Source organism: Arachis hypogaea, chromosome 1 (genome assembly GCF_003086295.3).
Source record: "Arachis hypogaea cultivar Tifrunner chromosome 1, arahy.Tifrunner.gnm2.J5K5, whole genome shotgun sequence".
Classification (NCBI taxonomy): Eukaryota; Viridiplantae; Streptophyta; class Magnoliopsida; order Fabales; family Fabaceae; genus Arachis; species Arachis hypogaea.
In genome coordinates, this window is record NC_092036.1 from 28,549,625 (window position 1) to 28,621,713 (window position 72,089).

Consider the following 72,089-nt stretch of genomic DNA (forward strand, 5'->3'; position numbering starts at 1 on the left):
AGTAAAGATACCTTTCTAGTCGTTAAACGCCAAAATGGTACCATTCTGGGTGTTTAAACGCTAGAATTGAAGCATCCCGGGCGTTTAGAAAAAACGCCTAGTGATAAAGGCTTTCTGGCGTTAAACGCCCAAAACAAGCAACAATTGGGCGTTAAACGCCAGAATGGATGCCATTCTGGGCGTTTAACGCCAAGAATGTGGAGGGGAGGAAGTTTTGTTTCCAACTCAATTTTTTTTCAAATTTTCATGTTTTCATCCATCCTTTCTTGCATGAACATGTTACAAATTTTCATTTTTCAATTTCAATTTCAAAAAAATCCTAATCCTAAAAAAATCTTTCTTCACCTTCTTTTCAAATCTTTTTCAAAATTCATATATCTTTTTAATTTCTTTTCAAATCTTTTCAAAACTCATCTATCTCTCTAATATCTTTTCAAATCTTTTTCCAACTCATCATACTATCTTTTCAAATTTAGATTTCTCTTTTCAAAACTCTCTCATATCTTTTTAATTTTAAAATTATATCTTTTGTATATCATACTTATCTTTTCTAAATCATATCTTCTATCATTTCTTTTTTCAAAATTTTTGCCCACCCCTCCCTTTTAAATTCACATTGGGCCTCCCCCTCTCCTCCACCACTCAAATTTGACTCTCCTCATATTCCTCTCCTTTCCTTTCTTTGGCTTGAGGACAAGCAAACCTCTAAGTTTGGTGTGTTTTTCGTGATCACTGGGCTAAGATTCACCAAGATCATGGCTCCTAAGGGAAAGCAAACCACTCCAAGAGGCAAGAAAGAGAACACTCCAAAACCACTTTGGAATCAAGAGAGGTTCTTAACCAAAGAACATGCAGACCATTACCACAAAATAATGGGTCTAAGGTCAGTGATTCCGGAAGTTAAATTCGATCTGAAAGAAGATGAATATCTGGAGATCTAGAGCAGATTCGAAATAGGGGCTGGGAAATCCTAGCCAATCCTGAGACAAAGGTGGGTAGAAACATGATTCAGGAATTCTACTCAAATCTGTGGCAAACAGATAAGCAGAGAATGACTGGAACCGCCTTCTATACCTTTCGAACTATGGTCAGAGGGAAGATCATCTACTTCGACCTGGACAGAATAAGAGAGGTCTTCAAGCTACCTCAACTACAAGATGATCCAGAATCCTTTAATAGGAGAATAGTGAGATTAGATAAGCGCTTGGACCAAGTTCTAGAGGACATATGCCTCCCTAGAACCAAGTGGATAACCAACACAAAGGGTGTCCCAAATCAACTCAAGAGAGGGGATCTCAAACCAGTCGCTAGAGGCTGGCTGGACTTCATTGGACGTTCTATACTGCCCACCAGCAACCGCTCTGAAGTCACTGTCAAAAGAGCAGTGATGATCCATTGCATTATGCTGGGAAATGAAGTGGAGATTCATCATCTGATTTCTTGTGAGCTTTACACAATTGCAAACAAGAACTCCACTGATGTCAAATTGGCTTACCCAAGCTTAATCTCTCGGCTATGTAAAGATGCTGGGGTAAAGATGGGAGTAGATGAGTATATCTCAGTCGAGCACCCAATCACCAAAAAGTCAATGGAAGGACAACAAGTACAAGACAACTCCATGAAAAGGAGGGCGCAGGAGTTCCTCCTAGAAATCTCTCAGATTGACTACTAGACCTGCCTAGAAGTATCTGTCACCAAGCTGCAAGAAGCTATGGACCAACTTAAGGAAGAACAACAAAATCAAAATAGCAAGCTTTGCAAACTGCTTAAGGAGCAAGAAAAATAAGGGCGTGAGCTACAGGAGCTGAAGCGCCAGAAGCTCTCCCTTGAGGGACCAGACACCCCACAGATTGAAGGAGCATCCATCTCCCAAAAAAAAAGGTTGTTGAGTCCTAATCTTAAATCTGTGATAACTTTTATTATTAGAAACCTATCTTAAGAATTATATGAGTATTAGTAATTAGGGTCCTTATTTTTATTTTTATTTTAGTTATTATCTCCAAGTAAGATATAATTTGTTCCTTTCAACATCACTAAACATGAATAAAATAGTAGATTCTCTTTAGAGTAAAGAGGCAATTATTTCAAGTTTTCAATAAGGAAAATTCTAATTATTTTTATGTGGTGGCAACACTTTTTGTTTTCTAAATGAATGCTTGAACAGTGCATATTTTTTATAGTGAAGTTTATGAATGTTAAAATTGTTGGCTCTTGAAAGAATGATGAACAAAGAGAAATGTTATTGATAATCTAAAAAATCATGAAATTGATTCTTGAAGCAAGAAAAAGCAGTGAAAAAAATGGCAAAAAAAGAGAAAAAGAAAGAAAAAGAAAAAGCAAGCAGAAAAAGCCAATAGCCCTTTAAATCGAAAGGCAAGGGTAAAATGGATCCAAGGCTTTGAGCATTAATGGATAGGAGGGCCCAAGAAAATAAAATCCAGGCCTAAGCAGCTAAATCAAGCTGTCCATAACCATGTGCTTGTGTCATGAATGTCCAAGTGAAAAGCTTGAGACTGAGTGGTTAAAGTCGTGATCCAAAGCAAAAAGAGTGTGCTTAAGAACTCTGGACACCTCTAATTGGGGACTTTAGCAAAGTTAAGTCACAATCTGAAAAGGTTCAACCACTTATGTGTCTGTGGCATTTATGTATCCGGTGGTAATACTGGAAGACAAAGTGCTTAGGGTCACGGCCAAGACTCATAAAGTAGCTATGTTCAAGAATCAACATACTGAACTAGGAGAATCAATGACACTATCTAAAATTCTGAGTTCCTATAGATGCCAATCATTCTGAGCTTCAAAGGATGAATTGAGATGCCAAAACTGTTCAGGAGCAAAAAGCTACTAGCCCCGCTCATCTAATTAGAATTTGAGCTTCACCTAAAACTCTGAGATGTATTACCTCTTGATCTCCTATTTATCCTATTTTATTTATCTAGTTGCTTGAGGACAAGCAACAGTTTAAGTTTGGTGTTGTGATGAGCGGATGTTTTATACGCTTTTTGGGGTATTTTCATATAGTTTTTAGTAGGATCTAGCTACTTTTTAGTATATTTTTATTAGTTTTATGCAAAAATCACATTTTTGGACTTTACTATGAGTTTGTGTGTTTTTCTGTGATTTTAGGTATTTTCTGGCTGAAGTTGAGGGACCTGAGCAAAAATCTGATTCAGATGTTGAAAAAGGACTGCATATGCTGTTGGATTCTGACCTTCCTGCACTCGAAATGGATTTTCTGGAGCTATAGAAGCCCAATTGGCGTGCTCTCAATTGACTTGGAAAGTAGACATGGGCTTTCCAGCAATATATAATATTCCATACTTTGCTCAAGTTGTGATGACGCAAACTGGTGTTTAACGCTAACTTTCCACCCTATTCTGGCGTTAAACGCCAAAAACAGGTTACAAGCTGGAGTTAAACGCCCAAACTGGCACAAAAGCTAGACAGAAATAGCCTCTACACGTGAAAGCTTCATTGCTCAATCCAAACACACACCAAGTGGGCCCTGGAAGTGGATTTCTGCACTATCTATCTTAGCTTACTCATTTTTTGTAAACCTAGGTTACTAGTTTAGTATAAAAACTACTTTTAGAGATTCATTTTATCATCTCATGACATTTTACATCTGAATTTGTATCTTTGACGACATGAGTCTCTAAACCCCATGGTTGGGGGTGAGGAGCTCTGCTGTGTCTCGATGAATTAATGCAATTAGTTCTGTTTTCTATTCAATCACACTTGTTTCTATTCTAAGATATTCATTCGCATTTCAACTTGATGAATTTGATGATCCCTGACACTCATCACCATTCTCAACCTATGAACGCGTGCCTGACAACCACTTCCGTTCTATCTTAGATTGAATGTATATCTCTTGGGTTCCTGGTTCACGAGTTTGACTACCTCTCCTGACAACAGAGCATTTAAGTCCGTGAGATCAGAGTCTTCGTGGTATAAGCTAGAATTAATTGGTAGCATTCCTGAGATCCGGAAAGTCTAAACCTTGTCTGTGGTATTCCGAGTAGGATCCGGGAAGGGATGACTGTGACGAGCTTCAAACTCATGAATGCTGGGCGCAGTGATAGTGTGCAAAAGGATCAATGGATCCTATTCCAGCATTAGTGAGAACCAACAGATGATTAGCCATGTACATGGACCCTTTTCACTGAGAGGACGGCTGGTAGCCATTGACAACGGTGATCCACCAACATACATCTTGCCATGGAAGGAGACCTGCGTGCGTGAAGAAGAGGATAGTAGGAAAGCAGAAATTCAGAAGACAGAGCATCTCCAAAACCTCAACCTATTCTCCATTACTGCATAACAGTATCATTTAATTCATGCTCTTTTACTTTTTGCAATTAAAACTAAAAACCACTATTGATATCCTGACTAAGAATAATAAGATAACAATAGCTTGCTTCAAGCCGGCAATCTCCGTGGGATCGACCCTTACTCACGTAAGGTATTACTTGGATGACCTAGTGCACTTGCTGGTTAGTTGTGCGGAATTGCAAAATTGTGATTGTAATTTTCGTGCACCAATTTGCATCGCCAACCACAAAACTTCTTTCTTTTACGCTTCATCCCACAAAATGCTCTAAGTTGACCATCCATTTCAAGCAAGCCATATTCGAGTGGGATAATATAGCTAATAGAAATGAATTTTACCCACTCAAATGTAGGAGTAGATGGCAACCTAGGTAAAGAAGCTTCCAAGGATCTTGACAAAGCGTAACCAAACCCCGTCCTTCTATTTCTAGAGACTTCTACCCCTTCCCAAGATCTCTTAATTTCAATCCTTTGTTCATCAATTCTATCTAAGCCTTTTCCCTTAATTATACTATAGTTGGGAGGGTGAAAGAAGGTTACCTCCACAACATTTTCAGATGCACCGGGAGAAGGTTCTTCAAGTTCAAATGATTCTCCACCACTAAGACTTGATGCTTGATCTTCAATTCCAAGGGAACTCAATTCTTGCTCTATCCCATCCAATTCTTCATAAGGGATATGCCTTGGAGGTTGTGCACATTCCTCCTTGACATCAATTACAATTGTCTTGGAGGGGTTTTCTTCAATTCTATGTTCCTATGGAGATTCTGCATCTCCTAAGTCTTCAACCACTTCTTCCTGTTCTTCAACAATAGTAGCTTCCTCCAATTGTTCGAACACAAAGCAATTTCTCTCTTTTCCACCAAAGTTTTTAATCTCTCCTTCATGCTATGCTCTTCCTTGGATTCTTCACACGTATCCATGGGAGTTCCTTGAGTGTTCAAGCATTGGGATTGCTGCACGAAATTGTGATCATCAATGGCGCCATCAACATGGTACACTCAATTGCAATCTCAACTCTTTATCACAACTTCGCACAACTAACCAGCAAGTGCACTGGGTCGTCCAAGTAATAAACCTTACGCGAGTAAGGGTCGATCCCACGGAGATTGTTGGTATGAAGTAAGCTATGGTCATCTTGTAAATCTCAGTCAGGCAGATTCAAATGGTTATGGAGGATTAATGATTAAAAGATGAATAAAACATAAAATAAAGATAGAGATACTTATGCAATTCATTGGTGAGAATTTCAGATAAGCGTATGGAGATGCTTTGTCCCTTCCGTCTCTCTGCTTTCCTACTGTCTTCATCCAATCCTTCTTACTCCTTTTCATGGCAAGCTGTATGTTGGGCATCACTGTTGTCAATGGCTACAATCCCGGTCCTCTCAGTGAAAATGTTCAACGCGCTCTGTCACAGTACGGCTATTCATCTGTCGGTTCTCGATCATGTCGGAATAGAATCCAATGATTCTTTTGCGTCTGTCACTAACGCCCCACAATCATGAGTTTGAAGCTCGTCACAGTCATTCAATCCTTGAATCCTACTCAGAATACCACAGACAAGGTTTAGACCTTCCGGATTCTCAAGAACGCCGCCATCAATTCTAGCTTATACCACGAAGATTCTGATTAAGGAATCTAAGAGATATCCACTCAATCTAAGGTAGAACGGAGGTGGTTGTCAGGCACACGTTCATAGGTGAGAATGATGATGAGTGTCACGGATCATCACATTCATCAAGTTGAGGAACAAGTGATATCTTAGAACAAGAATAAGCTGAATTAAATAGAAGAACAATAGTAATTGCATTAATACTCGAGGTACAGCAGAGCTCCACCCCTTAATCTATGGTGTGTAGAAACTCCACCGTTGAAAATACATAAGAACAAGGTCTAGGCATGGCCGTGAGGCCAGCCCCATGATCTAGGAACTAGACGTCCCAAGATGATCCTAAGATCTAAATTGATCAAAAAGATTTCCAATACAATAGCAAAAAGGTCCTATTTATAAAGAACTAGTAGCTTAGGGTTTACAAAAATGAGTAAATGACATAAAAATCCACTTCTGGGCCCACTTGGTGTGTGTTTGGGCTGAGCATTGAAGCTTCTATGTGTAGAGACTTTTCTTGGAGTTAAACGCCAGCTTTTGTGCCAGTTTGGGCGTTTAACTCCCACTTTTGTGCCAGTTCCAGTGTTTAACGACGAACAGTCTTGAGCTGATTTGGAATGCCGGTTTGGGCCATCAAATCTCGAACAAAGTATAGACTATTATATATTGCTGGAAAGCCCAGGATGTCTACTTTCCAATGCAATTCAGAGCACGCCAATTGGGCTTCTGTAGCTCCAGAAAATCCACTTTGAGCGCAGGGAGGTCAGAATCCAACAGCATCTGCAGTCCTTTTCAGCCTCTGAATCAGATTTTTGCTTAGGTCCCTCAATTTCAGCCAGAAAATACCTGAAATCATAGAAAAATACACAAACTCATAGTAAAGTCCAGAAAAGTGAATTTTAAATAAAAACTAATAAAAATATAATAAAAACTAACTAAAACATACTAAAAACATACTAAAAACAAAGCCAAAAAGCGTATAAATTATCCGCTCAACAGGGATGCTAACCGGTTTACCACCTCATCCAAGGCAGGCGTGAAGCTTTGTACATCCCTTTTCATCTCTTCTTGCCTTTGAAGAAGAGCACCAAGGATGTCATCCATTGGAGGTTGGGGTGGATGGGAGGGTTCATCATTTTGGAGGGAAGGTTAATAATAGGAAGGTGGTTCATAATAGTAAGGAAGTGGTGGTTCTATGTTCTCCATTTCGTCTACTTGTTGCACAACACACTCCAATATATTGTTCACAAGTTGAGATTCTACAATGCCCTTAATTTTTTATTCGGTTGCTCCTCCACAATCATCCTTGGACATATGGTATGAGTCCTATGCATCTAACTTTTCACGGACGGTTGCTTGAAGCCGATCCATTGCTTCCTTGAAAGATGGACATGGATATTCTTCCATGGAGGGTTGTGGTGGAAGGTAGAATTCATCTTGTGGTTGAAAGTTCTCATACATTGGAGGTGGTTTATCTTGGTCATGGTATGGAGGAGCTGGTTCTTGGAAGGGTTGATATTGTGGTTGTTCCATATATGGTTCATATGGCTCAAAAGGTGGTTGGTATGGTGGATATGGATTAGGGTCATATGGAGGTGGTTGGTGAAAAGGGGCTTGTGAGTATGGTTGAGGGTTATGTTGAGGATATTGCTCATAGGCATATGGTGGTGGTTCTTGATAGTCACAAGGAGATTCACCATAGCTGTTTGCTTGGTATGCATCATAGAAGGGCTCTTGTTCATAATGCATTGGCAGAGGTTGTTTCCATAAGGATTGATCATATGCATATGGCTCCTCCCACCTTTGGTTGTCCCATCCTTGATACACATCCTCATTGAAGCTTCCATTTCCTACAATATAGTTGTAATCACACTCATAGCCAAAGTGAGAATTCATGGTAGCAAGAGAAAATAAAACTAATAACAAATAAAGGAAACAAACTCCTACAACTACCAAAAACTAATAAAGAAGCAAAAGACAAACATATTCACAATATTTACATATATACAATAACCAATAACATAACACCATTGCAATTCCCCAGCAACAGCGCCATTTTGATGATTGGATTTTTGACGGTATGAAATTTCACAAATGAAGTCTCGTTGTAAATTATAGTTTCCAAACCAACAATAATCCTTTCATACAAAAATTTGTTTGTCACAAGTATAAACCCCTAAAATTAATAACCGAAGTATTCAAACCTCGGGTCGTTCTCCATAGGAATTGCAATAAAGTGTCTTGTTATTGGTTATGGAGTATGTTTTGGGGTTTTGAGATGAGAGACAAGAAATGTAAATGACAAGGAAATAAACTAACAACTAACAAAGGTCTTGGCAAGGTTTGGTGGTCAAGGATCTCTATCCTTATCACTAACCACAACATGAGAATTGGCAAGGATCAATCCCATTAAATCATCCTCTAACTAGTAGTAAAGGAAAGTGAAATGAGCTATATCAATCCTAGTCCATAAGTCCTAACTCTCCACTAATTCAATTAGTGAGAACTAGAGTTAATGGCTTCCAATCATCAATCACTTGGACATTGGCAACTCAAGAATTTCTAAATTACAATCCCAAGCCAAAAACATAAAATTCTACTCTAACATCTTCTCAAGCATTTTGACAAACACTTGGAAGGTATAAAAGGAAAGCATAGTAAATTGACAACAAGAATAGAATCTAACAACAATATTGTAAAGAATTAAAAACAACAATCAAAAGGAACACAATTATTATGAATTACCTCAAATTGAATTGAAAGAAAAGAGAAGGAACAAGAGTAGATCTACAACAAATTATAGGAACAACATAAAGGAAATTACAACAAAAGAATGGTAGAAGGATGAATGTAACAACAAAGAATTGAAAGGTAGAAGTAGATGAAAACATGAACTAAAACCTAGATCTAAGATTATTGACCTAAATCTAATCCTAATTCTAGAGAGAAGCGAGAGCTTCTCTCTCTAAAACTAGCTAATCCTAATCCTAATGTGTGTAAAATGATGGAATCCCCCTTTGCTCTTCAATCCTTGGTCCTTTAAAGCATTTTGGTGCCAAAGTTGGTTGCAAACTGGGCCCCACAGCTTCTGAGAATTTGCTGGGCACGTTTTCACTTAAAAATAACGTGCCAGCATCGACGCGTACACGTACAGCACGCGTGCACGTCCCTTGAGTTTTTGCGATCCACGCGTGCACGTCCAGTGCGCGTGCGCGTGGATAGGTACATCCACATCTTTGGCTTTTTTTCCATGTGTTTTCCACTTTGCATGCTTTCCTCTTCACTCCTTTGGTCCATTCCTAGCCTTTTCTACATGAAATCACTTAACAAACAAATCAAGGCATCTAGTAGAATCAACAGTGAATAAAAATCATCAAATTAAAGGTCTAAAAGCATATTTCCACATTTAAGCACAAATTAGGAGATAATCATGAAACTATACTATTTCGTTGAATAAATGTGGGTAAAAGGTCATAAAATCCCCTAATATCAATACAAGATAAACCTTAAAAATGGGGTTTATCAACCCTCCTAACCATTGATGCTCAAAGCCTTGGACCTTTTTCTTTTGATTTTTCTTTTCTTTTCAATTCTTGTTGCTGTTTGTTTTACTTCAAGGATCAATCTTTTTCTTATTTCGGAGAATCAATAATACTTCTCTAGGTTCCTGTTCCTCAAGAACCAATAATATCAACTCCAATATCAAGTATGCACAGTTAATTCATACGTTCAGAAATAGAGATAGTGCCACCATGTCAAAGTAACTAGAATATTCATAATATATGACTCAAAACCTCATGCATTTTATTATTTCTTTTCTTTTAAACTTTTATTTAAGCTCAGTGAGCAATACATGAGACATCTTTCAAAAAGGTAAACATAAAGTACCAAAATAAACAACTTAACTCGAAAGCATGGAAATCCTACTAGTGATCATGTAACTCATAATAAAAAATACAAAATGGAATGAAATATCAAAAAACAGAAATAAGATAAAGGAGAGGAGAGTGAAACTCAACCACCTCAGTCATGGTGGCTGCTGTTCGCTTCAGAGAGTCCTCTCTTGCACTTCAACTCTTCCAATTCACGCCCCTACTTCTACTATTCCTCTATAATCTTGTGGAGGATGGTGGACTGGCTCTTGTGCTCTTGTTTCAGCTAATCCATAGAGGATATCAACTGTTCAATGGATATTGCCAGCTGAGTCCAATAATCGCACTGAGGGAGATATTTTCCTTGAGGTAGTTCAAGCTGCTTCTTCTGAGGAGGGGAAACCATCTTTTGAAGTTGTGCTTGCCCAAGTTCCCGAGTGTACTCCATACTCTTCTTAGTAATTGGGTTGTTCACTGCAATAAGCATATCTCTATCAATCTAGACATTGGCTGCCTCACATAAACGGGAGATGAGGTGAGGGAGGGTAAACTAGAGAGGGTTGATGTCTTTGCTGTGACGTTGTATATCTACAGAGGGATCACCTGATAAACTTCCATCTCATTTCCAAGCATAATGCAGTGAATCATCACAGCTCGCCTCACAATAACCTCAGACCAATTACTAGTGGGGAGGATGGAGCATTGGATAAACTCCTTCTATCCTCTAGCAATTGGCTTCAGATCATTCCTTCTCAACTAGTATGGCCGGCCCTTGGTATCCTTCCGCTACTATGCTCCGGGGAGGCATATATCCTGGAGGACATGATCTAACCTCGAATAAGCTCTGACTCTCCTATTGTAAGAGTGAGGGTCATCCTTAGATGGAGGTAGCTGAAGTATCTCCCTCACTCTTCCCATTCCAAATTGTAGGGTCTTCCCTCGGACCATGGCATGCCAAGTCTTGAACTCGGGATGCTCATTATTGTGCTTGTCCGTCATCTAAAAATTTGCATAGAACTCTCTGACCCTCAGAATTCCAACTTCAGTTACAAGGTTGGCCAGAATTTTTCAACCCCTACTTTGAATATATTCCTGAATTTCAGGATACTTATCAGCTTTCAAGTCGAACTTCACCTCTGGTATCATTTTCTTTTTGCTAACAATCTTATAATAGTGTTCCTCATGAATCCTAGTGTAAAATCGATGGAGCTCATTTAGGATTGTGGAGGGAGTTTTTTCCTTCCCCTTTCTTGAAGAGGATTCTCTAACTTTTGGTAACATAGGGTGTGTGAGAAAAGTGAAAAGTAGAGCGCTCCAACACCAAACTTAAAACTTTTGCTAGTCCCTCGAGCAAAGAGGAGAGAGAATATAAAGATGGAAGGATAGAGGGCAAGACAAAAGCGAGAATGAAGAGTAGAATGAAAGGGTGAGGAGAGGGGAGAATTAAATTGATATTTAGAGGGGAGGGGGTGTGATTTCAGTCATGGTGTGGGTGGGAAACTTTGGGGTGAATTTTGAATGTGGGAAATATGATATGAAAAAGATATGATTAAGATATGGTGAGATATGTTATGGAATTGGTTGGGACAAGGAGAATTTGACGGATGAGGTTGAGTAGTGAGAGGGAGGGGAAGAAGGGAAATAAAAAAGATGTGATATGAAAGGATATGAGTAGGATTTAGAAGATTTGGTAGGAAATTGACCACCTGGTGGCGCTAAATGCCCTCCCTGGCATTTAGTGCCCTAACGCGGATGGCTTTGCCCCCGTTTCGGCGTGAAACGCCACTGCTGGCGTTAAACGCCCGTAGTTCCCCCCTTTTTTTCTTAAAACTTGGTGGCAACACCCATTATGGATGTGAAAACGCCCCAGAGGGGTAAGTTTTGAGTTGGAACACCCATTTGGGGCGTCAAATGCCCCATCCAAAACTCATTTGTTGGCGCTAAACGCCCTCCCTGCGTTTAGCGCCCCAGTCATCTTCTCTTGGGTGTTCTGTTCTTTTCTTTGAGTTCTTCTGTCCCTATTCTATGCTCTGTACATAATCATAAACATTAGAAAACCTAGAAAAACTATGAAAATCAATGAAAAAATAAAATAAAGTGGAATCAAACTAAAGTAAAAATAAAATAAAACTTAAACAAACTAAAGGATACTTATGGTTGGGTTGCCTCCCAACAACCGCTTCTTTACTGTCATTAGCTTGACATTCACATCTGCTATGTCAGCAGATGAGTAGATTTCTGATGATCAATCTCATCTCCAAGATAATGTTTTACCCGCTGGCTATTGACTATAAATTTGCTGTCTAAATTTCTATCTTGAAGTTCCACATGGCCATAGGGTGACACTCTAATGACCACAAAGGGTCCTGACCATCTAGACTTAAGCTTTCCAAGAGAGTGCTTGAGCTGAGAATTGGATAGTAAAACCTTCTGGTCAGGCTCAAATACTCTTGAAGCTATCTTTCTATCATGCTATCTTTTTGCCCTTTTCTTGTAGAGCTTGGAATTCTCAAAGGCAGAGTGCCTGAACTCATCAAGCTCATTTAGCTGGAGTAGCCTCTTCTCTCCTGCTGCATTGGCATCAAAATTCAAGAACTTTGTTGCCCAATATTCTCTGTGTTCCAACTCCACTGGAAAATGACAAGCCTTACCATAGACTAACTGGTAGGAGAGATTCCAATAGGGGTCTTGAAGGCTGTCCTGTACACCCGGAGAGCATCATCAAGTCTCATTGTCCAGTCCTTCCTTGAGGTGCTCATTGTCTTCTCTAAGATTCTTTTGAGTTCCCTGGTTGAAACTTCAGCTTGTCTACTTGTTTGTGTGTGATAGGGGGTTGTCACTTTATGATGGACTACATATCTTTGCAGAAGTGAGTATAGCTATTTATTGCAAAAGTGGCTGCCCCTATCACTGATTAGTGTCCTTGGGACACCAAACCTACTGAAAATATATCTCTACAAGAATTTCAGCACAACTCTAGTGTCATTGATGGGTGATGCTATTGCTTCCACCCATTTGGACACATAATCCACTGCCACCAAGATATATGTATTTGAGTATGAGGGTGGAAAATGTCCCATGAAATCAATCCCCCATACATCAAACAACTCAATCTCCTTGTGGCATTTCATGATTGTGAGGAAGATTCCCAACTCTTTAACACTTGTCACAGTTTCTTACAATCTCCCTTGAGTCTCTGAAGAGGGTTGGCCATTAGAACCCACTTTGAAGGACCTTGGTGGCTTTCTATCACCCCCAAAGTGGCCTCCATACTCAGAACTGTGACAATGCCAAATGATCTATTGTGCTTCGTCATCTGAGACACAACGCCTGATAATCCCACAAGTAGTACTTAGCATCATATAAAAGCTTTCTCATTTGTGGTATAGTGTACTCTTTGGGGGTGAACCGCATGCCCTTATAGTTTGCAATGTCTGTAAACCATGGAGCCCTTTAAATCATAAAGAGTTACCTATCCGAAAAGGTCTCAGTCGTAGCAGTGGGGAGGGTAGTGTCCCTTCTTTTGGCTCAATCCTTGACAGATGGTCAGCTACTTGATTTTCCGATCCTTTTCTGTCTCTAATCTCAATATTAAATTCCTGAAGAAGTAGTACCCATATGATCAATCTTGGTTTAGAATCCTACTTGGTTAGAAGGTACTTAAGAGCAGCATGGTCAGTATAAACAATAACCTTGGAACCAATTAAGTAGGATCTAAACTTATCAATTGCATAGATAACAGCCAGTAATTCTTTCTCTGTAGTGGTGTAATTCTTTTGTGCGTCATTCAAAACATGACTGGCATAGTAAATGATGTGCAAAAGCTTATCTTGTCTTTGTCCCAAGACAGCCCCTATAGCATAATCAATGGCATCATACATTAGTTTGAATGACAATTCCCAGTTGGAAGGGGCAATAATGGGTGCAGAGATAAGCTTCAATTTTAAAGTTTCAAAGGCATGCAGGCATTCTTTGTCAAAAACAAAAGGAATGTTAGCAACCAAAAGGTTGCTCAGAGGTTTCGCAATCTTGGAAAAATCCTTTATAAACCTCTTGTAAAATCCTGCATGTCCTAAGAAACTTCTTATTGCCTTAACATTAGTGGGTGGTGGTAATTTTTTAATTACTTCCACCTTGGCTTTATCAACTTCTATTCCCTTATTTGAAATCTGGTGACCAAGAACAATTCCCTCAGTTACCATAAAATGACATTTTTCTGAGTTCAAAATGAGGTTTATTTCTTAGCACTGTTTCAAGACCAAGGCTAGATGCTTAAGGCAAGAATTAAAAGACTCACCAAAAATAGAAAAGTCATCCATAAATACCTCAATGAACTTTTCGACCATGTTTGAAAAAATAGAAAGCATACACCTCTGAAAAGTTGCTGGGCATTACAGAGTCCAAACGGCATCCTCCGGTAAGCAAATACTCCAAAGGGACAAGTGAACGTCCTCTTCTCCTGGTCTTGAGGGTCTACTGCACTCTGATTGTATCCAGAGTATCCATCTAAAAGGCAATAAAAGGCATGGCCAGCTAGTCTCTTAAACATCTGATCAATGAAAGGTGAGGGGAAGTGGTCTTTCCTTGTAGCATTATTGAGCCTCCTGTAGTCAATACACATGCGCCATCTTGTGACAATTCTTGTGGGGATAAGCTCATTCCTTTTATTTTGAATCACTGTCATGCCTCCCTTTTTGGGAACCACTTGTACTGGAGTAACCCATAGGCTACCAGAGATAGGGTAAATAATTTCGGCTTCCCAAAGCTTCACAACTTCCTTCTGAACCACCTTTTTCATGGTTGGATTCAGTCGCCTCTGTGGTTGTACAACTTGTTTAGCATCATCCTCAAGCAAGATCTTGTGCATACATTTGGTTGGACTGATCCCTTTTAAGTTATTAATGGTCCATCCAAGAGATGTTTTATGATTCTTGAGTACCTGAATCAGTGCCTCCTCTTCCTCTTACCCCGGGGAGGAACTTATGATCACTGGATAGGTGTCTTTGTCACCTAGGAATGCATACTTCAAGGATGGAGGCAATAACTTCAACTCGAGCTTAGGAGGTCCTTCCTCAATGCTAAGCATGCGAAGCTTCTCCCTCTGAGGTGCTGGCTCATCAATTCCAAGCAGAGTGTCTTCAGGGGAAGTGTCCAGATCATATTCAAGTATTCTAGCTTCAAACACTTCTTTAACCAGAGGTTATCAATCCTCATGCATCCTTTAGAATCATCCGGATGTTGCAAAACTTCTAAAATATTTAACACAATTTCCTCTTCATTGACCCTTAGGGTTACTTCACCCTTCTGAACATCTATAAGGGCTCTTGCTGTTGCTAAGAAGGGTCTTCCAAGAATGATGGATGCATTCTTTTCCTCTTCCATATCCAATATCACAAAATCAGTAGGGAAGATGAAAGACCCTACTTTCACAAGTAGATCCTCCACCACTCCAAAGGGAAAATTGATAGAGCGGTCTGCAAGTTGGAGACAAATACATGTAGGCTTTACTTCCTCAATTTAGAGCTTCCTCATTAATGATAGTGGCATGAGGTTGATGCTTGCTCCAAGATCACACAAGGCCTTCCGAATAAGGGTTTTTTCAATGGTACAAGGAATCACAAAGCTCCCAGGATCTTGCAGTTTCTCAGGGAGATTCCTCTAGATGATTGAACTACATTCCTTAGTAAATACCACTATCTCCACTTCTTTCCAATCACTCTTGTTGATCATATCCTTAATAAACTTGGCTTACAAAGGCATTTTTTCAAGGGATTTTGCAAAGGGGATGTTGATTTCAAGCTTCCGAAAGACTTCTAGAAACTTAGAGAATTGTTTGTTTTTTTCTGCTTTCTAAAGTTTCTAAAGGTATGGTAATTTGCCCTTGTACTCCAGGGCTTTGGGTAGTGAAGGATGCGTGTCAAGTGTGACCGAAAAAGGGTTGTCTGGATGTCTCGGGGGGATGTCCTTTGAGTTTTCCTTGGCGTTTAGTGCTCCCCCTTTTGGGCGTTCAGTGCCCTTGGTGGCCCCTTCTAAGTGTTCAGTGCCCTTGGTGGCACTCTCTGTCTTTGTAATTTTCTGCTCCGGTGTCTCTTTTTTACTTGGGTCTTCACTGTCCTTATGTTGAGTGACAATTGTCTTGCCATTCCTCAAATAAATTGCCTGGCATTCTTTTCTGCCATTGGGGATCATTTTAATTAGTGCAACTTTCTCAGATATCTGCTGGTCCGTTTGGTCCATTCGCATCTCCAGGTTCTTACAGGAGGTTTGGGTTTCTGTCATAAAGCTTTTCGAGAGCTCTGTAATAATGGATGCTAAGTTAGGGGTACTCTGAGATTGTGTAGGATGAGGAGGGAGGTTGTTGACCAGTGGTGCATGGAATTGTAATCACACCTTTGTAACTCTGCACAACTAACCAGCAAGTGCACTGGGTCGTCCAAGTAATAATTCCTTACGCGAGTAAGGGTCGATCCCATGGAGATTGCCGGCTTGAAGCAAGCTATGGTTATCCTGTAACTCTTAGTCAGGAGATTAGTGATAAAAATGATTTCATTTGTAAGAAGTAAAAGAGCATGAAATGAATGATACTTGTTATTCAGTAATGGAGAACAGGTTGAGGTTTTAGAGATGCTCTGTCTTCTAAATCTCTGCTTTCCTATTGTCTTCTTCTCCAAACACGCATGGCTTCCTTCCATGGCAAGCTGTATGTTGATGGATCACCATTGTCAATGGCTACCATTCGTCTTCTCAGTAAAAATGGTCCAGGTACGGTTTCTGTACGGCTAATCAATTGTTGGATCTCTCATCTCGGATAAAAAATACCAGGCACAGCTACCGCACGGCTAAACATCTGTCGGTTCTCACTTATGTTGGAATAGGATCTCTCTATCCTTTTGCACATTGTCACTGCGCCCAAAATTTGTGAGTTTGAAGCTCGTCCCAGTCATCCCGTCCCAGATCCTACTCGGAATACAACAAACAAGGTTTAGATTTTTCTCAAGAATGCTGCCAATTGGTTCTAGCCTCTACCACGAAGGTTTTGATCTCACAGGTTTGAATGATCTGTTGTCAGGAGATGCAAGTCAAACTCGTGGATGAGAAATCTAAGAGATACGCACTCAAGCTGTCGCCCAATGACTACGTTGGGCTCGGATAGAACGAAAGTGCTTGTCAAGCACGCGTTCATAAATTTGATAATGATGATGAGTGTCACAGATCATCACATTCTTCATATTGAAGTACGAGTGAGTATCTTAGAACAGAAGCAAGTGTGATTGAATAGAAAATAATAGTAATTGCATTAATCCATTGAAACACAGCAGAGCTCCTCACCCCAACTATGGGGTTTAGAGAGTCATGCCGTAGAAGATACAATATGAGATGTAAAATGTCATCAGCTCTAAAATGAATCTCTAAAAGTAGTTCTTATACTAGACTAGTAACTTAGGTTTACAGAAAATGAGTAACTAGGTGTAGATAGTGCAGAAATCCACTTCCGGAGACCACTTGGTGAGTGTTTGGGCTGAGCTTTCAAGCTTCCACGTGCATGTGCCTCAAATTGGAGTTAAACGCCACCCTGGGTGACAAAATGGGTGTTTAACGCCAAGAAGTGTGCCAGTTCTGGTGTTTTATGCCAGAAAAGTGTTTCTGGCTGGTGTTTAATGCTAGTTTGGGCCATCAAATCTTGAGCAAAGTATGAACTATTAACATTGTTGGAAAGCCCAAGATGTTAACTTTCCAGCCCAATTGAGAACACGCCAATTGGATTTTTGTAGCTCCAGAAAAACACGTTTGAGTGCATGGAGTTCAGAATCTAACAGCATCTGCAGTCCTTTCTCAACCTCTGAATAAGATCTTTGCTCAGGTCCCTCAATTTCAGCCAGAAAATACCTGAAATTATAGAAAAATATACAAACTCATAGTAAAGTCCTGAAATATGATTTTTGCATAAAATCTAATAAAATTATAATAAAAAGTAACTAAAACATACTAAATACTACCTAAAAACAATGCCAAAAAGCGTATTAATTATCCGATCATCACCTAGGTTCTGATTAAAGCCTTCCTGAGAGCTGCTAGCATAGATCGGTTGCTGATTCCTCCTTCTCTGCTTAAAGTTCTGAGAACAAGGAACACTATCGATTTGTCTGAAAGAACTTCCCATGTAATTGACCTCCTCATGGGTATAGTGGTCATAAGTGCAACTCTCACCTTGAGAGGAGCTGACACATATATCATACGGAATATCTTGAGAGGCATTCTGAATCTTTGAGACTAGGCTTTGCATGCCACCCAAGTGTTGAGTGAGAAGACTCATCTGTTGAACTAGAAGCTTGTTCTGAGCAAGAAGTGCATCTACAGTTTCCACTTCTGGAGTCCCTTTCCTTACTGGAGTCCTCTTAGATACGTATAAGTATTGGTTATTAGTAACCATCTCAATTATCTCATTGGCCACCTCAGGTGTCTTCTTCATGTGCAAAGAGCCACCTATAGAATTATCCAGAGACATTCTAGCCATGTCCTTCATAGAAAATATGTACTCTGATCCAATCTGAGAACATATTAGGAGGACACTTCTTGAGCATCATTTGTACCTGTCCCAAGCATCATATAGGGATTCACTCTCTCCTTGCCTAAAAATTTGAACATCTATCCTCAGCTTAGTCAATCTCTGTGGGAGAAAGAACTTGTTTAGGAACTTGTAGACTACTTTGTTCCAGGTGTTCAAGCTCTTCTTGGGTTGAACATAAAGCCATTCCCTTGTTTGATCCCTCATAGCGAATGGGAAGAACATCAGTTTATGCACACCAGGGTTCACTCCATTAGTCTTCACAGTGTCACAAACCCGCAAGATATTAGAGATGAACATATTTGCATCTTTCTTGGAAGTCCATGAAACTAGCCAGTTTGTTGTACTTGGATGATCAACTGCGGGTTGAGGTAGAAATCATCTGCTCCAATATGAGGCACATTAATACTCCTTCCGTAGAAATCAGGATTGGGAGTTGTGAAAGAGCCCAGAATTCTTCTAAGTTGTGCATTACCATTTGGATCCATGGTGAACTCTCCCTATTCCTAAACATACAAGCAGAAAACAAAAAGGAATGGAAATCTCTACGTCAGAGTGTAGAGGATTCTCCGTAAGGTATTCTGTATAACAGAATTAAAGTAAGGCAAAACTGGAAAAGAACTAAAATTTTTTAAAATAATTAAGAGAAATTGAGCTACGGAATTGTAGATTAAAAAAAAACTAATGCTAATGTTTTTGAAAATTCTACAAGAGAAATCACTACGGGGATACCAAACTTAATTTCTGAAATTACTACAAACGAAACAAGAATCAATTCAAAAATTAAAGGTTAAATAAATAAATGAAATTAGGAGACATATAAATGAACACCAAACTTAAAATGAGAAATGAAGGGAAAATAAACAAAATAAAAAATTAAAAATTAAAAGAAAAAGTAAATAAACAAAACTAAGAAAAATACCTAATCTAAGCAACTAGACAACTAGTTGTTGTCAATCATAAACAATCTCCGACAACGACGCCAAAAACTTGGTGCGCGAATTAGGATTTCACACTGCTTAATCGGCAAGTGCACCGGGTCATCCAAGTAATACCTCAGGTGAGTGAGGGTCGATCCCATGAGGATTGTTGGACTGAGCAACAATGGTTATCTAGTTGGACTTAGTTAGGCGAATCAAAATGAGGTTTTGATGGTTGAAAGCGCATAAAGCAGTAAACAAGAAAATCTTTTTGTAATTCTTATTTACAAATAATACCTTTTAGTTTTAGGATTTATTATTTTTACTTTATTTCCGAATAAAATTAGGTTAATATAAAAAGGGACAAGATCTCTTGTAATTCGGATCTTCTCTCTTCCGCACTATTTAGAACCCTAGTTTCTCTGTAATTCATGAGCAAATAAACTTCTTTGTTAAGGTTAGGAGCTCTATTTATTTCTATAGATTAAAATTATTATTCTTCTATTTAAATTAATTTATTGATTCAATTTTAAGGATTGTTTTCGTTCTTAATCTTATGAATCTGGGTGGAACGAGAATATGACCCTTATTCTACTTGAGTTCTTGAGAGAGTTATCTCGCTTGAACTATAGCTTGAAAATAACTTCCTCCAAAATTGCTAATTACATGAACTAATTGGGATAAGTGACATATAATCCCATTAGCTTTGGGTAATTAGGGTTTTTGTGGCCATAAACTAGTTTTTGAACTTAACCCTCTAATCAGAATTAAGTGACCATGAGAGTGGTAGTTGATGAAGGTTAGAGGAGGCTAAATCAGTAAGAGATTAGGGTTCAGAAATTTACAGTTTGCCATGGAATGAATCATACATTGTTAAAATAGTTGGTAATGGTAATAGGTTTGGTAAGTTCGAAACGGGACCACTTGATTCCTTCACTCTGCAGCCTCTAATCTGTACTTTCTGGGCTGAAAACTAGGTCAAAAGCAGCCATGGAAAGCTCCAAATCACGCACACGCGTCAGTCACGCGTACGTGTCGCTCATCGCTGCCATCTCTTTTGATTCTTGTGCTGCAGAAACTCCATCAAATCCAGCCGAATGCTACCTAAAATAAACAAAATTGCAAAAGACTCAAAGTAGCATCCATATTGGCTAAAAGATAATTAATTCTTTATTAAACTCAACAAATTAGATGCAAATTCACTAGGAAAAGATAGGAAAGATGCTCACGCATCACAACACCAAACTTGAATTGTTGCTTGTCCTCAAGCAACCAAAATTAATATAGGCTTAGGATGTGAAGTTACATGAGAGTGAGGGTTCGATTAAGCCCATGTCTCTTCTTATAGTGGGGTTTACAACTGCAATCCTGAATAGTTTTGGCATCTCACTCTCCTTTGAATCAGAAGAATGTTACTGTCATCTGGAATTAGAATCCGGATAATATTATGAATTCTCTGATCTTATTGTAGCTCAATTTAATTCTTGAACGCAGCAATTTTTCTTTGGTGCTTTGCACCTTGAGCCTAGCCGTGACTAAATGTTTTGTCTCAAGTTTTACTTGACACAGAAACACCACAAGCACTTAACTGGGGAACTCTCTTTAAGTTGTAAATATTTTTATTTTTTTTATTTTTTTTATTTTTTATTTTTTATTTTTTTATTTTTTTATTTTTTATTTTTTTCCCTAACAGTGGTGCTCAAAGCCTTTGGCGTACTCTACAATTGATCTCGACTCTAAATGTTTTGTCTCAAGGATTACTTGACACAAGAATACCACAAGCATGTGACTAGGGAAACAACTCTTTGAGCTTTTAATCATGTCTGACCTCCCTAGTCATTGATGCTCAGAGCCTTGGACATTGCTTTTATTTTTCTTTTGCTATTTCTTTTGCTTCAAGGATTAAACTTTCATTAATTTCAGAGAAATCATAATAATTCTCTAAATTCCTATTCCTTGTACATCAACATTCTTTGATTCAAATTTAAATATGCACTGTTCATGTCATGGATTCAGAATCCTAGAAAATATCACCACATTTAAGTAAATAAAACTACTCTTAAAATTAACTCAATTTCTCATGCAATACATCAATTCTGTATTTTTTTTGAATTCAAGCTTAGTGGGTAATACATGAGACATCTTTTCAGAATTAAAGCATTTAAGGAAAAATTAAACTAAACCTAGGATTCTGATGAGCGGATAATTTATACGCTTTTTGGCATTATTTTTAGTATGTTTTTAGTATGTTTTAGTTAGTTTTTATTATATTTTTATTAGTTTTTAGTTAAAATTCACTTTTCTGGACTTTACTATGAGTTTGTGTATTTTTCTATGATTTCAGGTATTTTCTGGCTGAAATTGAGGGACCTGAGCAAAAATCTGATTCAGAGGCTGAAAAGGACTGCAGATGTTGTTGGATTCTGACCTCCCTGCACTCGAAGTGGATTTTCTGGAGCTACAGAAACCCAATTGGCGCACTCTCAACGGTGTTGCAAAGTAGACATCCTGAGCTTTCCAGAAATGTATAATAGTCCATACTTTGCCCGAGATTTGATGGCCCAAACTGGCATTCCAAATCAGCTCAAAACTGCCCGGCGTTAAACGCCGGAACTGGCACAAGAATGGGAGTTAAACGCCCAAACTAGCACAAAAGCTGGCGTTTAACTCCAAGAAAAGTCTCTACACATGAAAGCTTCAATGCTCAGCCCCACCACACACCAAGTGGGCCTGAAAGTGGATTTTTATGTCATTTACTCATCTCTGTAAACCCTAGGCTACTAGTTCTCTACAAATAGGACCCTTTGCTATTGTATTTTCATCTTGAGATCTTTAGATCTTTAGATCTTTGAATCTTTTGATCACGTTTTGGGGGCTGGCCTCTCGGCCATGCCTAGACCTTGTTCTTATGTATTTTCAACGGTAGAGTTTCTACACACCATAGATTAAGGTGTAGAGCTCTGCTGTACCTCGAGTATTAATGCAATCACTATTGTTCTTCTATTCAATTCGGCTTATTCTTATTCTAAGATATCACTTGTTCCTCAACTTGATGAATGTGATGATCCGTGACACTCATCATCATTCTCACTTATGAACGTGTGCCTGACAACCACCTCTGTTCTACCTTAGATTGAGTGGATATCTCTTGGATTTCTTAACCGGAATCTTCGTGGTATAAGCTAGAATTGATGGCGGTATTCAAGAGAATCCGGAAGGTCTAAACCTTGTCTGTGGTATTCTGAGTAGGATTCAATGATTGAATGACTGTGACGAGCTTCAAACTCCTGAAGGCTGGGCGTTAGTGACAGACGCAAAAGAATCAATGGATTCTATTCCAACCTGATTGAGAACTGACAGATGATTAGCCGTGCCGTGACAGAGTGCATTGAACATTTTCACTAAGAGGACGGGATTGTAGCCACTAACAACGGTGATGTCCAACATACAGCTTGCCATGGAAAGGAGTAAGAAGGATTGGATGAAGACAGTAGGAAAGTAGAGAGACGGAAGGGACAAAGCATCTCCATTCGCTTATCTGAAGTTCTCACCAATGAATTACATAAGTATCTCTATCTTTACTTTATGCTTTATTCATATATCATCCATAACCGTTTGAATCTGCCTGACTGATATTTACAAGATGACCATAGCTTGCTTCATACCAACAATCTCCGTGGGATCGACCCTTACTCGCGTAAGGTTTATTACTTGGACGACCCAGTACACTTGCTGGTTAGTTGTGCGAAGTTGTGATAAATAGTTGAGATTGCAATTGAGCGTACCATGTTGACGGCGCCATTGATGATCACAATTTTGTGCACCAAGTTTTTGGCGCCGTTGCCGGGGAATTGTTCTAGTTTGGACAACTGACGGTTCATCTTGTTGCTTAGATTAGGTATTTTTCTTCAGAGTTCTTAAGAATGAATTCTAGTGTTTCAAGGTGACGTTCTTATCATCACCAAAGCTGATTGATTCTCATCAATTTAGCTCTTGAATGCAATGTCCTGCTGAAGCTTGGCTAGCCATGTCTAATTCCTTTAGACTGAAGCTTTAGACTAACATTGCATGATTCTTGGAATTCTCATTAAGAATTTTGATATCTTTATTTTCTTTTCCACTTAATTTTCGAAAAATCCAAAAAAATTACAAAATCATAAAAATAAAAAAAAATAAATATATTTTATGTTTCTTGTTGAGGCACTAGTCTCATTTTAAGTTTGGTGTCAATTGCATGTTTCTTTTCTTCCTGCATTTTTTCGAATTCATGCATGTGTCTTCATTAATCTTCAAGTTGTTCTTGATGATTTCCTTGTTCTGATCTTTAAATTCTCTTGTCTTGTGTGTTTTGTTGTTTCTCATATGCATTCTCAATTTGTTAGTGTCAGTAGTATACAAACTTCCAAGTTTGGTGTCTTGCATGCATTGTTTGTTTGATTTTAGTTGCATTTTGATTATTCCTCATTATTAAAGAGAATTGAAGATTCAGAATATACAGCAGAGGAATTACACAGAAAAAGCTGGGAGTTCAAAACGCCCAGTAAGGAAGGAAAAGTGGCGTTTAAACGCCAGCCAGGGTGCCTGGCTGGGCGTTTAACGCCCAAAAGGGTAGAGCTTTGGGCGTTAAACGCCAGAATATGCACCATTCTGGGCGTTTAACGCCAGGATGGCACAAGAGGGAAGATTTTGTTTTTAATTCAAATTTTTTTTAAGTTTTCAAAATTTTTTTCAAAATCAAATCTTTTTCAAATCAAATATTTTCAATCAAATCTTTTTCAAAATCAATTTCTTTCCATTTTCAAAAATACTTGCTATCAATTAATGATTTTATTCAACATTTCAAGTATGTTGCCTTTTCTGTTGAGAAAGGTTTAATGTTTGAATCATATCTTTTCTTGTTAGCCAAGTCATTAATTTTTAAAATCAAATCTTTTTAAATTATTTTTCAAATCATATCTTCTCAATCATATCTTTTTAAAACTATATCTTTTCAATCATATATTTTTCTCACATCTTTTTCAAAATAGTTTTCAATCATACCTTTTTGATTTCTAATTTCAAAATCTTTTTCAAAAATCACTTGATTTCTTTTCCACTCTTGGTTTTCGAAAATCAATTAGTGTTTTTCAAAATGTTTTTAAAATTTTTTTAATTTATTTTTGAAAATTTCTTCCCCTCTTCTCACATCCTTCTATTTATGGACTAACATGTACAATTCAAACTCCATCTTTCCTTGATAAGTTCGAATTTTCTACCTCTTCCTTCCATTTTTCTTTTCCTCTGACACCTCAAGGAATCTCTATACTGTGACATAGAGGATTCCATATTTTCTTATTTTCTTCTCTTTCATATGAGCAGGTGATGAGCGGATAATTTATACGCTTTTTGGCATTGTTTTTAAGTAGTTTTTAGTACGTTTAAGCTACTTTCAGGGATGTTTTCATTAGTTTTTATGTTAAATTCACATTTCTGGACTTTACTATGAGTTTGTGTGTTTTTCTGTAATTTCAGGTAATTTCTGGCTGAAATTGAGGGACTTGAGCAAAACTCTAAAAAAGGCTGACAAAAGGACTGCTGATGCTGTTGGAATCTGACCTCCCTGCAAGCAAAATTGATTTTCTGGAGCTACAGAACTCCAAATGGTGCGCTCTTAATAGCGTTGAAAAGTAGACATCCAGAGCTTTCCAGCAATATATAATAGTCCATACTTTATTTGGAAATTGACAACGTAACCTGGCGTTGAACGCGAAGTACATGCTGCTGTCTGGAGTTAAACGTCAGAAACACGTTATGATCCGGAGTTGAACGCCCAAAACACGTTATAACTTGGCGTTCAACTCCAAGAAAAGCCTCAGCTCGTGGATAGATCAAGCTCAGCCCAAACATACACCAAGTGGGCCCCAGAAGTGGATTTATGCATCAATTACTTACTCATGTAAACCCTAGTAGCTAGTTTAGTATAAATAAGACTTTTTACTAGTGTATTAGGAGTCTTTTGACCATCAAGTCTTTTGACCACGTTTCATCTTTGGTATCAGTTTTGTTTTATTCTTCATCTTAGGAGGCCATTGAGCACGTTTTAGGTGGCTGGCCATTCGGCCATGCCTGAACCTTTCACTTATGTATTTTCAATGGTGGAGTTTCTGCACACCATAGATTAAGGGTGTGGAGCTCTGCTGTACCTCAAGTTTCAATACAATTACTATTACTTTCTATTCAATTCTCTTTTATTCTTATTCCAAGATATACGTTGCACAACACTTTGATGAATGTGATGATCCGTGACACTCATCATCATTCTCACCTATGAACGCGCGTGATTGACAACCACTGCCGTTCTACCTTAGGCCGGGCGCATATCTCTTAGATTCCCCAACAGAATCTTCGTGGTATAAGCTAGATAGATGGCAGAATTCATGGGGATCCGGAAAGTCTAACCTTGTCTGTGGTATTCCGAGTAGGATCCCGGGAATCCGGAAAGCCTAACCTTGTCTGTGGTATTCCGAGTAGGATTCCGGTATTGAATGACTGTGACGAGCTTCAAACTCCTGAAGGCTAGGCGTGATGACAAACACAAAAGAATCAATGGATTCTACTCCAACCTGATTGAGAACCGACAGATGATTAGCCGTGCTGTGACAGAGCATTTGGACCATTTTCATTGAGAGGATGGGATGTATCTATCAACAAGGGTGATGCCTCCAGACGATTAGCCTTGCAGTGACAGCGCATAGGACCATTTTCCCGAGAGGATTAAAAGTAGCCATTGATGATGGTGATGCCCTACATACAGCTTGCCATGGAAAGGAGTAAGAAGGATTGGATGAGAGCAATAAGAAAGTAGAGATTCGAAAGGATTCTAGCATCTCCACACGCCTATCTGAAATTCCCACTATTGATTTACATAAGTATTTCTATCCCTTTTTATTTTCTATTTATTATTAATTTTCGAAACCCATAACCATTTAATCTGCCTAACTGAGATTTACAAGGTGACCATAGCTTGCTTCATACCAACAATCTCTGTGGGATCGACCCTTACTCACGTAAGGTATTACTTGGATGACCCAGTACACTTGCTGGTTAAAGTTGAACGGAGTTGTGAGCTTCTCTAACAGTGCCTGGAACTCTTTTATCACAATTTCGTCCACCAAGTTTTTGGCGCCGTTGCCGGGGATTGTTCGAGTATGGACAACTGACGGTTCATCTTGTTGCTCAGATTAGGTAATTTTCTTTTCAAAAAATCTTTTTCAAAATTTTTCTTTTCTTTTTCGTTTTTCTAAACTTTATTTTCGAAAAAAATTAATAAAAATCCAAAAAAATTAATAAAATCATAAAAATAAAAAAATATTTTGTGTTTCTTGTTTGAGTCTTGAGTCAACTTTTAAGTTTGGTGTCAATTGCATGCTTTTAAAATTTTTTTCTAGCATATTTTTCGAAAATCCCATGCATTCATAGTGTTCTTCATGATCTTCAAGTTGTTCTTGACAAGTCTTCTTGTTTGATCTTGATGATTTCTTGTTTTGTGTTGTTTGTTGTTTTTCTTGTGCATCTTTGCATTCATATTTTCCAAGCATTAAAAATTTCTAAGTTTGGTGTCTTGCATGTTTTCTTTGCATCAAAAATTTTTCAAAATTATGTTCTTGATGTTCATCATGATCTTCAATGTGTTCTTGATGTTGATCTTGACATTCATAGTGTTCTTGCATGCATCTTGTGTTTTGATCCAAAATTTTCATGTTTTGGGTCATGTTTGTGTTTCTCTCTCTCCTCATTAAAAATTCAAAAATAAAAAATATCTTTTCCTTATTTCCCTCAAATTTTCAAAATTTTGGGTTGACTTGGTCAAAATTTTTTAAAAATTAGTTGTTTCTTATAAGTCAAGTCAAAAATTTCAATTTTAAAAATCTTATCTTTTCAAAATCTTTTTTCAAAAATTATATCTTTTTCATTTTTTTCCATTTTTCGAAAATTTCAAAAATCTTTTTCAAAATCTTTTTCTTATCTTTATATCATATTTTCGAAAATTAGCTAACAATTAATGTGATTGATTCAAAAATTTGAAGTTTGTTACTTTCTTGTTAAGAAAGGTTCAATCTTTAAATTCTAGAATCTTATCTTGTAGTTTCTTGTTAGTGAAGTAAGTAATTTCAAATTTTTGTATTAAATCTTTTTATCTTTTATCTTATCTTTTTCAAAAATTTTATCTTTTTCAAAATTTGATTTCAAAATATCTTATCTAACTTCTTATCTTCTATTCTTTTTAAAATTTTGATTTTAATTTCTTTTTCAACTAACTCTTTGACTTTTTGTTTGTTTCTTATCTTTTTCAAAACCACCTAACTACTTTTCCCTCTCTAATTTTCGAAAATATCTCACCTCTCTTTCAAAAATTCTTTTTGTTCTAAATTTTAATTTTAATCTTATCTTATCTTTAATTTTCGAAAATTACTAATCCCTTTTTCAAAATTATTTTCGAAATTCCCCTCTCTTTTCTTATTCTATTTAATTATTTATTTACTAACACCTCTCTTCACCTCTCTTCATCTAAAAATCCGAACCCAATCTATCCCTTGTGTTTGGATTCTTCACTTTTCTATCTTCTACCCATTTCTTCTTCTACTAACATAAAGGAATCTCTATACTGTGACATAGAGGATTCCTCTTCTTTTCTTGTTTTCTTCTCTTTCATATGAGTAGGAACAAGGACAAAAGCACTCTTGTTGAAGTTGATCCAGAACCTGAAAGGACTCTGAAGAGAAAATTAAGAGAAGCTAAGTTACAACAATCTAAAGGTAACCTTTCAGAAACATTAGAACAAGAGAAGGAGATGGCAGCCAAAAATAATAATAATGCAAGGAGACTGCTTGATGACTTCACAAAGCCAACGTCCAAATTTGATGGAAGAATCATCTCCATTCCTGCCATTGGAGCCAATAACTTTGAGCTGAAACCTCAGCTAGTTGCCTTAATGCAACAAAACTGCAAGTTTTATGGACTTCCATCTGAAGATCCTTATCAGTTTTTAACTGAGTTCTTGTAGATCTGTGAGACTGTAAAGACGAATGGAGTTGATCCTGAAGTCTACAGACTCATGCTTTTCCCTTTTGCTGTAAGAGACAGAGCTAGAATATGGTTGGATTCACAACCCAAGGATAGCCTGGACTCCTGGGATAAGCTAGTCACTGCCTTCTTGGATAAATTCTTTCCTCCTCAAAAGCTGAGCAAGCTGAGAGTGGATGTTCAAACCTTCAAACAAAAAGATGGTGAATCCCTCTATGAAGCTTGGGAAAGATACAAGCAGCTGACCAAAAGATGTCCATCTGACATGTTTTCAGAATGGACCATATTAGATATATTCTATTATGGCCTGTCTGAATTTTCGAAAATGTCATTGGACCATTCTGCAGGCAGATCTATTCACCTAAAGAAAATGCCTGAAGAGGCTCAAGAACTCATTGACATGGTTGCAAACAACCAATTCATGTACACTTATGAGAGGAATTCCGTGAATAATGGGATACCTCAGAAGAAAGGAGTTCTTGAAATTGATGCTCTGAATGCCATATTAGCTCAGAACAAAGTGTTGACTCAACAGGTCAACATGATCTATCAAAATCTGGATGGATGGCAACATGCATCCAACAGTACTAAAGAGGCAACTTCTGAAGAAGCTTATGATCCTGAGAACCCTGCCATGGCAGAGGTTAATTACATGGGTGAACCTTATAGAAACACCTAACTCATCATGGAGAAATCATCCAAATTTCTCATGGAAGTATCAACAAAAGCCTCAACAAGGCTTTAACAATGGTGGACGCAATAGGCTGAGCAATAGCAAGCCTTTTCCATCATCTTCTCAGCAACAGATAGAGAATTCTGAACAAAACACTTCTAATTTGGCCAATCTAGTCTCTGATCTGTCAAAAGTCACTTTCAATTTCATGAGTGAAACAAGATCCTCCATCAGAAATCTGGAGGCACAAGTGGGCCAGCTGAGTAAGAAAGTCATTGAAACTCCTCCCAGTATTCTCCCAAGCAATACAGAAGAGAATCCAAAAGGAGAGTGCAAGGCCATTGATGTAATCAATATGGCCGAATGCACAAGGGAGGAGGAGGACGAAAATCCTTGTGAGGAAGACCTCCTGGGACGTCTCTCAAGCAAGAAGGAGTTTCCTATTAAGGATCCAAAGGAATCTGAGGTTCATATAGAAACCATAGAGATTCCATTGAATCTCCTTCTGCCATTCATGAGCTCTGAAGACTATTCTTCCTCTGAAGAGGATGAAGATGTGACTGGAGAGCAAGTTGCTCAATATTTAGGAGCTATCATGAAGCTGAATGCCAAGTTGTTTGGTAATGAGACTTGGGAAAGTGAACTTCCCTTGCTCATTAGTGAACTGGATACCTGGATTCAGCAAACTCTACCTCAAAAGAAACAAGATCCTGGCAAGTTTTTGATACCTTGCACCATAGGCACCATGACCTTTGCAAAAGCTCTGTGTGATCTGGGGTCAAGGATAAATCTTATGCCACTCTCTGTAATGGAGAAGCTGGGGATCATTGAGGTACAACCTGCCTTGTTCTCATTACAATTGGCAGACAAGTCATTGAGACAAGCTTATGGAATAGTGGAGGATGTGTTAGTAAAGGTTGACGGCCTTTACATCCCTACTGATTTCATAATCTTACACACTAGGAAGGAAGAGGATGAATGCATCATCCTTGGAAGACCTTTCCTAGCCACAGTAGGAGCTGTGATAGATGTCAACAGAGGTGAAATAGTCCTTCAATTGAATGGGGACTACCTTGTGTTTAAGGCACATGGCCATCCCTCTGTGACAAAAGAGAGTAAGCATGAAGAGCTTCTCTCAGTTCAGAGTCAAGAAGAGCCCCCACAGTCAAACTCTAAGTTTGGTGTTGGGAGGCCACAACCAAACTTAGAGTTTGGTGTTAAGATCCCATATCCAAACTCTAAGTTTGGTGTTGGGACTATACAACATTGACCTGATCACCTTTGTGGCTCCATGAGAGCCACTGTCAAGCTATTGACATTAAAGAAGCGCTTGTTGGGAGGCAACCCAATTTTATTTATCTAATCTTTATTTTATTTTATTTTATTGTTATTTTGTGTTTTATTAGGTACATGATCATGTGGAGTCACGAAAAAAATAGAAAAATTAACAACATAATCAAAAACAGTAGAAGAAAAATCACACCCTGGAGGAAGCACAGACTGGCGTTCAACGTCAGTAAGAAGCATCTGGCTGGCGTTCAACGCCAGAACAGAGCATGAATCTGGCGTTGAACGCTAGAAACAAGCAACATTCTGGCGTTTGAACGCCAGAAATGTGCCTAGAGGAAAAGCTGGCGCTGAACGCCAGTAACAAGCATGAAACTGGCGTTCAACGCCAGAAACATGTTACATGTGGGCGTTGAACGCCCAGAATGTGCACCACTCGGTGTTTAAATGCCAGAATGGTGTGCAAAGGCATTTTACATGCCTATTTGGTGCAGGGATGGAATTCCTTGACACCTCAGGATCTGTGGACCCCACAGGATCACCTCAGGATCTGTGGACCCCACAGGATCCCCACCTACTATATTCCTACCTTACCTCCTAATCCTATTTTACTCTTCCCCATGTCACATTTCCCAAAAACCCTTCACCAATCACCTCAATCTCTTTTCCCAATCACCTATTCACCACTCCCATCCACCCACTCTTCCCCATAAACCCCACCTACCTTCAAAATTCAAAAACATTTTTCCACCCAATCCCACCCTAAATGGCCGAACCTACCCTCTCTCCTCTCCCTATATATACCCTTCCATTCTACTTCATTTTCATACAATACAACACCCTCTTCTATACCTTGGCTGAAGCACATTCACCCTTCTCCTCCATATTTTCTTCTTCTTCTTCTTCTCTTCTTTCTTCTCTTGCTCGAGGGCGAGCAATATTTTAAGTTTGGTGTGGTCAAAGCACAATCTTTTTTGTTTTCCACTACCATCAATGGCACCTAAGACTGGAGAATCCTCTAGAAAAGGAAAAGGAAAGACAAAAGCTTCCACCTCCGAGTCATGGGAGATGGAAAGATTCATCTCCAAGAGCCATCAAGACCACTTCTATGATGTTGTGGCAAAGAAGAAGGTGATCCCTGAGGTCCCTTTCAAGCTCAAGAAAAATGAGTATCCGGAGATCCGACATGAGATCCGAAAAAGAGGTTGGGAAGTCCTAACCAACCCCATGCAACAAGTCGGAATCTTAATAGTTCAAGAGTTCTATGCCAATGCATGGATCACTAGGAACCATGATCAAAGTATGAACCCGAGTCCAAAGAATTATCTCACAATGGTTCGGGGGAAATACTTAGATTTTAGTCCGGAAAATGTGAGGTTGGCATTCCACTTGCCCATGATGCAAGGAGATGAACGCCCCTACACTAGAAGGGTCAACTTTAATCAAAGGTTGGACCAAGTCCTAATGGACATATGTGTGGAAGGAGCTCAATAGAAAAGAGACTCCAAAGGCAAGCCAGTTCAACTAAGAAGACTGGACCTCAAGCCTGTGGCTAGAGGATGGTTGGAGTTCATTCAACGCTCCATCATTCCCACTAGCAACCGATCTGAAGTTACTGTGGATCGGGCCATCATGATTCATAGCATCATGATTGGAGAGGAAGTAGAAGTTCATGAGGTCATCTCCAATGAAATCTACAAAATAGCCGACAAGCCCTCCACCATGGCAAGGCTAGCTTTTCCTCACCTTATTTGTCATCTATGTTACTCAGTTGGAGTTATCATAGAAGGAGACATCTCCATTGAAGAGGATAAGCCCATCACCAAGAAGAGAATGGAGCAAGCAAGAGAGACCCTTCACGATTCTCAAGAGATGCATGAGGAAGCTCATCATCAAGAAATCTGTGAGATGCCTCAAGGGATGCACTTTCCTCCCAACAACTATTGGGAACAACTCAACACTTCCTTAGAAGATTTGAGATACAATGTGGAACAATTAAGGGTGGAACATCATGAGCACTCCATCATTCTCCATGAAATAAGAGAAGATCAAAGAGCAATGAGGGAGGAGCAACAAAGGCAAGCAAGGGACATAGAAGAGCTTAAGGACATTGTTGGTCCTTCAAGAAGAAGACGCCACTAAGGTGGATTCATTCCTTGTTCTTATTTCTTTCTGCTTTTCGGTTTTTATGTTATGTTCATTTATGTTTTATGTCTCTACTTCATGATCATTAGTAGTTAGTAACTATGTCTTAAAGTTATGAAAAATTCCATTAGTCCTTCACCTCTCTTAAATGAAAAATGTTTTAAGTCAAAAGAACAAGAAGTACATGAATTTCGAATTTATCCTTGAATTTAGTTTAATTATATTGATGTGGTGACAATACTTTTTGTTTTCTGAATGAATGCTTGAACAGTGCATATTTTTGATCTTGTTGTTTATGAATGTTAAAATTGTTGGCTCTTGAAAGAATGATGAACAAAGAGAAATGTTATTGATAATCTGAAAAATCATAAAATTGATTCTTGAAGCAAGAAAAAGCAGAAAAAAAAAAGAAAAGCTTGCAAAAAAAATGGTGAAAAAATAGAAAGAAAAAGAAAAAGCAAGCAGAAAAAGCCAATAGCCCTTAAAACCAAAAGGCAAGGGTAAAAAGGATCCAAGGCTTTGAGCATCAATGGATAGGAGGGCCCAAGGAAATCAAATCCAGGCCTAAGCGGCTAAATTAAGCTGTCCCTAACCATGTGCTTGTGTCATGAAGGCCCAAGTGAAAAGCTTGAGACTGAGTGGTTAAAGTCGTGATCCAAAGCAAAAAGAGTGTGCTTAAGAGCTCTGGACACCTCTAACTGGGGACTCTAGCAAAGCTGAGTCACAATCTGAAAAGGTTCACCCAGTCATGTGTCTGTGGCATTTATGTATCCGGTGGTAATACTGGAAAACAAAATGCTTAGGGCCACGGCCAAGACTCATAAGTAGCTGTGTTCAAGAATCAACATACTTAACTAGGAAAGTCAATAACACTATCCGAAATTCTAAGTTCCTAGAGAAGCCAATCATTATGAACTTCAAAGGAAAAAGTGAGATGCCAAAACTGTTCAGAAGCAACAATTTAAGTTTGGTGTTGTGATGAGCGGATAATTTATACGCTTTTTGGCATTGTTTTTAAGTAGTTTTTAGTAAGTTTAAGCTACTTTCAAGGATGTTTTCATTAGTTTTTATGTTAAATTCACATTTCTGGACTTCACTATGAGTTTGTGTATTTTTCTGTAATTTCAGGTAATTTCTGGCTGAAATTGAGGGACTTGAGCAAAACTTTGAAAAAGGCTGACAAAAGGACTGCTGATGCTGTTGGAATCTGACCTCCCTGCACTCGAAATGGATTTTCTGGAGCTACAGAACTCCAAATGGCGCGCTCTCATCGGCGTGGGAAAGTAGACATCCAGAGCTTTCCAGCAATGTATAATAGTCCATACTTTATTCGGAAATTGATGATGTAACTTGGCGTTGAATGCGAAGTACATGCTGCTGTCTGGAGTTAAACGCCAGAAACACGTCATGATCCGGAGTTGAACGCCCAAAACACGTTATAACTTGGCGTTCAACTCCAAGAAAAGCCTCAGCTCGTGGATAGATCAAGCTCATCCCAAACATACACCAAGTGGGCCCCGGAAGTGGATTTATGCATCAATTACTTACTCATGTAAACCCTAGTAGCTAGTTTAGTATAAATAATACTTTTTACTAGTGTATTAGGAGTCTTTTGACCATCAAGTCTTTTGACCACGTTTCATCTTTGGTCTCAGTTTTGTTTTATTCTTCATCTTAGGAGGCCATTGAGCACGTTTTAGGGGGCTGGCCATTCGGCCATGCCTGAACCTTTCACTTATGTATTTTCAACGGTGGAGTTTCTGCACACCATAGATTAAGGGTGTGGAGCTCTGCTGTACCTCAAGTTTCAATACAATTACTATTACTTTCTATTCAATTCTCTTTTATTCTTATTCCAAGATATACGTTGCACAACACTTTGATGAATGTGATGATCCGTGACACTCATCATCATTCTCACCTATGAACGCGCGTGATTGACAACCACTGTCATTCTACCTTAGGCCGGGCGCATATCTCTTAGATTCCCCAACAGAATCTTCGTGGTATAAGCTAGATAGATGGCGGCATTCATGGGGATCCGGAAAGTCTAACCTTGTCTGTGGTATTCCGAGTAGGATCCCGGGAATCTGGAAAGTCTAACCTTGTCTGTGGTATTCCGAGTAGGATTCCGGTATTGAATGACTGTGACGAGCTTCAAACTCCTGAAGGCTGGGCGTGATGACAAACGCAAAAGAATCAATGGATTCTACTCCAACCTGATTGAGAACCGACAGATGATTAGCCGTGCTGTGACAGAGCATTTGGACCATTTTCACTGAGAGGATGGGATGTAGCTATCAACAAGGGTGATGCCTCCAGACGATTAGCCTTGCAGTGACAGCGCATAGGACCATTTTCCCGAGAGGATTAAAAGTAGCCGTTGATGATGGTGATGCCCTACATACAGCTTGCCATGGAAAGGAGTAAGAAGGATTGGATGAGAGCAATAAGAAAGTAGAGATTCAAAAGGATTCTAACATCTCCACACACCTATCTGAAATTCCCACTATTGATTTACATAAGTATTTCTATCCCTTTTTATTTTCTATTTATTATTAATTTTTGAAACCCATAACCATTTAATCTGCCAAACTGAGATTTACAAGGTGACCATAGCTTGCTTCATACTAACAATCTCTGTGGGATCGACCCTTACTCACGTAAGGTATTACTTGGATGACCCAGTACACTTGCTGGTTAAAGTTGAACGGAGTTGTGAGCTTCTCTAACAGTGCCTGGAACTCTTTTATCACAATTTCATCCACCAGCAGGAGCAAAGACAAAAGCATTCTTGTTGAGGCTGATCCTGAACCTGAAAGGACCTTGAAGCGAAATCTAAGAGAAGCTAAAGCACAATTCTCTGTAGAGGACCTAACAAAAATCTTCAAAGAAGAAGACATGGCAGCCGAAAACAACAACAATGCAAACAATGCAAGGAAGGTGCTAGGTGACTTTACTGCACCTACTCCCAACTTCTATGGGAGAAGCATATCTGTCCCTGCCATTGGAGCAAACAACTTTGAGCTTAAGCCTCAATTAGTTTCTCTAATGCAACAGAATTGCAAGTTCCATGGACTTCTACTGGAAGATCCTCATCAGTTTTTAGCTGAAGTCTTGCAAATCTGTGACACTGTCAAGACCAATGGGGTTAACTCTGAGGTCTACAGACTTATGCTATTCCCTTTTGCTGTAAGAGACAGAGCTAGGATATGGTTGGACTCACAACCTAAAGAAAGCCTGAACTCTTGGAAAAAGCTAGTCAATGCCTTCTTGGAAAAGTTCTTTCCACCTCAAAAATTGAGTAAGCTTAGAGTGGAAGTCCAAACCTTCTGACAAAAGGAAGGTGAATCCCTCTATGAAGCTTGGGAAAGATACAAACAATTGATCAGAAAGTGCCCTTCTGACATGCTTTCTGAATGGAGCATCATAGGTATCTTCTATGATGGTCTGTCTGAACTGTCCAAGATGTCTTTGGATAGCTCTGCTGAAGGATCTCTTCATGTGAAGAAGACGCCTGTAGAAGCTCAAGAACTAATTGAAATGGTTGCAAATAACCAATTCATGTACACTTCTGAAAGGAATCCTGTGAACAATGGGACAAATCAGAAGAAAGGAGTTCTTGAGATTGATACTCTGAATGCCATATTGGCTCAGAACAAAATATTGACTCAACAAGTCAATATGATTTCTCAAAGTCTGTCTGGAATGCAAGCTGCACCAGGCAGTACTAAGGACGCTTCATCTGAAGAAGAAGCTTATGATCCTGAGAATCCTTCAATAGAAGAGGTGAATTACATGGGAGAATCCTATGGAAACACCTATAATCCTTCATGGAGGAATCATCCAAATCTCTCATGGAAGGATCAACAGAGACCTCAACAAGGTTTCAACAACAATAATGGTGGAAGAAATAGGTTTAGCAATGGCAAGCCTTTTCCATCATCTTCTTAGCAACAGACAGAGAATTCTAAGCAGAGCCACTCTGACTTAGCAACCATGGTCTCTGATCTAATCAAAACCACTCAAAGTTTCATGACTGAAACAAGGTCCTCCATTAGAAACTTGGAGGCACAAGTGGGACAGCTGAGCAAGAAAATTACTGAACTCCCTCCTAGTACTCTTCCAAGCAATACAGAAGAGAATCCAAAAGGAGGATGAAAGGCCATTAACATGACCCACATGGCCGAACTTGGAGAGGAGGAAGAGGCAGTGATCGCCACTGAGAAAGACCTCAATGGACGTCCACTGGCCTCCAATGAGTTCCCTAATGAGGAGCAATGGGAATCTGAGGCTCACACAGAGACCATAGAGATTCCATTGGATTTACTTCTGCCATTCATGAGCTCTGATGAGTATTCTTCCTCTGAAGAGAATGAGTATGTCACTGAAGAGCAAGTTGCTAAATACCTTGGAGCAATCATGAAGCTAAATGACAAGTTATTTGGTAATGAGACTTGGGAGGATGAACCCCCTTTGCTCACCAAAGAACTGGATGACTTGACTAGGCAGAGATTACCTCAAAAGAGACAAGATCCTGGGAAGTTCTCAATACCTTGTGCCATAGGCACCATGACCTTTAAGAAGGCCTTGTGTGACCTAGGGTCAAGTGTAAACCTCATGCCTCTCTCTGTAACGGAGAAGCTAGGGATCTTTGAGGTACAAGCTGCAAGAATCTCACTAGAGATGGCAGACAATTCAAGAAAACAAGCTTATGGGCTTGTAGAGGATGTTTTGGTAAAGATTGAAGACCATTACATCCCTGCTGATTTCATAGTCCTATAAACTGGAAAGTGCATGGATGAATTCATCATCCTTGGCAGACCCTTCCTAGCCACAGCAAAGGCTGTGATTGATGTGGACAGAGGAGAATTGATCATTCAAGTGAATGAAGAATCCTTTGTGTTTAAGGCTCAAGGATATCCCTCTGTCACCATGGAGAGGAAGCATGAAGAGCTTCTATCAAAACAGAGTCAAACAGAGCCCCCACAGTCAAACTATAAGTTTGGTGTTGAACCCCCACAATCAAGCTCTAAGTTTGGTGTTGGGAGGTTCCAACATTGCTCTGAGTATCTGTGAGGCTCCATGAGAGCCCACTGTTAAGCTACTGACATTAAAGAAGCGCTTGTTGGGAGGCAACCCAATGTTATATTTATCTAATTTTCCTTTGTTATTTTATGTTTTCTGTAGGTTGATGATCATGGAAAGTCACAAAATCAATTGAAAAAGCAAGAACAGAATGAAAAACAGAAAGAAAAACAGCACACACTGGAGGAAAACCTTGCTGGCGTCTAAATGCCAGTAAGGGCAGCAAATGGGCGTTTAACGCCCAGTCTGGCACCATTCTGGGCGTTTAACGCCAGAAAGGGGCACCAGACTGGCGTTAAACGCTAGGAAGGGGCAAGAAGTTGGCGTTAAACGCCAGAAATGGGAACCAGCCCGGCGTTTAACGCCAGAATTGGCATCAAGAGCATTTTTGCTCGCCACTTGGTGCAGGGATGAATTTTCCTTGACACCTCAAGATCTGTGGACCCCATAGGATCCCCACCTACCCCACCACTCTCTCTCTTCTTCACCCATTCACCAATCACCTCAACACCTCTTCCCCAAAAACCCCTCACCTATCAAATCTCACTATTCTCTTCACCACTCACATCCATCCTTCATAAAACCCCACCTACCTCACGATTCAAATTCAAACCACTTTCCCTCCCAAACCCACCCTCACATAGCCGAACCTTACCCCTCCCTCCACTCCTATATAAACCCATCTTTACCACCTCATTTTCACACAAGCTAACCACTACTTCTCTCCCTTTGGCCAAACCACAAAGCCATCTCCATTTCCTTCATTTCTTCTTCTTCTACTCTCTTCTTTCTTCTTTTGCCCGAGGACGAGCAAACCTTTTAAGTTTGGTGTGGTAAAAGCATTGCTTTTTGTTTTTCCATAACCATTTATGGCATCCAAGGCCGGAGAAACCTCTAGAAAGAGGAAAGGGAAGGCAAAAGCTTCCACCTCCGAGTCATGGGAGATGGAGAGATTCATCTCAAGGGTGCATCAAGACCACTTCTATGAAGTTGTGGCCTTGAAGAAGGTGATCCCCGAGGTCCCTTTCAAACTCTAAAAGAGTGAATACCCAGAGATCCGACATGAGATTCGAAGAAGAGGTTGGGAAGTTCTTACCAACCCCATTCAACAAGTCAGAATCTTAATGGTTCAAGAGTTCTATGCCAATGCATGGATCACCAAGAGCCATCATCAAAGTGTGAACCCGAACCCAAAGAATTGGCTTACAATGGTTCGGGGGAAATGCTTAGATTTTAGTCCGGAAAATGTAAGGTTGGCATTCAACTTGCCCATGATGCAAGGAGATGAACACCCTTACACTAGAAGGGTCAACTTTGATCAAAGGTTGGACCAAGTCCTCATAGACATCTGTGAAGAGGGCGCTCAATGGAAGAGAGATTCAAGAGGGAAGCCGGTTCAACTAAGAAGGCATGACCTCAAGCCCGTGGCTAGGGGATGGTTGGAGTTTATCCAATGCTCAATCATTCCCACTAGCAACCGGTCCGAAGTTACTATAGACCGGGCCATCATGATTCATAGCATCATGATTGGAGAAGAAATAGAAGTTCATGAGGTTATAGCCCAAGAACTTTATAAGGTGGCGGACAAGCCCTCTACCTTGGCAAGGTTAGCCTTTCCTCACCATTCATTTATCACCTCTGTTATTCAGTTGGAGTTGACATAGAGGGAGACATCCTCATTGATGAGGACAAGCCCATCACTAAGAAAAGGATGGAGCAAACAAGAGATCCCACTCATCATGAAATCCTTGAGATGCCTCAAGGGATGCACTTTCCTCCTCAAAATTATTGGGAGCAAATCAACACCTCCCTAGGAGAACTGAGTTCCAACATGGGACAACTAAGGGTGGAGCACCAAGAACATTCCATTCTCCTCCATGAAATTAGAGAAGATCAAAGAGTCATGAGAGAGGAGCAACAAAGGCAAGGAAGAGACATTGAGGAGCTCAAGCACTCCATAAGATCTTTAAGAGGAAGAACAAGCTGCCATCACTGAGGTGGACCCGTTCTTTAATCTCCTTGTTCCTTATTTTCCTATTTTTCAAATTTTCATGCTTATGTTCATCTATGTTTGTGTCTTGTGATCATTAGTGTCTTAGTGTCTATGCCTTAAAGTTATGAATGTCCTATGAATCCATCACCTTTCTTGAATGAAAAATGTTCTTAATTGAAAAAGAGAAGAATTGCATGAAATTTTATAACAGATTAATTATATTCATGTGGTGGCAATACTTTTGTTTTCTGAATGTATGCTTGAACAATGCATATGTCTTTTGAATTTGTTGTTCATGAATGTTGGCTCTTGAAAGAATGATGAAAAAGGAGACATGTTACTGAGGATCTGAAAAATCATAAAAAAATGATTCTTGAAGCAAGAAAAAGCATTGAATACAAAAAAAAAATTCGAAAAAAAAAGAGAAAGAGAGGAAAAAGAAAGAGAAAGAAATAATAAAGTTGTGATCCAAGGCAAAAAGAGTGTGCTTAAGAACCCTGGACACCTCTAATTGGGGACTTTAGCAAAGCTGAGTCACAATCTGAAAAGGTTCACCCAGTTATGTGTTTGTGGCATGTATGTATCCGGTGGTAATACTGGAAGACAGAGTGCTTTGGGCCACGGCCAAGACTCATAAAGTAGCTGTGTTCAAGAATCATCAGACTTAACTAGGAGAATCAATAACACTATCTGGATTCTGAGTTCCTATAGAAGCCAATCATTCTGAATTTCAAAGGATAGAGTGAGATGCCAAAACTGTTCAGAGGCAAAAAGCTAAAAGCCCCGCTCATCTAATTAATACTGATCTTCATAGATGTTTTTGGAATTCATTGCATATTCTCTTCTTTTTATCTTATTTGATTTTCAGTTGCTTGGGGACAAGCAACAATTTAAGTTTGGTGTTGTGATGAGCGGATAATTTATACTCTTTTTGGCATTGTTTTTAGTATGTTTTTAGTATGTTTTAGTTAGTTTTTATTATATTTTTATTAGTTTTTAGTTAAAATTCACTTTTTTGGACTTTACTATGAGTTTGTGTGTTTTTCTGTGATTTCAGGTATTTTCTGGCTGAAATTGAGGGACTTGAGCAAAAATCTGATTCAGAGGCTGAAAAGGACTGCAGATGCTGTTGGATTCTGACCTCCCTGCACTCGAAGTGGATTTTCTGGAGCTATAGAATCCCAATTGGCGGGATCTCAACGGCGTTGAAAAGTAGACATCCTGGGCTTTTCAGCAATGTATAATAGTCCATACTTTGCCCGAGATTTGATGGCCCAAACTGGCGTTCCAAATCAGCTCAAAACTGCCCGGTGTTAAACACCGGAACTAGCACAAGAATGGGAGTTAAACGCCCAAACTGGCACAAAAGCTGGCGTTTAACTCCAAGAAAAGTCTCTACACATGAAAGCTTCAATGCTCAGCCCAAGCACACACCAAGTGGGCCCGGAAGTGGATTTTTATGTCATTTACGCATCTCTGTAAATCCTAGGCTAATAGTTCTCTACAACTAGGACCTTTTGCTATTGTATTTTCATCTTGAGATCTTTAGATCTTTGAATCTTTTGATCACGTTTTGGGGGCTGGCCTCTCGGCCATGCCTAGACCTTGTTCTTATGTATTTTCAACGGTGGAGTTTCTACACACCATAGATTAAGGTGTGGAGCTCTGCTGTACCTCGAGTATTAATGCAATCACTATTGTTCTTCTATTCAATTCGGCTTATTCTTGTTCTAAGATATCACTTGTTCCTCAACTTGATGAATGTGATGATCTGTGACACTCATCATCATTCTCACTTATGAACGTATGCCTGACAACCACCTCCATTCTACCTTAGATTGAGTGGATATCTCTTGGATTTCTTAACCGGAATCTTCGTGGTATAAGCTAGAATTGATGGCGGCATTCAAGAGAATCCAGAAGGTCTAAACCTTGTCTATGGTATTCTGAGTAGGATTCAATGATTGAATGACTGTGACGAGCTTCAAACTCATGAAGGCTGGGCGTTAGTGACAGACGCAAAAGAATCAATGGATTCTATTCCAACCTGATTGAGAACCGACAGATGATTAGCCGTGCTGTGACAGGGTGCGTTAAACATTTTCACTGAGAGGACGGGATTGTAGCCACTGACAATGGTGATGCCCAACATACAGCTTGCCATGGAAAGGAGTAAGAAGGATTGGATGAAGACAGTAGGAAAGCAGAGAGACGGAAGGGACAAAGCATCTCCATTCGCTTATCTGAAGTTCTCACCAATGAATTACATAAGTATCTCTATCTTTACTTTATGCTTTATTCATATATCATCCATAACCATTTGAATCTGCCTGACTTAGATTTACAAGATGACCATAGCTTGCTTCATACCAACAATCTCCATGGGATCGACCCTTACTCGCGTAAGGTTTATTACTTGGACGACCCAGTACACTTGCTGGTTAGTTGTGCGAAGTTGTGATAAATAGTTGAGATTGCAATTGAGCGTACCATGTTGATGGCGCCATTGATGATCACAATTTCGTGCACCAGATTCTTACTAATAAAGGATCATGCAACAAACAAAGCAAAATAGCAGAAAACCGGAACGTAACATAGAAAAAGAGAGTAGGAATAAACAAAATGAAAGGAGCTCAACCACCTTAGTTATCCTAGTGGTCACTTTATTCTTCAGGTTGTGCTCCTCAGTGAAGATGATTCGCCATATTTTTGGTGCCATAGGAATAAACAGAAAACTTCTAAGCGAAGCGTCAACACCAAACTTAAAGGTTTGCTTCTCCTCAAGCAAAGAAGAACTGAGAACAGAAAGAAACAATTATTAAAATTAAAGAAGAATAAAAGGATAAATGAACAAGAGAGAATTAGGATTAGGAGAGAGAGAAAGAAAATTAAAACTGGGCGGCAAACTAGTGTAGTTGTGCGGCGCAGGCGACGCGTACGCGTGGGTCGCGGAATTTTCTTAATGACACGTAAGCGTCAGGCACGCGTCCACGTGCCCTGGGGTTTTGCGTGATTCGCGCAAAGGCAGCCGCGCGCACGCATAACTCTCTGTTCGTGTGGCTTAGGTACCAATATTTTCATACGACGCGTGGATGAACATTTGTGCAAATGACGCGCACGCGTGGTCAATTTTGTGCGTCTAGCACACTTCTAGCCCCAAACCAGCACAAGTCTCTACCCAAACACATATTTACGTCGAATTTCAAGGTCACGCGTACGCGTCACTGACGCGCACGCGTGGGTTACACATACGCGTGATGCGGCTTGTACTTTCAGCATGCTTCCAGCGCTACTCCCGCTAAACTCTCTGTCAAATTTTATTTTTCACGCACATTCATATGACGCGTACACGTCAGCGACACTTGTGGGTCATGTGCTCCTCTTCTTTTTTTTTTTTGGTTCCTGTTCTAAAATAGCTGTATGATCAGAAAATTAGTAAGAACTCAATAAAAATCAAATAAGTAAGAAAACTACTACTACGAAAAATAACTAAGAATGAAAAAGAACGATCATACCAAGGTGAGTTGTGTCCCACCAAGCACTTTTAGTTAAAGTCCTTAAGTTGGACATGTGGTGAGCTCCTTGACATGGTGGCTTGTGCTTGCACTGATCCAGGAATTTCCACCAATGTTTGTAATTCCAATGGCTATCGGGATCCTAAACTAGGCGCATAACACCTTCGAGCAAGTTGAAGCAAGTGACAAGGCCCCAAGAATGTTGATTGTGGGAATGAATTCTAGGGACCCAAACCTTACTTTTACATCCGTCTTCTTGTGGATCACCATTGTTCCCACCGGGTGGCAAGCAATCTGAATTCTCACAGAGATATCCAAACAACCTTCTAGACCCATTCAATTGAACTCTACACCAATCCTTGCACTTCAATTTGGAGCATGCAACCATATTGAACCTTGCTTGACAACTCTTGCCACTAACCATCTTTCTCTTACTCATAATGCCACAAAGAGCTCTAAGTTGACCATCCGTCTGCAGTAGCCCATGTTCAAGTGGGAAAGTAAAGGTTAAGGATAGGAATTTTACCCACTTGAATGTTGTATTGGATGGTGATGGCTTTGGAAGAGGTCTTGCAAGCTCCACTCCCTTGTGTGCTTCTTTGAATTCTTCCACCTCTTTGCAAGCTTCCTAAATTTCAACCTCTTCCTCTTGGCAGCTTTCTTTTTCAACTAACTCTTTATTGACCTTGGTCTCAGAGCCAGCTACTTTACCACTTCTCAGTTGAATAACTTGCAATCTTTTTCAACTGGCTCCTCATTAACTTGTGCTTCCATACTTGCCACTCGTCCACTTATCAAGGTGATAGCCTTGGCTTCCTCTCTTGGGTTTGGAATTGCGTTACCAGGAAGGCTATTAGTGGTCCTCTGATCAATTTCATTAACTTTTGTGGCTAATTGACCCATCTAAATCTCCAAGTTCTTGATTGATGCTCTGGTTTTCTATCTAAAACTTGCCAAGATTTCTTCCAAATCATCATTCTGTTGGGGCTGAGAAGTTGCTTGCTGAGATGAATGAAACTGGGGGTTGTTAAAATTATTCTGTTGAAAGCCACCCTGAGAACTATGATTAAAATTTTGTGGCCTCTGAGGTTGCTCTCTCCACCCAAAATTTGGATAATTTCTCTATCTCTGATTGTAGGTCTTAGAATAGGGATCATTATTGGGATTTCTAGGAGCACTCCCCATGTAATTGACCTCTTGAAGAGGATTTTGGGTGTTGATAGCTGAAACTTGCATGCTACCCATCTGTTGAGTAAGTAGATTTAATTACTGAGACATAAGCTTGTTTTGAGCAAGAATAGCATTAAGAGTTTCTACTTCCATAACACCCTTCTTCTGAGGAGCCTCAATATCTAATGGTGGCTCTTGATATGAATATGGAGATGGTGGCTCTAGATAGTTGGAATATGGAGCATTGAAGTTTCTTTGGTTTTGATTTTGCCAACCAAAATTTGGATAGTTCCTCCATCCACCATAATATGAATCACTACTTGGGTGTGAGTAGTAACCCATGTGATCTATCTCCATTATTTTTTCTTAGCACAAAACACCAAACAGAATCAAACGCACCATGTGGTAAACAGGAAAGCAAAGAAGATAATTTTTTTGAAAAGGAATAAAATAAAGAATAATAAACATAAATAAAAATTCGAAAATAAATGAAAAGAAGTGAACTATAAATTCAAAAATTAAACAAAGAAAGATACTAGGATTTCTTTTAAAAAATATTTTTTTAAAGAAAAATTACTACAGGGACACCAAACTTAATTTCAAAAATTAAGAGGAAAAAAATTTTAAATAAAATAAATCAAATATTTTTTTTCGAAAATAATACTAAAACAAAAATTAAATAAAATTAAAATTAAAACGCTTAATCTAAGCAATCAAATAACTAATAGTTGTTAATCACTATCAATCCCCGGCAACGGTGCCAAAAACTTGGTGCAGTGATTACAACCACATACTAACCGGCAAGTACACCGGGTCGTACCAAGTAATACCTTACGTGAGTAAGGGTCGATCCCACGAGAATTGATGGATCAAGCAACAATGATTGATTGATTGGCTTAGTTAGGCAAGCAGAAAAGGGTTTTGAGATATTCAAAAGGTTTAAATTTGAAAATATCAGAAGGCAGGTACACAAGTAAATAAGTTGAAGATAAAATATTGAAGAAACAGTTAAGGCTTCAGAGTTATCTATTTTTCCGGATTAACCTTTCTTACTAACTATTTTAATCATGTAGGATTTAATTTATGGCAAACTATATGTGACTAGACCCTAATTCCTTAGACCTTTCTAGTCTCCTCTAAAATTCATCAACCGCCAATTCCTTGGTCAATTAATTCCAATTAGAGGGTGAAGTTCAAATTCCAGTTTATATGCCACAAAAATTCTAATTACCCAAAAATAAGAGGATTATATGTCAGGTATCCTGTTAAATCCAAATAATTAAAATTTAGGAGAAATTATTTTCAAGCTGTTGTTCAAGTAAAGAGCTTTTCCAAGGTTTACAAGAACTCAAATAGAAAGAGGGTCATACTTTCGTTCCACCCAAATTCATAAGATAAAGAGCGAAAACAATTCTTAAATTATAAATCCATACATGAATTAAAATAGAAAAATTAATAAAATCAATCCATACAAATAGACAAAGCTCCTAACCTTAACAATGGAGGATTAGTTGCTCATGGAATGCGGAATGTAAAATTGTATAGAATTCTCTAATGGAATCCCCCTGATGGAACCTCCCTAATAGAAGAGAAGTCTCTCCTTTTTATAACTAATCCTAATTAATTTCAAATCTAATATCTAAAATTAAGATAATATCTTTTCCTATTTTCAAATTCAAATTTAAATTTAAATCAGAATTAATTATAACAATTAACAAGTCTTCAATTGATGGATAGGGACCACTTGATTCCTTCACTTTATAGCCTCTAATCTGTACTTTCTGGGCTGAAAACTGGGTCAAAAGTAGCCCAGAAATCGCCTCCAGCATTTTTCTGCATTTTCTGCACGTGGCGCATGTCACGCGTACGCGTCAGTCACGCGTACACGTCGATGGTCTTTTCCGCGAGTCACGCGGACGCGTCAGTCACGCGCACGCGTCACTGTGTAAATCTTCAAATCACGCGTACGCGTCAGTCACGCGCATGCGTCGCTATGGAAAGCTCCAAATCACGCGCACGCATCTGTCACGCGTACGAGTCGCTCCTCGCTGCCATCTCCTTTGATTCTTGTGCTGCAGAAACTCCATTAAATCCTGCCGAATGCTACCTAAAATAAACAAAATTGTAAAATACTAAAAGTGGCATCCATATTGGCTAAAAGATAATTAATTATTTATTAAACTCAACAAATTAGATGCAAATTCACTAGGAAAAGATAGGAAAGATGCTCACGCATCAGTGTACGCGGACAGGTGCATGCATATGCATCCTGGTCCAAAAAGAGACCTATGCATGCGTATGCATACCTCTTTCATGCGTACGCATATCCCTATTTTTCAGAAAATTATTATTTTGTGTTTTTAAGCCAATTTTTCCTCCTAAACCTCTGTTTTCACACTGTTTGTTCTAAATTTGGATAGTAAGCTTAGTAATAAAATGGAGTTAGGAAATAGAGGTAACTTAGAGATGAAGTAAAGGTTGAAACTGATGAGATTAGGCTACAGAAAGTAAGGTTATTTGGAAGTAAAAGAAGGTCTAGAGTAACTGAACCGAGATGTTAATGATGAGATTGAGGATGGCTATGTGTGGTCGGAATGGTCGAGATGTGTGTGTGGCTGGAATGGTTGAGATGTGTGTGTGGCCAGAATGGTCGAGAGGACAAGATTTGAGTGCGATCCTGCTTGTTTGTGAACTTTAAAATGTATTTGGATGGCAGGTTGAGAACAGAAGTTCCCACTTTTATCGTGATAAGGGTGTGGAAAAAGTGGAAAGGCACTCTCCTTCGTATTGTTTCCTCCACATTCTTCTCTTGTTGCAAGGTGGAAAGGCACACTCCTGCGATGTGGAAAGGCACTCTCCTTCGTTTATGATCCTCCTGGAGATGCGTAACCTAGAGACAAATGTCTGGGTTAGCTACCAGATGTGTCGGGTTCTGGCGATTTAAACGACGTGTGAGCTCACGGCCAGTAGGACAGGGATGCATCATGTTGCATTTGCTTACTTGGTTTGGGTGTGCATAATTGTTTTGGGTTTGCCTATCTGATAAATTCTGTTTAACTGATAACTATAATACTTGCTATAACTATTCTTTAAATGTGTTTGCCTTGTATTTGCTTTGTTTGTGATTGTCTTTCTAATTTAAGTGCCTTGGTGGTGGACAAGTGATAATGTTGATTTGATTTGAAATGGACCAGAGGCCGGGTTGAGTTTATTTAGGCCAAAGGCCGAGCTGGTTTGATTTGGACCATAGGCCATGACTGGTTGGGTTAGTGGTAAGGGTTAGAGTTGAATGAGACAGTGAGTAGATTGTAATTTGAGAGATTAAGTTAGGATTGAGTTAGAACCTCAAGGACCTTAGATATCTACCCCTACTTATGGTTTCTGTTTTAGTTCCTTAAGAATTATAATCTGAGTGTCGGCATTCTAGGATTGCCTCTGGCATTCCCAGGACCTTATATCTTATGTGCGCGACACCTTTACCATGCTGAGAACCTCCAGTTCTGATCCCATACTATCTTGTTTTTTTCAGATGCAGGTCGAGAGGCACCTCGCTAGGCGTCTAGAGCTTCTAAAGTGAAGTGGTTTCTTTTGGGGTTTCTTTTAATCTTTCGATATATGTATATGTAAATTCTCCTTTTATATACCTGTTTATTTGCTCATCCTAGAAGTTTATGGAGAACTAGGGTTTTATGTATGTATTTTGGGTTTTGTATTATGTATATAAGTATGTAAATATTCTCCGGCTAGCCTTAGCTTCGCAGGTTGAGTGAAGAGCTTATTATTTTGTACTTTTGACCCTCTATTCCTACTTTCTGTTTACAATACTATGAATCTTAGGTTTCCTCACACGCAAGTTTTTTGTTTATGTGAGCATTATGACTTTTGTCATAAACTTTTCTTCATAGGATCATCGGTATAATTTCCCTTCAACTACTATTGTTATTATATATATATATACTTTTACTTTTAGAGGTCGTAATACCTTGCCACCTCAGCTTTATGACTTAAGCATAAGACTCCGTGTGGTAGTGTGTTACATTATGGTATCAGAGCAGTTCATTTCTGTAGAGCTTGAGGAATGGACTGGCTATGCCTCTGAGCTTGCTCTGGCTGTGTCTATATGCTATTTAAGATGTTTGCTTGACATATATAGCATAAATATTCATGAGCATTACCTTTGGAGATTCGAAGCACTAGACTCTAGCTATTAAGACTGATCACCTTAATATCAATTGTTCGGTGTGGACAAGACCCAAATAGCGTCACATTGGCGCGAATGAGGAAATACGATTGACTCTCTAACTGCTGCTGTGCAAGCTCCTGCTGAAGGGATGGAGCAAACAAATTAGGAATGGTAATGGAGGCGGTAATGAACCTGGTAATGAAATGAACCAAGGGATTATAACTCGTGCAGCTGGAGTAAATGTCGATAGTGCTAGTTAGAGAGATGAGGGGATTCAAGGAGTGTTCTGATAGAGTTGGAGCTTGATTAAGATCTTAGTAGCTTATAATCAGAGTAACGCTGTGGAAGCGCAGTGAATTTGGTAGCTCAAGGATAGTAGAGACGAGAGAAACGAGACTGAGGATATGGAATGATTTTGAGGGCTATCGTAAGGTCAAAGATGGAAAGTGTGAGTGTGTGATTTAGGTTATTGTGGGATTGACTCCGATCAAGGGATTGAAGAATTGATTAGTATTTGAGATAGTTAAGAAGGATTATAGATTAACTTGAATTAGATGGAACTCTTGAAGGGTAAGGAAGTTTGCAGTCATCGAGAAAGAGTTAGACGAAACTAAGAATGAAACAGATAGGTTTAGCTTAGGCTTGAATTGGGAATAGGGTATTAAATTCATGTTGGAGAATGACAAAATGAATGGTAGGAGATCGGTTGAATTTGAGGAAGCTTATATGGAGAATTAAGAGAAAATTTTTTAGGGCGAAAATTTCTGTTAGGGGTAGGATGTAAAACCTGAGAGATTAGTAAATAATTAGCGAATATATTAACTATTAATCAAAGTAATTAGTAAAGGGAATTTTATAGTATAAGGAGATAGAGCTAATTAAAATAGGAATTTTGACACCAATTTTAAAGAATTCGCCCAAGAATGGCCCGAACACGCCGAACCGAACGAACTGGGCCCGTATTGGTCCCAAGGCCTAACCCAATTCAGTTAAGCACACTTAAAGGCAGCCTTCTTTCCTCCTTCCTTCAGCAAAAGCACGCTGAAGCATTTGGCTAAGGGGGAAGAAGACTTCCATGAAAACCTAACCTTTGGTGTAATTTCAATTCTTAATAACTTTTGATCCGTAGCTCCAATCACCGCACCGTTTACGGCCACGCATCTGTAGAGACGAGCTCTACAAAGCTCAATACCTTTCAAGGTGAGGAAATTATATTCTCAGCTCTTATTCCCTATTCTTCAGTTCAAAAATGTTAGGGTTTTAGGGTGTTGAGATTTTGGTTAATTTGATGTTCTAGGATCAAATTGACTTGAGAAATTGGTAGGTTTTGGCTTAATTGAAGCACATATATGGTAAGGATCTTCAACCCTAGTCAAACCCTTGATTTTGTGAGTTTTTGGGTATTAAAATTTGTATATGATGTGTATTAGGTGTATCTATTTGTAAATTGGAGCTTAAATTATGGGCACTTGAGACTTGGTGGAGCTTAGAAGTTATTGCTGTGGAAGTTTTGGACCCTTAGGGCTATGTTTAGAGCCTTTTGGTAGTGTCTCAGATTATACGTGGAAATCGGCTAAGATACGGTTCAGGTTTCATATATTTAATATATAATGTTCTGTGAAAACTTAGGCTAGGTGGGCATATGATAGGTTAGAACATATGAGTATACTTGATGCTTAGTGACTTTTTTAAGAACTGTGACATGGATTTTGTGCTTGTTGGATAAGAGTAAAGTGATATATTGTGAGTTTAATGCTAGTTGGATAAGAAATTAAGTGATGAGTTAATGATGATATATGTTTGTATGTATATACAATGAATAAGAATATGCGTATCTTGTTGGTTATTTGAAAGGTTAATACATGATATTGTTGAATTGAGGAATGGTAGGATGTGAAAATGTGTTGTGCCGATGGTTATAGGTTCCGTAAGTTTGAACTTGAGTTGAGTTTTAAAGAAAAGGGAGGTTTTGAGGTTTTGTGAAAAATTAATTTTTGGCCAAACTTTGGCAAATCATAAATTGGCTTCTAGACTTCCAATTGATTTCAAACTTGTTTTGTATGAAAATTGGGTCCATGAAGTTTATGCCGTTTGAAAAATGGATGAAAAATATTTTAAAACGAAAAAGTTATGCGTGTCGGAAGTTTGAGGTTTTAAATTGAAACTCTGCAGATTTCAGACTTAGCCAAATTTTTGGCCAAATGTCGTTGCATGCGTACGCATACAGGAGGCATACGCATGCATTCTATTCTGTCCAATGCGTATGCATACGTGGACAGGTGCATGCGTATGCATCCTGGTCCAAAAAGAGACCTATGCATACGCATACCTCTTGCATGCGTACGTATACCCTGTTTTTCAGCAAATCATTATTTTGTGTTTTCAAGTCAATTTGACCTCCTGAATCTATGTTTTCACACTGTTAGTTCTAAATTTGGATATTAAGCTTAGTAATAAAATGGAGTTAGAAAATAGAGGTAACTTGGAGATAAAGTAAAGGTTGAAAGTGATGAGATTAGGCTATGGAAAGCAAGGTTACCTAAAAGTAAAGGAATGTCTAGAGTAACTGAACCAAGATGTTAATGATGAGATTGAGGATGACTATGTGTAGCTAGAATGGTCAAGATGTGTGTGTGGCTGGAATAGTCGAGAGGGCAAGATTTGGGTGCGATCCCATTTGCTCGTTAACTTGAAAAGTTGAGGATAGAAGTTTTCTCTCTTGTTGTAATGAGGGTGTGGGGAAAGTGGAAAGGCACTTTCCTTCGTATTGTTTCCCCCACATTCTTCTCTGGTTGTAAGGTGGAAAGGCACGCTCTTTCGATGTAGAAAGACACTCTCCTTCGATGTGGAAAGGCACACTCCTTCGTTTATGATCCTCCTGGAGATGCGTAACCAAGAGACAAATGTCTGGGTTAGCTACCAGATGTGTTGGGTTTTGGCGATTTAACCGACACATGAGCTCACGGCCAGTAGGACAGGCATACATCATGTTGCATTTGTTTGCTTGGTTTGGGTGTGCATAATTGTTTTGGGTTTGCCTATCTGATAAATTCTGTTTAACTGATAACTGTGATACTTGCTCTAACTGTTCTTTAAATGTCTTTGCCTTATATTTGCTTGTGTTTGTGATTCTCTTTCTATTTTGAGTACCTTGGTGGTGGACGGGTGATAATGTTGATTTGATTTGAAATGGGCCAGAGGCCGGGTTGAGTTTATTTGGGCTGGAGGCCGAGCTGGTTTTATTTGCGCCATAGGCCGTGACTGGTTGGGTCAGTGGTAAGGGTTAGAGTTGAATGAGACAGTGAGTGGATTGTAATTTGAGAGATTAAGTTAGGATTGAGTTAGAACCTTAAGAACCTTAGATATCTATCCCTGCTTATGGTTTCTGTTTTAGTTCCTTAAGAATTATAATTTGAGTATCGGCGTTCTAGGATTGCCTCTGGCATTCCCAGGACCTTATATCTTATGTGCGTGGCACCTTTACCATGCTGAGAACCTCCGGTTCTCATCCCATACTATGTTGTGTTTTCAAATGCAGGTCGAGAGGCTCCTCGCTAGGCATCTAGAGCTTCTGAAGCGAACTGACTTCTTTTGGGGTTTCTTTTAATATTTTGATATATATATATATATATATATATATATATATATATATATATATATATATATATATATATATATATATATATAAATTCTCCTCTTATATACTTGTTTATTTGCTCCTCCTACAGGTTTATAGAGAACTAGGGTTTTATGTATGTATTTTGGGTTTCGGATTATATATATAAGTATGTAAATATTCTCTGGCCAGCCTTAGCTTCGCAGGCTGAGTTAGGAGCTTGTTATTTTGTACTTTTGACCCTCTATTCATAGTTTCTGTTTACTATACTTATGAATCTTAGGTTTCCTCGCACGCAAGTTTTTCGTTTATGTGAGCATTACGACTTTTGTTATAAACTTTTCTTCACAGACTACTCGGTATAATTTCCCTTCAACTAATATTGTTATTATATATATACTTTTACTTCTAGAGGTCGTAATACCTTGCCACCTCAACTTTATGACTTAAGCATAAGACTTATGTGGTAGGGTGTTACAAATTTCGTTTTTCTTAAAAACTATCAACAAGTTAAGGTGCAGAGGCTCAATATTAAATAAATAAAGTATGAAATTCAAGGAGTAAAATCAGGTAATGTCCAGACCTTTAGTGCGATCATGAGGTGCTAAAAGTTAGGATGTTACAGCAAAAATTCTAAAATCATCCCCAAATGTTAAATTTTTAATTTATGCAAATTGGAGAAATTTTTTAAAAAAGAGATTTTAGTAAAACAAATTTAAAAGAAATATATTCATATATAATTGGAAGTTGGCAAAGGTAATTTTTATTAGCAAAATAACATTTTGGTGTTGCAGATAGGTTAATTTTGTAGGGATAAAATAAAAGGCAACTACTTCAATAAAGATGTCAAAAATATTTTTTATAATGATCTTTGCTTAAAATGTGTGACTTATTTGTTTAGCCACACTTTAAATATAGGTAACACTTTTATAACATATAAAAATTAAACCCTACAATTTATTATCCAATAATTAAAGTGAAATATTTTCACATGATAATAATCAAAAAATCTTTATTAGAATATCCACCAAAATAAAAAGGTATAAGCGCATATTATGTATAGGATTAGAAAAGTGAGTTTTTTTTTCTTTTTGCAATGCATATGCATGTCCTTCTGAGGTAGCTAAGAATAAATTGATAGGTCGTTAAATCAATTTTTAAAAAATAAATTATTTTTTGTTTTTAAATATTTTATTAATTAAATTGTTCTTTTAAATATTATAAATTAATAAGTTTTGTCCTTCTGTTATTCTATTAATAATTTTGTTAACGATTGATGATATATAATATTAATTGACAATATGTATGACATATAATATGTCTAATTGAACACTGACTAAATATATTTATTAAAATGAATTAATTTAATCATTTTTTAATTACATAAATCATAATTCTAATATAATTTAGTGACTAAATTAATATATGTTCGTAAATGTATTTGTTCAGTATTCAATTAAATATATTAAGTATTATATATGGCATAAATTAGTAATCTATATTATCAATCGTTGATAGAAATTATTAACTGAGTAACAGAAAAATAAAAATGATTAATCTATAATTCTTAAAAATTAATTTAATTAATAAAATTTTTTAAAAATAAATTAAAAAATATTTTTTAAAGACTAGTTTAATCATTATTCTTTTAATTAATGTTGGTGGAATATCAAAATCACTACTACTGAGGTCTGACAAAGGAATGATGGGTCCTACTTCTTTCTGTCGATCTCTCTTTAATAAGTTTAATTTAAGCCCCGCCATTGGTGAATTGTACACTACTACACTACATGCACGTGACTGATGCAAATTTGCAATTATCCACTCTTCCTCTTCAATTAATATTACAGGAGTAGCAAAAGGTTATCAAGTAAAATGAGACCTAAATTAAAATATGGTTGTACTAAGCATTTCCAATCTTACTCAAAAAAGAAAGCTGCGCATAAAAGACAAGCTCAGTTCTCCATAATTGGCTAAAAGAATAAGGGGTTGGGTTCCCCTCCTAAAATTTTCAGCTCAATCTAGACCTTCTATAATATTTTAATAAATCTTTGTGGTAGAAAACATTAGGAAAGACAATGGTATGTGAATGTCGGGAAAAAAATCATTTGGACTCATTATGTCAATTAGATGGTACAAGATGAGCCACGTTACGGGAGTAGTATAATCACTATAATAATCATATATAATATTAGAAGCACCATGCATGTAAGAAATCTTTATAAGGGTATTTAGTTTTCATGGAAAAAGCTAATAACATGAATGTAATTCACTTTAAATGAAAAGGTCTTTTATTTTATTTTTCTATCTCAGATTGAGTAGCACGGAAGATCCAGCTTGTGGTCCTGCATAATCTTTTGCTCTGTCACAAGCTTTGAAGAGTCAATTTCCTTCAACTGAGAGAAACTGGTATCATAATGAACTAGTTCTCTTCTTTTGGTTGGGATAAGTTATAACCAGTTAGTTCTCTCTCTCCTTTTTTTTTGTTTTGTTTTTTTGGAGTAAACCTCGACCTTCGTTATTAAAAATCCGATTAATCAAGTTCGACCTGACTAAATAACCATAAAAGCATTAAGACAGTTTTAATGAGTTTTTTTATACTTCTTATAATTTAACTCAAAAATATTAGTTAAAAGATTGAATTAGTTATCGCCTTTAATAAATGGATATAGTGGTGCATGTTATTAGTGTCTATGGTTAGAATGGATATAGTGGTTATACAATTATTTCGTGAAAAATAGATTAAGTGAAAAATAATAAAGATGAGAGATTTGGGGTAAGTAAACTTGTGAAGAAAATCACTTTTATTAATAGCAGATAAGTAATACGAGAACTAATGATGAGAAATAGAGATGGAGAACAAGTGTCGAGACCTCCACTAATGTCACAAGAGGATGAATGAGCTTTGTTCAAAGTGGACATGAGTTGGTTAATGGTTGTCAAGTGTTTTAGGGGGAACACCAGAACGTCAGTTTTTTACTCGTGAAGGCGATAAATGTAATGAAGAACAAAATGAGAGGAAATTTGGGTAGATGGATTTTTTTAGCTTATTAGCTTCAGGAGTAAGAAAAATCTAGAAGAAAGTCAAGGTGAAAGTGAAGAAGAAGATGATCGTAATGGTAATGGTGAAAGTAAAGGGTAAAGAGTACTTTACAGTGGTGGCTTGTGGTTCTTTTTATAGTGTAGAACCATGATGAAGAGGAAATCTATTGTCCAATGGTTTTTAATCTGATATTTGGTTTACTGCTTTTTCCAAAATATCTTTAGGTGTTCCTGTCACCTTAAATCTTGTCAACTGGAAAGGTAAGAAATTGATTCCCGCACGTTAAATTAAAGCTCCTGACATGTGACATTAGTGAAGGGACATCTAGTTTGGTTTTCTTTTAACTAGATGACACCTTTACACTCCAAATCCAACCAATCCACTTCCACCAATATAGTTCCCACTGAAGAGAAATTCAACTCCTCAAGGTGTTCTTTTGGGTTCCATCCTTTTAGCCCAATACCTTTAGGAGGAACTTAACTCTTTTTTTACCATGTTTGTAGGTCATTATAAAAATTAATTACGTACAAAAAATGTTTATATTTTTAGTACACAATCAGCGATACTTAAAAAAATATTATTAAGATTAAATTATATTTTTTATTATTTAATAACGTTTTTAATTAAAAAATTAAAAATAAAAAATATTATAAAAACTATTAGAATATAATTAGTAAATTAGGTATAGGTTAGTACAATGGTTAAAAAGTTAATGTTAGTAGACAATTAGTTGAGTAATTAGTAGAATTATTAAGATTATTATTAAAAATATGTGTATAAATAATTTTTTGTATTAATGAATCGTACAACATATAAAAATACATTTTTTGATCATTTCTTATATTTTTCTGATGAAGAACAAATATTCTCTAGTTTAGGTTTTTTTTTGTCATCTTTTTGTTGTTGTATTTGATCACGACTCATACCAAAAGTTTCTGTATGTTATTTTGAGTTGAAATAATGAAATAACGCTCAAATTTGGAACATGCACGCGCCTTCACGCACTTCCAAAAGATCGTTGCCTCCATCTCTCTTTCTTTATCTATCCAGATCTGTATTGAAGATCAACACTCTTGATTGAAACATGCATTTTTCAACAATGTAAGACTGGACTCGCTTGATAAATTTTATTTTGTCATTTTAAATTGTATTTATGATTTATTATATTTATTTAGAATTGTATTTTTAGAAATTTTTATATTAAATTAGATAATTTATTTATTATAATTTAAAAATTTAGTAAGTAAAAAATAATAGGAATTTTATATGTTTTAATTTGAATATTTAGATTTTGAACCTTACTTTATGAATAAAAAGAAATTAATTTGATTATCTCTAATTTTTGGATAGAGTATTTATTTAAAAATAATTTTCAAATTGATGAACAGATAGTATTTTTATATATAATTATTGTTGGATTAAAATTGGTTTTCAATTACACTATATTATTCCTATTTTATTTGAAATTACCAACCTACCTTTACCTCTTTTTCTCAAATTAAAATCATAACCCTAATATATACAATACACACTCCCTCACCATCCCTACGTCATGCCGCCGCCCCTTTTTTTCCCATACTCTTCACCGTGGAAGAAAGAAAGAAAAGAGAGATGGAGATCAAGAGAATGAGGGAGCGGATAAAAGAGGAAGAAGAGAAAAAGAGTGGAGGAAGGAAGGAGAGGATAGTGTTGCCAAGGGCACCATCGCCGCTCACTATCGTGCCCTGTAGAGAAGAGAGAGACGTGAGGCAGGAGCTCGACGAGAGAGAGAGAGAGAGAGAGAGAGAGAGAGAGAGAGAGAGAGAGAGAGAGAGAGAGAGATGATGGCATTGCTGTCGTCGTCGTCAGAGCTACCGCGAAGAAGAAAAGGAAGGGGCACTGCTTCACGCCGTCGCCCTCATGCCTCGCTGTCGCCACCGTCACCACACATCGAGCTTGATGAGAAGGAGCTGTGTCTCGCACTGCTGCCATTCGAGGAGCTGTGCTCCGTCGTCGTTTGCCACCGTTGAGCCGCTCTATTGCTACTATGGTCTCTGGTAAACTGCACGGTGGTGTTGGGGGCAGCCTGTCGTTCTGTCACCGTTGCTATTGCCTTCGCACTGCCAGCTCCTATCTCGGCCATTTTGGGTCTGGTTCTGTTCAAGCGTGCCGCTATTTTGGTCGCTGGGAAGCACCGTCGGAGGTGCTGTTTCCCCACAGTCTTCATTTTTTTATATAATGAGTTGTTTTTGTTTCCAAGCCCTTACGATTGTTGCCCTGTTATATAATGCTGAGGATTTTAGGACGTTATTGCCATAGGGTTGAGTTCTGGTTATTGCGTGCGCATTTGGAGATGCAATTGTTGTCACGGAAGCAGTATAGAGTTGTGGTTGTGGCTGCCGCTATTGTATGCTAGGAAAAAAAGAGTTTTGATGCCTTTTATAGCTTTTGGGTTTCGACTATTTGTGGTAGGGGGCGTTTTTCTTAAACTAATTTTACTTTCAAGAATTGTTACAAGTCTATATTAATATGAAAAGTATATTTTTATGATTTTATTAAGTCTTATGGATTGAATTGAATGATTTTTTACGAATGCAATTGTTTGCTTGATTGATTTTTAGTTGGTTAAAGTGGCTGAAAATTATGATTTTTAACTGATTATGTAGAAGTTGGCTTAAATTGTGATTTACTGGATTGGTTGTTTGAATTCTAGATTTCATTGATTTTCTTGAGTTGAGTGAGTGTGGTTGTGATAATGGTTTGTTGGAAACGATTGAATGGTTGAGAGATGTTTGATTTGGTTTGGTTGGGACTCTTGATGGGTGGCAAAGTCTGAATTTTAGAGAAGATACTGCTGAAATTTTTATAAAAATTAGAGACTTTGTTTGAAGTGTTACTTAGAAAAAATGTGAATTTAAGAATTATATTATTTAATTTTGATTTGTTGAGAAAAGAATGAATTATGTTTTGAGTTTGAATTATCGAGAAAAGAATTATGTTTTGAGTTTTATTTATTAAAAAAAATCTTATGTTTTGAGTTCAATTTATTAAGAAAAGAATTATGTTTTAATTTTGATTTTTTTTTTAAAAATTATGTTTTTAGTTTGATTTAATATAAAAAGACCTATATTGTGACTTTGACTAAAGAATTACATTTGGAGGAGTTTTAGTGAATTTACAGTATATGGATTTGATTATTAAAAAGAGATGCTTTTTGGGTCTTTTAGTCTTTTGGAAAGTCATTAAACTTGGGAATGAAGTTGAAAGTGAGTTTTATGAAATTATTTCAAATATAAGAGTTAAGCTTTTGAAAATTTCAAAATGAAATTGAAGAATGGATTATTGAAGTTAATATGAGACTTTTGACTTGGTAAAAATGAGTTTTATGAAAGATAAATAGATATAACTTGCTTCTTAAAAGATATTTTTATATTTGAGCTCCTTGGGTAGATATAAGAGTGTGGTTTGCCCCCACTTGCTCCAAGTTGAGATTGAAATGATTTGGAAGTGATTGAATAGGATGGTTTGGCATAATTGGATGACGAGGATGAATTTGATTGAGATGATTTGAGCTCCCTGGATAGATGCAAGTGTGTGATTCACCCCATTTGCTCCAGGTTGAGATGATTTGAGCTCCTCGGGTACATGCAGTAGTTCGCCTCACTTGCTCTAGGTTGAGATTGAGCTTTCCGGGTAGACGTAAGGATTGTGATTTTGTCCAGCTTGCTCCGGGTTGGTATTTGTTGACCATTCGTCACAAGATGTGGCTGGACACTTAGACCTTTTTGGATAATTCCTCCAAGGAAAGTGAATTCTCCTTGGGGTTGCGCATACCGAGGGACTGTCCAGGGTTTGCTATTAGACATGTCGAGTTTGACTATATAATTGACTGATGAGCTCATTGGCCATAGGACAGTCATGCATCATTTTCATCTATGTGACATTATTTGGGTGTGTATATTGTATTTGGTTTGCCTATGTGAATATTTTTGTTTAAATGCTAATTGCTGTAATTGCTCATGATTGTGTTTAAACTTTATTACTTGTGATTGTGACTAGTTGGTTCGGAGCATGGTGGTTTGAGTGGTGATTTGATTATGCTTTGAGCTAGAGGCCATGATTTGATTTTGTGTTGGGCTGAAGTCTATGAGTTAATTTGTGTTGGGCTGGAGGCCGTGATTTGGTTATGTTTGGGCCGGAGGCCGTGATTGGATGAATCAGTGATAAGTTTGGTCCTTTGGTCTGTAGTGAAACCCTTTGGATATTATATTTGATCGACTTTTATAAATTTAAGATATGAATTTGGAGTTTTCGGTAATTAACCATTGGTTTTCAAAAAGATTCATAAGACGAGTGATGATCGCTGCGTATGAAAATAGTTTTCTTTTGAATATCTTCTTTTGACAATTTGTAAACCCTCTACTGAGAACTTGTGAGGATGATGTTCTCACCCCCTTCAAACGTCTTTTTCCAGGACGAACGAGGAAGCTTATGAAGTTTTTGTTGAGTTCTTAGCTGTGCTATTTTTGTTTGGATATATTAGTTATAGATTTTCCCTTGCCTTTGTTATTATTAGGTTTTTGTAAAGAGCGATAAGAATTGTAATGATATGTATGTTTATAATATTTGTAAGTTACTTGAATAAGAAGTCTTGTATGTTTATATATATTTATATATGTATTTATGGATTATGATCGAATTTGTTTATATATACATGTTTGTAAAAAGTAAAAATGAACTTTCGGTTTTTCAAAGAAAATAGCAATAGGGTTTCGAGTTAAAGAATCATATTTTAATATTTAATATATAGAAGTCATAGTAATATCCTCGCTATCATAGTAGTGTAGCCGGAAGCGTGACATTCTGATAGTAAGGATGTTACATTATTTGTGAAAAATATATTTTTTGTGCTCTGAATTATTAATCTCTTAATATCTTTTTATGCTATTTGATGTTGTGATGAAATTTCTTTAAGTGTTTTAGGGTTAAGGTTCATCAACAGCCTCGAAGGATAAAAAAGAATGGAGCGAAGAATTGAATTCGGGAAGTGACTCGGAGTGGAGATTGCTGGCAACTCATGTGGGCGACCATTTCTCGCTTAGGCGGGTCTCTCGCGTACGGCACATTCTCTATGATTTTACTTAATTGTCTTGTTAGTTTTAGGTTTTAATTTTGTTTAATTGTAGTTTCGGATCTCGTTTTCTTGTTCTTTTATTATACTTCTCTTAGAATTTTAGTGTTAGTTTGGCATTCTTTCATTTTGCTATTTTATGAATTATGTGAATTTATGGTTTATATTAATGAATTGGATGTTTTATGTTTTATTCATGCTTATTTGAGTTATTATTGTCAAATTCTCATAGGTGATTGTCATAGTTTTTGCTATTTCTTGAAATTTATGAAGTTTTATATTTATGCACACCAAGTGTTTGATAAAATGCTTGGACTAGTTATAGAGTAGATTTTCTCCTTCTTGGCTTGGAGTTGAGAACTTGCACCTTGAATCATTAATGTCCAAGTTGATTGATAATTTAGATATATTAATTAATCTTCTTGCAATTAACACTAATCTTTTACTAATTTAATTAGTAAGTTGGTTAGGACGTGTTGATTATGATTAATTAAGCCTAGTTGACTTTCTTCAATTTGTAGAGGTTGATGAATTGGGTTCGTTCTTTATAATTATCATGTTGTGGTTAGTGACATGGATAGTAATTCTTAACACTTAACCCTTGCTAAGATCATGTTGTGGTTAGTGACATGGATAGTGATTGATACGCTTGTATACTGACAAGTGCACTAAATCACTCCAAGTAATACCACAGTATGTGGGTATCAAGAATACCACAGACAAGGTTTAGACTTTTTGGATCTCAATAATGCTGCCAATTGATTCTAGCTTATACCACAAAGACTCTGATCTCACGGAATGGAAGACTCTGTTGTCAGGAGAGGCAACCATGCGTCGTGGACCAGGAGGCCAAGAGATATACATTCAAGCTTGTTTTCAGGTAGAATGGAAGTCGTTGTTAGGCACGCGTTCATAAGTAAGAATGGTGATGAGTGTCACTTGATCATCACATTCATCATGTTGAAGTGCGAATGAATATCTTAGAATAAGAATAAGCTTGAATTGAATAGAAAACAGTAGTAATTGCATTAATTCATGAGGAACAGCAGAGCTCCACACCTTAATTTATGAGGTGTAGAAACTCCACCATTGAAAATACATAAGTGATGAAGGTCCAGGCATGGCTAAATGGCCAGCCCCCTAAACATGATCAAGAGATCAACAATGATACAAAGATAGTCTCCAAAATGATCTAAAGATCTCCTGATATGAAAATACAATAGTAAAAGGTCCTATTTATAATGAACTAGTAACCTAGGGTTTACAAAAATAAGTAAATGATGCAGAAATCCATCTCCGGGGCCCACTTGGTGTGTGCCTGGGCTGAGCATTGAAGCTTTTACATGCAGAGGCTTTTCTTGGAGTTAAACGCCAGCTCTGGTGCCAGTTTGGGCGTTTAACTCCAGCTTTTATGCCAGTTTTGGCATTTAACGCCAGAAAAGGGTAGAAAGATAGCGTTAAAACGCCAGTTTGCATTATCAAAACTCGAACAAAGTATGAACTATTATATATTGTTGGAAAGCCCAAGATGTCTACTTTCCAAAGAAATTGAGAACGCGCCAATTGGGTTTAGGTAGCTCTAGAAAATCCATTTCGAATGCAGGGAGGTCAGAATCCAATAGCATCTGCAGTCCTTTTTCAGCCTCTGAATTAGATTTTTGCTCAGGTCCCTCAATTTTAGCCAGAAAATACCTGAAATCATAGAAAAACACACAAACTCATAGTAAAGTCCAAAAATGTAATTTTTGCATAAAAACTAATAATTATATACTAAAAACTAACTAAATCATACTACAAACTACCCAAAAACAATGCCAAAAAGCGTATAAATTATCCACTCATCACAACACCAAAATTAAATTGTTGCTTGTCCCCAAGCAACTGAAAACAAAATAGAATAAAAATAAGAGAATATACAATGAGTTCCAAAATATCAATGAAGCTTAGCTCCAATTAGATGAGCGGGACTAGTAGCTTTTTGCTTCTGAACAGTTTTGGCATCTCACTTTATCCTTTGAAGTTCAGAATGATTGGCATCTCTAGGAATTCAGAATTAAGATAGTGTTATTGATTCTCCTAGTTCAGTATGTTGATTCTTGAACACAGCCACTTTATGAGTCTTGGCTGTGACCCTAAGCACTTTGTTTTCCAGTATTACCACTGGATACATAAATGCCACAGACACATAACTGGGTGAACCTTTTCAGATTGTGACTCAGCTTTGCTAAATTCCCCAGTTAGGGGTGTCCAGAGTTCTTAAGCACACTCTTTCTGCTTTGGATCACAACTTTAACCACTCAGTCTCAAGCCTTTCACTTGGACCTTCATGACATAAGCACATGGTTAGGGACAGCTTGATTTAGCCGCTTAGGCCAGGATTTTATTCCTTTGGGCCCTCCTATCCATTAATGCTCAAAGCCTTGGATCCTTTTTACCCTTGCCTTTTGGTTTAAAGGGCTATTAGCTTTTTCTGCTTGCTTTTTCTTTTTCTTTCTGTTTCTTTTTCGCCATTTTTTTCGCAAGCTTTGTTATTCACTGCTTTTTCTTGCTTCAAGAATCAATTTTATGATTTTTCAGATTATCAATAACATTTCTCTTTTTTCATCATTCTTTCAAGAGCCAACAATTTTAACATTCATAAACTTCACTATCAAAATTATGCACTGTTCAAGCATTCATTCAGAAAACAAAAAGTATTGCCACCATATCAAAATAATCAAACTAATTTCAAGATAAATTTCGAAATTCAAGTACTTCTTGTTCTTTTGTAATTAGGCACATTTTTCATTTAAGAAAGGTGAAGGGTTCATAGGACATTCATAGCCTTAAGACATAGATACTAGACACTAATGATCATGTAATGAAGACACAAACATAGATAACATATAAAGCATAAAATCGAAAAATAAAAAGATAAGAACAAGGAAATCAAAGAACGGGTCCACCTTAGTGATGGCGGCTAGTACTTCCTCATGAAGATCCAATGGAACGCTTGAGCTCCTCTATGTCTCTTCCTTGCCTTTGTTGCTCTTCCCTCATGGCTATTTGATCCTCTCTAATTTCATGGAGAATAATGGAGTGCTCTTGGTTCTCCATCCTTAGTTGCTCCATATTGGAACTCAAATCTCCCAAAGAGGTGTTGAGTTGCTCCCAATAGTTGTGTGGAGAAAAATGCATCCCTTGAGGCATCTCAGGGATTTCTTGATTAGGGACTTCCTCATGCTCTTGTTGAGGTCCATGAGTGGGCTCTCTTATTTGCTCCATCCTCTTTTTAGTGATGGGCTTGTCCTCTTCAATGAGGATGTCTTCTCCTATGACAACTCTAGCTAAATTGCATAGGCAACAGATGAGATGAGGAAAGGTTAACCTTGCTGGTACACAAAATCGTGATTCACACTTTTCACAACTCTGTGCAGCTGACCAGCAAGTGCACTGGGTCGTCCAAGTAATACCTTACGTGAGTAAGGGTAGATCCCACGGAGATTGTCGGCCTGAAGCAAGCGATGGTCATCTTGTAAATCTCAGTCATGCGAATTCAAATGGTTATGAAGCTTTGATAATTAAAAGATAAATAAACATAAAATAAAGATAGAGATACTTATGTAATTCAGTGGTGGGAATTTCATATATGCGTATGGAGATGCGTTATTCCTTTTGAATCTCTGCTTTCCTACTGTCTTCATTCAATCATTCATACTCCTTTCCATGGCAAGCTGTATGTTGGGGATCACCGTTGTCAATGGCTACCGTCCGTCCTCTCAGTGAAAATGGTCCAGCTATGGGTTACGTAGGGCTAATCATCTGTCGGTTCTCGATTAAGCCGGAATAAGATCCAGTGATCCTTTTGCACACTGTCACTGTGCCTAACACCCGGGAGTTTGAAGCTCGTCACAGTCATTCCATCCCAGATCCTACTTGGAATACCACAGACAAGGTTTAGACTTTTCGAATCTCAAGAATGCTGCCAATTGATTCTAGCTTATACCACGAAGACTCTGATCGCACTGAATGGAAGGCTCTATTGTCAGGAGAGGCAACCATGCGTCGTGAACCAGGAGGCCAAGAGATACACACTCAAGCTCTCGTAGATAGAACATAAGTGGTTGTCAAGCACGTGTTCATAAGGGAGGATGATGATGAGTGTCACGGATCATCACATCTGTCAGGTTGAAGTACGAGTGAATATCTTAGAATAAGAATAAGCGTGAATTGAATAGAAGAACAATAGTACTTTGCATTAATACTCGAGGAACAACAGAGTTTCACACCTTAATCTATGAGGTGTAGAAACTCCACTGTTGGAAATACATAAGTGATAATGGTGTTCATTGGTCTTGGCCCCAGAGAGGGAACCAGAATAACCAAGACATCTAATACAATGAGAAAAAGTAATATTTATACTAAAACTAGTAGCTAAGGTTTACAGAGATAAGTAAATGATGCAGAAATCTACTTCCGGGCACACCTGGTGTGTGCTTGGGCTGAGAATGGAAGCTTTCAGGTGTAGAAACTTTTCTTGGAGTTAAACTCCAGCTTTAGGGCCAGTTTGGGCGTTTAACTCTAACTTGTAACTCAGTTTTGGCGTTTAACCCAGAATAGGCTAGGAAGTTGGCGTTTAAATGCCAATTTGTGTCGTCAAAACTCAGGCAAAGTATAAACAATGATATATTGCTGGAAAGCCCAGGATGTCTACTTTTCAACGCAATTGAGAGCGTGCCAATTGGGCTTCTATAGCTATAGAAAATCCATTTTGAGTGCATGGAGGTCAGAATCCAACAGCATCTGCAGTCCTTTTTCAGCCTCTGAATCAGATTTTTGCTCAGGTCCCTCAACTTTAGCCAGAAAATACCTGAAATCACAGAAAAAGACACAAACTCATAGTAAAGTCCAGAAATGTGATTTTTGCATAAAAACTAATAAAAATATACTAAAAACTAACTAAATCATACTAAAAACTACCTAAAAACAATGCCAAAAAGCGTATAAATTATCCGCTCATCACAACACCAAACTTAAATTGTTGCTTGTCCCCAAGCAACTGAAAACAAAATAGAATAAAAAGAAGAGAATATACAATGAATCTCACAATATCAAAGTTGACCCTTCTAGTATAGGGGCGTGCGTTTTCTTGCATCATTGGCAAGTGGAAGCCAACCTTACATTTTCTGGACTGAAATCTAAGTATTTCCCCCAAACCATTGTAAGCCAATTCTTTGGATTCGGGTTCATACTTTGATCATGGTTCCTAGTGATCTATGCATTGGCATATAACTCTTGAACCATTAAGATTCTGACTTGTTGAATGGGGTTGGTGACAATTTCCCAACCTCTTCTTCGAATTTCATGTCGGATCTCCGGATATTCATTTTTCTTGAGCATGAAAGGGACCTCAGGGATCACCTTCTTCTTGGCCACAACTTCATAGAAGTGGTCTTGATGGACCTTTGAGATGAATCTCTCCATCTCCCATGACTCGGAGGTGAAAGCTTATGCCTTCCCTTTTCTCTTTCTAGAGGTTTCTCCGGTTTTAGGTGCCATAAATGGTTATGGAAAAGCAAAAAGCAATGCTTTTACCACACCAAACTTAAAAGGTTTGCTCGTCCTTGAGCAAAAGAAGAAATAAAGAAGGGGAAGAGTAAGAAAATGGAGGAGATGGGGGGAGATAGAGGTTTGGCCAAAGGGGTAGGAGAGTGTTTGTGATGTGTAAAAATGAAGGAGTGAAGAGGGGTACATATAGGGGAAGAGAGGGAGAGTGGCTGAATGGAATTTGGTGGGTTTGGGGGGGAGTGGTTGAATTTTGAAAGAGAGGTAGGTGGGGTTTTTGGGGAAGAGATATGGAGGTGATTGGTGAAGAGCAAATAGGGAAGATGATAAGTTTTGATTGGTGAGTAGTGTTTTGGGTAGAGTGTTATAGAGATGTGTGAGGGGGAGAGAGAGAGAGAGGTAGGGTAGGTGGGGATCCTGTGGGGTCCACAAATCCTGAGGGGTCAAGGATTTCTCATCCCTGCTCTATTTAGGCGTGCAAAAATGCCCTTATTGTGCGATCCTGGCGTTTAACGCCAGACTGCTACTTGTTTCTGGCGTTAAATGCCAGCTTTTATACCTTTCCTGGCATTTAACACCAGGTTGGTGCTTTGTTATGGCGTGAAACACCAGTCTGGTGCCAGCTTTTATACCTTTCCTGGCATTAAACGCCTAGAATGGTGCCAGACTGGGCGTTTAACGCCCACTTTGCTACTCTTACTGGTGTTTAAACGCCAGTAAGTTCTTCCTCCATGGTGTGCTGTTTTTAATGCTGTTTTTAATTTTGCTTTGATTTTTGCAGTTGCTTTTGTGACTCCACATGATCATCAACCTAAATTAAACATGAAATAACATAGATAAATAAAAAATGGGTTCCGTCCCAATAAGCGCTTCTTTAATGTCAATAGCTTGACAGTGGGCTCTCATGGAGTCTCATAGATATTCAGAGCATGGTTGGATCCTCCCAACACCAAACTTAGAGTTTGGTTGTGGCCTCCCAACACCAAACTTAGAGTTTGAATGTGGGGGCTTTGTTTGACTCTGTATTGAGAGAAGCTTTTCATGCTTCCTCTCCATGGTTGCAAAGGGAGATCCTTGAGCCTTAAACACAAGGTAATCCTCATTCAATTGAAGGACCAACTCTCCTCTGTCAACATCAATCATAGCTTTTACTGTGGCTAGGAAGGTTCTTCCAAGGATGATGGATTCATCCTCACCCTTCCCAGTATCCAGGATTATGAAGTCAGCAGGGATGTAAAGGCCTTCATCCATCACTAGCATGTCCTCTACTAGTCCATAAGCCTTTTCATGGATTTATCTGCCATTTCTAGTGAGATTCTTGCAGCTTGAACCTCAAAGATTCCCAGTTTCTCCATTACAGAGAGTGGCATGAGGTTTACGCCTGACCTCAGGTCACACAGAGCCTTCTCAAAGGTCATGGTGCCTATGGTACAAGGTATTAAGAATCTTCCGGGATCCTCTTTCTTTTGAGGTAATGTTTGCTAAACCCAGGTATTCAGTTCATTAATGAGCAATGGAGGTTCATCCTCCCAAGTCTCATTACCAAATAGCTTGGCATTCAGCTTCATGATTGCTCCTAAATACTGGGCAACTTGCCCTTCAGTAATATCTTCATACTCTTCAGAGGAGGAATAGTCATCAGAGCTCATGAATGGTAGAAGTAGGTTTAATAGAATCTCTATGGTCTCTTGATGAGTCTCAGAATCCTTAGGTTCCTCAAATGGGAACTCTTTTTTGTCCAGAGGATGTCCCATGAGGTCTTCCTCATGGGATTCACGTCCTCCTCCTCCTCTCTAGGTTCGGCCACACCAAGTGAGGTTATGGCCTTTGCACTCTCTTTTTGGATTATCTTCTGTATTGCTTGGGAGAGTACTAGGAGGAGTTTCAGTGACTCTTTTACTCAGCTGGCCCACTTGTGCCTCCAAATTTCTAATAGAGGGCCTTGTTTCATTTGTGAAACTTAGAGTGGCCTTAGATAGATCAGAGACTATGTTTGCTAGAGGGTCTATGCTCAGAATTCTTTGTCTGTTGCTGAGAGGATGATGAAAAAAGGCTTGCCATTGCTAAACTTGTTTCTCCCACCATTATTAAAGCCTTGTTGAGGCTTTTGTTGATCCTTCCATGAGAAATTTGGATGATTTCTCCATGAGGGATTATAGGTGTTTCCATAGGCTTCACCCATGTAATTTACCTCTACCATTGTAGGGTTCTCAGGATCATAACCTTCTTCTTCAGAAGATGCTTCTTTAGTACTGTTGGATGCAATTTGCAATCCATTCAGACTCTGAAAAATCATATTGACTTGTTGAGTCAACATTTTGTTCTGAGCCAATATGGCATTCAGAGTATCAATTTCAAGAACTCTCCTCTTCTGAGGCGTCCTATTATTCACAGGATTCCTTTCAGAGGTGTACATGAACTGGTTATTTGCAACCATTTCAATGAGTTCCTAAGCTTCTGCAGGCATTTTCTTCAGGTGAATAGATCCACCTGCAGAATGATCAAATGACATCTTAGACAATTCAGACATACCATCATAGAATATATCTAGGATGGTCCATTCTGAGAGCATGTCAGAATGACACTTTTTGGATAGTTGCTTGTATCTTTTCCATGCTTCATAGAGGGATTCACCTTCTGTCTGCCTGAAGGTTTGAACATCCACTCTAAGCTTGCTCAACTTTTGAGGAGAAAAGAATTTGGCTAAGAAAGTTGTGACCAGCTTATCCCAAGAGTTCAGGCTATCTCTAGGTTGAGAGTCCAACCATATTCTAGCTCTGTCTCTTATAGCAAAAAGGAAAACCATAAGCTTGTAGACCTCGGGATCAACTCCATAGTCTTAACAGTATCACAGATCTGGATGAATTCAGTTAAGAACTGAAAAGGATCTTTTGATGGAAGTCCATGAAACTTGCAATTCTATTGCATCAGAGAAACTAATTGAGGCTTTAGCTCAAAGTTGTTTGCTCCAATGGCAGGGATTGAGATGCTTCTTCCAAGAGAGTTGGAAATTGGTGCAGTGAAGTCACCAAGCATCTTCCTTGCATTGTTGTTGGGTTCGGCCATGTCTCCTTCTTTTTCGAGATTCTCTGTAAGGTTTTCTCTGGATTGTTGTGCTTTAGCTTCTCTTATCTTCTTTATTAGAGTCCTTTCAGGTTCAGGATCTGCTTCAACAAAAATGTCCTTGTTCTTGCTCCTGCTCATATGAAAAAGAAGAGAACAGAAAAGAAGAGGAATCCTCTATGTCATAGTATAGAGATTCCTTTATGTGAGTATAAGAGAAGAAGAATAGAAGGAGGAGAAAAAAGAAGAAAATATCCGAACACAGAGAGAAGAGAAGGTTCAAATTATGAGTAGAAGAGAAGTGTTAGTAGATAAATAAAATAAATAGAAAGAGATGAGAGGGAGAGAATATCAAAAATTATTTTTGAAAGAAGGTTAGTGATTTTCGAGAATTAAGAGAAGAAATAAAATTAAATTAAAATTTAAAACAATTAGTTAAATAAAAGAATTTTGAAAAAGGGTGAGGAGTTTTCAAAAATTAGACAGAAAAAATTAGTTAGGTGGTTTTGAAAAAGATTTTGAAATTAATTTTGAAAAGATAAGAAGTTAGAAAAGATTTTGAAATTGATTTTGAAAAAGATATGATTTGAAAAGGATATGTTTGAAAAGATATGATTGAAAAGATATGATTAAAAAGACATGATTGAAAAGATATGATTAAAAAGATATGATTGAAATTTACTTTGAAAAGATTTAAAAAAGAAATTTAGAAAAATTTGATTTTGAAAATTAAAGTTAATGACTTGACTAACAAGAAACTAAAATATATGATTCTAGAATTTAAAGGTTGAACCTTTCTTAACAAGAAAGTTACAAACTTGAAATTTTTGAATCAATCACATTAATTGTTAGCAAAGTTTTTGAAAATTTGAAATGAAATTAAGAAAAAGATTTTGAAAACCAATTTTAAAATTTTCGAAAATATTAAAGAGAAAATTGAAAAAGATTTGATTTTTGAAAAAGATTTTGAAAAGATAAATTTTTGAAATTGAAATCTTGACTTGACTAACAAGAAACAACTTATTTTAAAAATTTTTGACTAAGTCAACCCAAAGATTTCAAAATTCATGAGTGAAATAAGGAAAAGATATTTTTTTTTATTTTTGAATTTTAATGTGAAAAGAGAAAAACCACAAAATGACTCAACACATAAAATTTTTGGATTAAAACAAATGATGCATGCAAGAACACTATGAATGTTAAGATGAACATCAAGAATACTTTGAAGATCATGATGAACACCAAGAACTTATTTTTGAAAAATTTTTTAGAAAAGAAAAACATGCAAGACACCAAACTTAGAAATTTTTCATGTTTAGACACTAAGGATTCAAGAATGCATATGAAAAACAAGAAAAGACACAAAACAATAAAATGTAAAGATCAAACAAGAAGACTTACCAAGAACAACTTGAAGATCATGAAGAATTCAATGCATGAATTTTTTGAAAAATGCAATGATTATTAAAAACATGCAATTGACACCAAACTTAGAATGTGACACTAAACTCAAACAAGAAACACAATATTTTTTTTTGGTTTTTATGATTTTATTAATTTTTTTGTATTTTTTTTCAAAAATTATTTTTGGAAAAGAAAATAAGGAAATTGAAGATTTTTAATAAGAATTCCTAGAATCATGCAATATTAGTCTAAAGCTCCGGTCCAGGAATTAGACATGGCTTACTAGCCAGCCAAGCTTCAAGTGAAAGCTTCGGTCCAAAACACTAGACATGGCCAATGGCCAGCCAAACTTTAGCAGAACATTGTATACAATAGCTATGTGTGTAACTACCAAATTGATGGGAATCAACTAACACGCTTTTGCATTGATAAGTGGAAGCCTCGGTCCAACAGAATTAGACATGGCTTCACAGCCAGCAAGGCTTCAACATATCATCATGAAACTCTAAAATTCATTCTTAAAAATTATGAAGAACAAAATAAAATATTTTTTTTCGAAAATAAAAAGTAAAAAGCTTAAACATAAAATAAAATTACCCAATCTAAGCAACAAGATGAACCGTCAGTTGTCCAAACTCGAACAATCCCCGGCAATGGCGCCAAAAACTTGGTGCACGAAATTGTGATCTCAATGGCGCCAACCACTTGGTATGCACAATTGTAATCTCAACTCTTTTTCATAACTTCGCATAACTAACCAGCAAGTGCACTTGGTCGTCCAAGTAATACCTTATGTGAGTAAGGGTCGATCCCACGGAGATTGTCGGCTTGAAGCAAGCTATGGTCATCTTGTAAATCTCAGTCAGGAAGATTCAAATGGTTGTAGAGTTTTGATAATTAAAAGATAAATAAACATAAAATAAAGATGGAGATACGTTATTCTTTCTGAATCTCTGTTTTCCTACTGCCTTCATCCAATCCTTTATACTCCTTTATACATTGTCAATGGCTACCGTCCGTCCTCTCAGTGAAAATGGTCCAAATGCGCTGTCACCGCATGGCTAATCATCTGTCGGTTCTCACTCATGTTGGAATAGGATCCATTGATCCTTTTGCGTCTGTCACTATGCCCAACACTTGCGAGTTTGAAGCTCGTCACAGTCATCCCATTCTAGATCCTACTCGGAATACCACAGACAAGGTTTAGACTTATCGGATCTCAAGAATGCTGCCAATTGATTCTAGGTTATACCACGAAGACTCTGATCGTGAACCAAAAGGCTAAAAGATATGCATTCAAGCTTGTTTTCATGTAGAACGGAAGTGTTTGTCAAGCACGCGTTCATAAGTGAGAATGGTGATGAGCGTCACATAATCATCACATTCATCATGTTCTTGTGTGCGAATGGATATCTTAGAACAAGAATAAGCATGAATTGAATAAAAAACAATAGTAATTGCATTAATACGCGAGGAACAGCAGAGCTCCACACCTTAATCTATGGTGTGTAGAAACTCCACCGTTGAAAATACATAAGTGATGAAGGTCCAGGCATGGCTGTGAGGCCAGCCCCCAATGTCTAAGATAGCATAAAACTGATCAAAGATCCATCCTAAGACGTCTAATACAATAGTAAAAGGTCCTATTTATACTAGACTAGTTACTAGGGTTTACAGAAATAAGTAAATGATGAAGAAATCCACTTCTGGGCCCACATGGTGTGTACTTAGGCTGAGCATTGAAGCTTTCATGTGTAGAGACTCTCTTGGAGTCAAACGCCAGTTTGCAGCCTGTTTTGGGCGTTTAATTCTAGCTTGTAACCTGTTTCTGGCGTTTAACGCCAGAATAGGACAGGAAGTTGGCGTTTGAATGCCAGTTTGTATCGTCAAA

At 37.9% G+C, this 72,089-nt stretch overlaps 1 non-coding gene across 1 annotated transcript; it reads right to left on the bottom strand.

Moving 5' to 3' along the window:
* Positions 1-35,775: 35,775 nt before the first annotated feature.
* LOC112716974 (small nucleolar RNA R71) lies at positions 35,776-35,883 on the bottom strand. Its single transcript, XR_003160536.1, has one exon. It is a non-coding gene; the product is annotated as a small nucleolar RNA R71 (small nucleolar RNA).
* Between the last annotated feature and the right edge of the window lie 36,206 nt (positions 35,884-72,089).